The following is a 72,089-nucleotide window of genomic DNA, read 5'->3' on the forward strand; positions in this document are numbered from 1 at the left end:
CATTATTGAAGAAAACAAGAATGGTCATGACAGGTTTGTATCAGGGATTGGCCTTACATGAATGGCAGGCCAAGTGACTTTTATTAGCTGACTTAATGTTTTGCATGCCAGTCAGTCATCTCCCTGATCCCACTTATGGAGTTGCAGCCTGCTGGTCTGGTGATGGCTCAGGGGACAAAAGACAGAGACCCAGGCACCTTGGGAATGATCGTCCACTGGGGAAAGATGGTGGCGACTATCAAGTGACAAGAGTCCCCATACCTCTCAGGTCACACCTTTCTCTGGGACTCTGCACTGGCCTTGGCTACTGACCCCACATATGCAAATGGACAGAGTCTGAGTGTAAGAAGAGGATATGTCGGGGTTGGCCCATGGTCACTTCATTCAGGGTATCAGTCAAGCTAATGGCATAGGTGGTTTCTGTGTCTGTGTGTGTTAAGTGCTAGGAGGAACTGGGGGCAAGGAATAAAAGCTGAAAAGGGACATGAGCTGTCCACAGAGGACAACTATGGAAAAGGCCTGGTGTGTGGCAGATGAACTCCAACCACGAAATTCCATTACCCACAAAGAATACAGCCATGCCATCCAGCTGGGCAGACCATGCCCAACTGGAAGACACTGGGTTTTAAGATAAATTCAAAGATAGCCCTTAGTACACCTTGGTTGCTGTGTCAAAGGTGGAGTTAATTATTGGAGCTGAATCTTGGTTGCCAGTTGGTGGGAGGCTTGAAAACCATTCCTATGTCAACAGAGATGCTCCATCACCACCATCACCTACTGTCCCTGACCTTTTGTGGTGCTCACTTTCCATAAATCAGCATGTGCTTGAAGGTGTATATTACCTTGTGGTACCTGGCCCATCCAGCAGTTTCAGAAAGGAAAACGACAAATGGTTTTCAATTTCTATTTCAAGTTTTTGGAAAAGCTTTGCTGTAATAAACATAACTTCCCCCACAGAAAAGTGGAGGTAGCATGAGCCCAGAAAAGGGGTCCTGGGCTGTTCCCCAGGACACAACCTGGTTGGTTCTCACTGCCTCAGGTCATAGCAAGGACATTTGCTCAGTGACGATCCCACTTTAAGCTGCAACCTTCCTGACTTTGCCCATCTTTCTGCTTTATTTTTCTCCATAGCCCATACAACCATCTAATGTACTTTGGATTTTGCTTGTTTATTGTCCATTTCACCCCTTAGAACTTAAGTTTCATGAGACCTGCTTACAGAAATTTTTGTTACCATGTGACCCACTGTGATAAACAGTACCTGGCACATAAGGGGCACATGAGTATTTGTTGAGTGACTGAATAAAAGGGATGCAGGCAGCGAGTGAAACCCCAGTTTGTGACATAATTATGTTATTTTTATACCTCATTATTTTCTTTCGATTGAACTGTGGGAGTAAATTCTGTTCAGAAAATAGTTTTCAAGTAAGACTGTCTTCTACTGTATTTTTCACTGGCTTCTAGTTGCCTATTTATCAAAAGCCTTGTTTTTGAAAACTAATCTCTAAATGATCAGGTAAAATAAAAAGACCTCTTCAGTTCTTAAAAATAAAAAGGCAGAAAATAGACTTTATTCTCAAAGAGATTTTTTTTTAAAGATTTTTTTGAAGAATAAGACAAGTTACTATCTCAAATGTTTTTCACAATTTTAGAATCTTTCTTCTCTAACGCTGGCACTCCAGCCAAGCTTTGCAGGATGTGTTCAGAGCCCTCAGCCCATAAGAATCTGGCCTCAATCTTCTTCCTGCAGGAGCATCTCCACTTTCCAAGACAGGCAGTGAGAATGGTTACGATGCTGGTGATAGCTGTGGGCCCATGGGGGTACCAAGCTGGCATCCACCAATATTTTCAGGGAGAATCCTAGTCCAAGTGATTTTGGTGCATGTCCCAGCAGCAAACTGGCGTTGAGCAGCTGACCAGAATAGCTTGGTGGGCAAGGGTACCTGAATGAAAACTCCAAGCCAAAGCCAGCTGGCTCCCTCAGTCAGGCTGGGGCTCAGCCTGGTGCCTATGCACAGCCTGCCCAGATACCCACCAAGAGCTCTGCTGTGATCCGAGAGGCTACAGAAGCCCTCCTGAACACTACATTCTGTCAGGCCTCTTAAGATCTAATAAAATGGCATGCCATGAGAACTAAGTTTTCCTAAGACCAATTTCTCAGGTGAGATGAGACACATGTTCCCTGGAAAGAGCCAAGATATTCATATTATCCTCGCCCTGCCAGGGCTAGGCAGCCCTAGGACTCATCTTACTGGAGATCGGCCCAATAAAGGCAGCCATCTTGTGCTGAATTCAGCAGGTCTCAACCTCAGGTCGGGCCATTTCCAAGCACTTCCAGTACATACCTGCTGAGGGCTTTAGGAGAGAGTGCCACACTTAATGAAGGGCCATGATCCTCTCTAGGCCCCATCAGAGTCCTCTGCTAAACAGCCCAAGGGATATGAGGCCAGGTACAGGCTTGAGCAGGTCAGGTAGGAGATTCAGATGAATGACTTGGCAAGAGTCACCATGTGATCCACACCACACGCCATATCCATGGGCTCCCCAGGCATTGTCACCTGAAAAACAAGACTCAGCACATGGGAAGGGGAAATGGCCAGCTGGGAGGCAGACAAGCTTGGAGGCGGCCCCACTTGAGCCTGATCCTGGCCCTGCCTCTTGGTAGATAACTGAACCTCTCTGGGCCTTGGATTCCTCCCCTGGGAAGGGGAGTGCTCATGCCTACCTGGCGGTCTGCTGGAATGAATAAATGCCCTTGCCATGGAAGGATCACCCCAACTCCCCACACAGGCAACAGCAGACATTACTGTTCATGCCCAACCCTCGAAGAGGCCGCTCTGGGCACAAGCACAGACCCTGAGTGCACATCCCACAGAGGTTACTCCTGTCTGAGTATGACTCCGCCAGAGGGCAATACCTGTTCTCAAGCCTGGTGTTCAGTGACCTTTCCTAACAGTCACCACCATGGCTCTCTGGAGCAGCTTGAGAAACCCTTTCTCCTGCCTTCAGGGTCCACTTTGGGAATGAGGCCTCCTTGGCCCAGTGTCTTTACCCACTTTTCCCACAAGCTCCAGCTCCAGACACAGGCACGCAAGTCACATGCTCAGCCTTCGAGGAGGAATGTTTCCTGTGACTCAGAAGGTGTCAAAGCCCAGCTGGCAGTCTGGCTGACACTGCCCATCTATGCTGACAACATTTCATCACAGGAAGGTCCAAGATAACAGGAGACAGCCCTTCTGGAATGTGGAGGCTCCATCCTGTTTGCCTCATCGTTCTACGGCCTGGCCTTGGAAATGGGTGTCCCCAACAACTCTCGGATTTCCGTATCTACGTGGCCATGCCAGTCCTCCAGAAAAGGGACACTTTTCTTTTTCTTCTTCTTGTTATTACTATTATTATTTTATTATTATTATTATTTTGAATAAGAATGAAAAATAAAAAGGTATTAAATACCTTTTACTACTACCTGTCATCATCACCCCCATTCCCCACCTTCCCTCTGAAATGGAAATTACTGGTTTCTTGTTGGCCTTCCAGGGGTTTATGATACAAAGACAAGCAAAGGCCAAGTATACTGTTTTTTTTTTTTTTTAGGTGGAAAACTTTAAGGCAATGCACCTATACCATTTAACCCTCAGACCTCCGCCAGGACGCCGATGCTGCTATTCTGACCAGACCTGAATTCTGCTATCCTGCCCTAATGGCAAACACTCGGTCTGGCAGTGTGACAGCTAAAAAGGGGATGTGTAATAGCCTGTGGCATTTACTGAGCTTATGAGAGGAAAAGGCCTGATCCAGATGGCCTGGCCTAAAAGGCCAGAGGCAGCAGTGTCAACCTGGAGCTTGGCACCTTTGGCTTTGGGAGACAAATCCATTAAGGACTCCTGGCCACAAGCAAATGGATGCTAGTAACCAAGTTGTGCTTCCTGCCCCTCCCTCCCTAAACAAATTTCTTTCAGCAAAACCTATTAGAGAAATCACTAAACAAATAAGGAGCAATGCCTCAGCTCATTGCAGAAGCTCACAGATGCAGAAAGTGTTCCAGACTGGCTGGAAAAGCAGAAGACATGCTGCTTCTTTGGTGACTGGGCCCAGGTGAACTCTTAGCAACCTCTCTAGGCCATTAGAGCACATTTTATTGACCACTCCCATGAAAAGTGCCACACTCCACATTAATCTGCAGCCAAGCTGCTGCACTTAAGCACCTGTCCTTGTTACCCAAGTGCTCTTGCCATTAGCACACAAAGCAGAGTAAACCCCTGGGCCTTGGTTCACTCACCAGGATGATGGTCTTGGCTGAGGCTGGCCAGGGAAGTAGGGGCTTGGCCTCAGATACCCTTTCTAGGGGCAGCGGGTGGCTCCCCATAGCGAGCAGTCACTCATTGCCTCACATAGTCTCTGAACTGAGTCCAAAAGAAGACTGCCCTCACCCATGTTTTATTTTTGTCCTTGTCAAGGTTAAAAGGAGTTTCTATTCTAAACCAATCTATGCTCACAATATTGCAAAGGCAAACAATTCTACACCAGAAGCACATTTAGCCTGAGTGACTTAAAAGTTTGGGCAGAATCAGTTTAGGAACCTCTCTCTCCACAATTACATGTTCCTAAAACAAGCACCCACCAGGTGAAAGACAGAGGAAAGCTAAGAAAGCACTGACTTGGGGCTGTGACTGGGCCCAGCAGACTGACCCACGTGGCTGCATCTGAAATTTCCTTCCTGGCACAAGTGACCAGCCTGAGAAAGGGAAAGAGCTCAGCTTGCAAAGAGGCACTGCCTCAGAGCACCAATTCCCACGGAGCACCTCTCTCCTAGGCATTGGCGCCACCTCAGGCCTGTGGCTACTGAGGTGGCCAAATAAGAAAGAGACTTGGAAGTCAGAGGGTTTCCCCCGGCTTGAGCTCCTAAACTCAGCCTGGTCCTTACCAGAGGGGCTCAGGGTGAGGAGGCAGCATAGCCTGCAGGCAGAGTCCCAAGTTCACATCGAAGCCCCACCCAGAGTGACTCTGAGATAAGTCCAGCCCCTTGGACTCCTGAAGTCAGTTTTCATAGGTGCATGCTGTGGGGGAAGGGCCCCAATCTTCACAGGTTGTTCTGAGGATGAGAACAAATGCAAAGCACCCGGCAGGCACACTGACAGCTCTGCCGTCCCCTCAGAAAGGCTCTACAGTTTGTGGAGAGCCAGTGCAATTCCCGGGGTTGAACGGTGAGGGCCATTCAAAAACTTCCCCTAGCAGCCTGTTCCCATGCCTATAATGCTGCTATTTAGGTCAAAGGGTCCTGTAAAGACCAGATGACACCTGAGCAGTATGTCCCTGCCTCTGCACACTTCCTTCCCTCCATAGCTGGGGACCCTGAATCTGGCTCAGGCCCTCGCAGAGGATGGGACTATTGTGAGACTAGCATCTCACACTCAGACATATTTGAGTCTAATTCATGGCTCTGCTCACTAGATGTGTAACCATGGAAGAAATTATTGAACTTCTCTGAGCTCTGAATATCAACATGCAGCAGAAAAAGATCCTGGAAAGCCTCTAAAAGAAGAGGTTTAAATCTGGTAACTCAGATGTCACTACCTGGGCCTACATACTTTCAGAAAAGCTCAGGTTCTGTGAGTCTAAGAATAACTAGTTAGTACCATTGCAGGACCTACAAATAAGACTTTACTCTTTTTCTTTATTGGAATACTTTTTAAATGATGTAACACATCTCCCACTGAAGATTAGTAACAAAATAGAGTTGTTTAAAGAATAAAAGTCACCTGTAATTTTTAAGTGAGTAAAAAAATAGACTACAGTAAGATCCAACACCCAACAGACTAATTGAACCTTTAAGGAATCCAGCCTAGTTGATCCAAAACCTGGTTCCTGCCACCACTACTGTCCCAGAGCCTCAGCCTCACATCTTCGAGCCTGCACAGTGGAAATGACCAGGCCCTCAGCCCTAAGCATCATCCTTCGCCCATCCCCATAACCCCAATCAATAGGTGACAAGGAAACACAGTGGCTCCACAAACAGGACTCAACAAATGTGAAAGGAGGATGACAGTTTGGCAAGAAAGCAGCTGTCACAGGGACAGACCGAGTATCCTTTCCCTGATGGCACACGTGCAGGGAATCGCATTCCCAGAGGGAGGCCTGGTAAACATGGAGTCAGAGAAGGGGGGTCTGGTCTTAATGGCAAGTGGTGTCGGCCCCCAGCAGCCTGCTGCTTCCAACTTCACAACTGGGCCCAAAGCTTAGCCCAGCCATTTCAGCAGGGAAAATGTTATTGATTTCAAATCTTATTTCATGGCTGTCCTTATATTCTTGCTCTAATCTGGAAGAACTGAAGGCAGGTAGGGAGCCTCCAGTCATAGTGGTCATTCATCCAAAACCCAGTTCCTTACTGTTTCCCAAGCTTTCCCTCAGAATGGCCTTTTTAGTGGGGTTCAAGAGAGGGCAGTAAAGGAACTACCATGAAAACAAGTAGGACTTCTAAATTATTAATGTTCACATTGCATGAGGAGCCATCTACTGTCTACCAACTGACTCTCCATTTATCACACATAATAGTATTTCCAGGCTCAGGGAACAAGTGAGCAAAACCCAATAAGCTTGGGAAAACTCTGGTGCACAATCATTTTTTTTTTTTTTGAACAAGTATAAAGTCTCCATTTTGATCTGTTCTCTTAGAAACTGCACCTACAGTGTTTATAAAGGAGTTAGGGCCTGCAGAGTACACAGGAACCCAGGAGAGCCAGCAGCCATGGGAAATGCCTATGGAAACAAGCCTCTAAAATACCAAAGTGCCTCGAAGCCTTCTGCAGTGGGTTTTTGACACATTAAATTACACATTTCCTTTGCATTTTTACATGTTTTTAAAAAATGCTTTACACAACTTTAAAACATATTATTAATATCAAACTTTCAAAGAAAATGCGCGGGCATGTATACACTTCTCCACAAAGACCATCTCTGGAGGAAAACATCAGAAACCAGTACTGGTGACTGCTGCTGGGACAACCCATGGGAAATTTATTTTTCATAATACACTTTGTACCAAGTACATATGTTCTGCATTCAAAAATAAATAGCTTTTTTTTATAAGAACTCAAAAAACTTAGTAAACAATACTAAGATAAACTACAATTGAAGCAAGAACTTTTTACTTCTTTAATTTTGAAATAAGCCTTTTTGTCTAATTGCATTCGCCCCCTAAGAAAAGCCTTTATTTTTCCATTTTGGTGGTTGTGGATATTAAACATCTTGCTTTCTTTTAAATTTGCTGCAAAACATTTCTCTACATGGGCCTCTGTAAACAGCTCCTAACATGCCAACTTCTTCATTTCAAATAGCCCCCTTTCAGAGCCTCCCTGAGCCTTGCGGCACCCAGCCTGCAGCCTGCTCCTCTCTGAGGCACCTGGTGTGCTTCTGCTTCCCTGCTCCACATACCTGAGGACAACCTTTGATGAGACTTGCATTGTGGGACTGCAACCCCACACAGGCTCCTCATTTACTCACTCAACAGGCTCCAGGAAGGAGCAAAGAACAGTGAGCCTGCAGCCTGAGAAGCTGGTACTGGGCACTTGATCTGGCTCCTCAATTGAGGCAACAGGGGAGGAGGAAGGCAGCTGGGACCGAAAGCGGGGGCAATTCCAGGACCCAGTGTTGGCCCAGCTGCACACTGGGCACTGCTGCCACATCAGCTGAATCTGCTCTGTGGACATGCCCTCAAGCCCGCCCAGTCTAGCCTTACCCTCCACGGGAAATACTGGTCTTCCAGGCGGCCGATTCCCAGGCACCCTCGGATGTTCTTGCCCCACACAAACAGCTCTCCTTTGTCTGCAAAGAAAGAAAATCGGTGGCTTGGTTGGGACTAGGCCAAGGGCAAGTCTGAAGAAGAGGAAGGATCCTGCATGAGAACTTGCTTTCCAGAACCTGGTACAAACAGAGCCCAGTGTTAAATTTCAATTTCTATCAGACATTAATGCTTTCTTTTGAAAAGTAGACTGCCCTCATACCAAAAATTTGTCCAAGCCCAAATTTATGCTGTGTCCATCACGTGGGAGATGAGTATGAACATGAAGCCGTGGGCCAAGATGGCTCCTGCTCACAGCCTACTCTATTTGCCCCTTATGCATACACCCCCTCATCAACAGCTATCTCTGACCAAACACTGCCCTCTAAAAATCCTGAAATCTGAGCATCTTCAAATCCTGGTCATACCATGGCCTAATTCGACAGAGTGAGAAATAGGGAGATTTATCATTCCTTGTCTGGGTTTCCATATCTTGAGCATTCAGTCAAGTGACACACAGTGACACAGGAACCTCTCTGGGCTAGGTCTATGCCTGTGTGCTAGGAACTGGGACAGGACAGTGAATGTAACATTCACGGTTCCTGTCCTCATGGGACAAGTCGAACGAATGATCAAACCAATATATACATGCTTACGAACTGTAAAAAGTGTCAAGAAGGAGAAGGACAGACAAGGTGCTATAGAGGCAAGTCCAGGAGATTGCTAGACCAGGGCATCCTCCAGGAAAGGACCTAGATCTGGTAGGGCGGCCTCCCACAGACCAGCCTTCACTTGAGACTTCTGTCCACATCAGCTTTGGGTACTCCTTGGCACAAAGGCCTCATTTCACTGTCCTGCATCCGCCTAGTGGAAGTAGAAGAAAAAACATGGAGAAGCCAGGACTAAAATAATCTGGGCTGATTAAATAAGAAATTGTTTTGTTAGGAGCTATAAGAGGCCCCCTGGTTGGACCATCATCCTTTGTCCTCCACCCTCGAATTTTATGTGTTTAAACAGAATAGAACAGTCTAGCTCCCAAAACATTAGCAGACCTCAGGATAAACCAAACAACTCCAGCCCCCAGCTGGCCATATGTGAACACTGAGCACACAGACAGTGGAGAAACCCAAGTTCAGATGCTTCCTCTACTGAGGGATAGTAACTGGCACTTTGAGGGTGGCTGTTGGGTCCTAGAGGAAACCTAGATAGGGATTTCATTTCAGTGTGATCAAAAATGGCCACATGGCATGACAGCAAACAGAAAATAATCTACTCTAGAGAAATACTTCATATAAATTCTCAAGTATGTGACTCTGCACATAGTCCAAGTCTTAGAATAGTCTGGACAATAGATCACTGACACCTCTGGACAGTCCATAATGACTCTTATTTATTAAGTCTAAGTAGCTTTAGAAAACTCACATGAACTAGACTCATTTACAAACAGAAGTGGCTGACTCTGCTTGAGTAATGGTGAGGGGTCACAACCCCAGTCAGCATTGCTACCACTTAGTACTTCAATACATATAGTCAGGCAAGACTCCAACCCACAAGTACATGGTCCACATGACAGCTTTTGTGTTTTAGGCACCCGAGGCCTGGAATTCAGACGGTACTGAATGGTGCTCATCTGGAACAGTTCTCACATGGGGCCAGATAACATAAACAAGGATGACCTGAATTGACTGTCCCAGCCCAGATGTTTAAAAGAAAACAATTACTTACCATAAGATGAAAAAAAATTTTAATTGCAAGGAAATAGCAAATTAACTTGAGAATCACAAAAAAGAAATTAAATTAATACAGTCTGACAATTCAAGTCAACTAAAGAGGAACAAATTGAACAGTCACTGTGGTGGAATAGGAGATTTAATCAAGAGGTCTGTAGGGTAACTGGATATGTTATGGCTTTGTAATTTGGCAAATCTTTGAGAAAATCTCCATTTCACCCTTCCCTTTGATCATTCTCTCTCTCAGCACTTTGGAGAAATAAGGCAGATTTACTTCCACAAAACCACAGGATGATCTTACAAATGTTCCCCTTGCCATCCCACGTTCCTGGGTCAGATCCGGGTCTGGGCTTGGCCAGGCAATGGGATTAAGTCCCACACATTCATTTCCTAATTACCCACTATGGAAATGCCAAACCTCTGCTGGTTGCCCCCAGTACCCCAATATATTCAACAGTCCCCTCTCCGACTGCTGACTGGTGTCCTCTTGATAAAATTCACTTTCTCATTAGCTTAACCACAAACCAAATGAACCAAAAACAAAACTCCAGGATGAAAAAAAAGATGCATTATAAAACCTCAAGCCAACAACTTCTGGATTGGCTGCTCTCTTTAATTATCCACATAAAGGTACCACTCTATTGAATAGATGGAAACTGAGAGCTGCCCACAGTTCAGGATTCAACGTGAGAGAGTGAAGCTTTGTCAGTCTTTGGGGCTGCACAGGCTTGGTCACTTACTGGTAAGGGCAGCAAAGTGGCTGAGTCCACATCGAATGCGGGAAACCTGGACTTCTGGGTTGAACTCCGTCAAGCCAAAGAGAGTGGGTGGAATCAATTCTGGAAGAGCAGTTTCCACTAGGTTTGGTCCTTTCCCAAGAATTCCATAGCCCCAGACAAAAACATGTCCTTCTCCTACATTACAGGAAAAACAACGGTCAGTAAGTCAAACCAAGAGCAGCCCTCACTCACTAGAAATTCAAACTGCACCACCAAGATGTATTATATCCACATGGATTTTTTTTTTCCTCCTTGCTTGGCAAGAACATTCTGACATATATTTAAAAGCATGTTTCTTTTCTCCTCTCTCAAATTCTTGCTGGTAGATTACGTCTAATCAGGTCACCAATCTCGGAATACAAACTTCTCACATCTTGAGGATAACCTGAACAGGACCCGTCCATAAATCACTCAGAAACCCCATGTGAACACAGGAGAGCCTTCAAAGGACAGTTTTCCCTATGAACACCTCTAAGTTTCACACTGATCAGAAGACCAAGCCAAGTACTAAACAACTTCTGGCCAGATTCCTAAAACTCTTAGAAATGATTTTTTGGTTATAAGAATTTTAATACTCATCAGTGGTACCAGATGTTTAATCCCAGAAGCATGGGATTAATAAGTATCTAAACCCTAAGTATCTAAACTGTAAGGCTCTTCTCCTATCTGCTTTTTGTTTCTTGGCACAGTCTCTGGCCCAGACTAAGGGACGAGGAGAAAACAGTTCATTCTCCACTGCAGAGGTTTGCTACAGAATTACTCAGCTCTGTACTGTCTAGTTGTCTACATATAAATCATGGTTATTATTTTCCTGTCAAGAATGTCACCCTCACCCTCTATTAGCTGAATTCAATCTAAAGAGATCTCCCCCACCCACATTCCCTTCCTTAGGCTGAGGTCTGCTGCCTATGAGGCCAAGGGACACCAACCCTTCCCCATTCAACCCCGGTTGCCTACAACAGGGTCTCACCATTTAGCACAGCACAGCCCGTCCCACCACATGCAGCCTGCTCCACCTTGCCCACTCCTGAGAAGGGTAAGCACCGGGGGATGTTCACCTGAATCAAAGGAAGGGTCCACAATGTTAGGAAGACAAACCAGTGAGAACTTGGAAATATTCTGGTCTTGTGTACAGAGAAGGTAAGTCCCAGTTCATTTATACATGCCACAAATATTCCCCAAACACTGAACATATGCTAACCACCATCTAACTGGGTGCTGGGAACATGAGGGAGAACAAGAAACCTGGTTCCTCCCTCTGAGTTTAGTCTAGTGGAGAAGACAGATGCCGGACAAGATTAACATAAAATTAATTTGTGCTGAATGCAATGAAGGAGAAAGTACAGGGTCTCTGAGAATGAATGTCAGGGAGATGATCTAGTTTAGGGGGAAGGCTTCGTTTCTACTGTGACCTGAAGAACGAGTAGGAGTAACTAAGTGAGGGGAGAAGAGCAAAATATTCCAAGTAGGGGAGATGGCACGTGCAAAGGAAATAAGTGAGCAAGGCACGTTCAGGGCATTTAAACAAGTAAGAGTGGCTGAAGCAGAAGGAGAATGCGGAACAAGATACTGGCAGGGAAAAGGGAAGCCAGATCATGCAGGATGCTGTGGACTACAGTAAGAATCTGATCTTTATCCGAAGCACAGTGGGAGGCCAGTAGGGGTTCTAAGTAGGAGAGAGAAATGATTTCTAGAGTGGAACATGATGGATGTGGGTAACATTGGAGAAAAAAAAAGGGCACGGGGCGGGGGGAGTGGGGTGAGCATGAGTTCACTTTCGGACACACTGAACTCGCACTGCCTAGAGATGGTTAAGTGGAAATGTCAAGTGCTACTTAGTGATGTCTGGAGCTCTGATATGTAAGCTGGAGAATCATTAGCATATAGATGGTAACTGCAGCACAGGTACAGGTAAGATCTTCTGAAGGGAGAATATAGAGAAAAGGAGAGCAAAGTCCATGCCAGGAGGCTCTTCAACATTTAAAGGCCTGGCACAAGAGGAGACTCAGTAAGTGAGATTAAGAAGGAATGACAAGAAAGACAAGAAAGCAATAGAAGAGTCTAGTCACAGGGGCAAGAGGAAGAGTTTTTTTCACAAAAACGTCATGGTCAATGACAAATGCTACTGAGAGGTCAAGAATAATAAAGATTGAAAAATGTTCTCCAGATTCTTTATTATTATTTTAGCAACATGGAGATCCCTGGTAACCGTAGCAAGAGCCGCTCAGCAAACGAGTAAGGGTAGAAACTCAGTGGAATGAATTGAGGAATGAGTAGGAGACAGTAGATAAACACAGCTCTTGAGATGCTTGGCCTAGAAGGGAAGCAAGTGGTAAAGCAAAGGGGTAGGGAGTGAAAAGAAGAGGAGGAGGTGGAGGAGTCCACAAAGGGCTTTTTAAGATAAAAGACACATGGGTCAGGTGTAAAGATTGATGAAGGGGCCAACAGAGAAGAATAGGTTGAAGTTTGGGGAAAGAAGGCCCAACAAATGGAAGTATGGTTTCTGAGGAGGTGGAAGGAAATGGGATACAGGGCTCAGAGAGAAGAATTAGCTTCAACAGGAAGAGATATACCTCTTCCACTGCTGGGAAAAGGAATGAGTCCAGGGTGTGTACAGATAGAGTTAAGTGTGTAGGAGTCATAGTGAGAAACTGAGGGCATTCTCATCTGATAGCATCTGTTTTCTCTATTAAACAAGAGACAAGATCTTCTGCTGAGAGTGAGAGATGGGAGGGCCAGGGATTTGGGGAGTGAAATGTGGCCAACTGAGCTTTCCAGCAGGATTTGGTTTTGGCACTTCTACTGAGGAATAACTTTGGAAAGACAGATTTTAAGTGCTTCAGTGACAGCCATGAATCTTTATAGATTCACTTTCAAATAGAGAGAGCTAAAAGATAACAGTCCTTAAGTTGACTCAAAAAGAATAAAGGGACTTACTGATCCAGAAAATTTATGCCTAGGTGAAGCAAGGCTGTCAGGGCTGGGCCTGGCCTCTGCTGCTTTGCTCTCAGAGAGCTTCTTTACCTCACTGTGCTCTGGCTCAAGGCCCTCAGCAAATACTGGGATACCCTAACAAAGAGCCACTGGAAACTACCACTGTTGTCACTGACAGGATGAGGCTCCGGCCACAGTGAAGAATCATGGTTGTGATGGGCTACTTCTAAGATGACCCCCAATAATCCCCATGACCCCATTCATACCCATGTGTAATCCCTGCTCTTATGTGAGGACTGAACCTAGTGACTTGCTTCTAATGAGCAGAATGCCAGCAAAAGTGAAGAAAGGTCACTGCAAAGATTAAAATATAAAACACTGGCTCCTGTCTCACTGACATTCTCTCTTGCCTTCTCATTTGCTCACTCTGATGAAGCCAGCTGCCATGTTGTAAGCTACCACAGGGAGAAGCCTACATGGCAGGGAACCAAGGAAGGCTTGGCCAACAACTATTAGCTGGCCAACTGCCAGCAAGGAAGTGGAGCCCCAGTCTAACAGTCCATGAGGACCTGAATCCTGCCAACAACCACTGGTGTGGTCCTGGAAGCAGAGCCTTCCCTAGTTGAACCCTAAGATGACTGAAACCTTTGAGAGATTTGGAGCCAGGAGACCCAGCTAAGCTACTCCAAGATTCCTGACCCACAGAAACTGTGAGATAATAAATGTATGTTGTTTAAGCTATTAAGTTTTGGGGTCACTGGTGATACAACATATAACAATGGTATGACACAGGACCTGTTCCCCAAAGGAAGACCATGGGAGACATTTTTCTCAGGCCTTGGTCTCTGAAAGAGCAGTACTTCTGAATGCTTTATTTGCTGTTTATCTTACAGAAACAATGAATCATTTAAATGACATTTTCTTCTTGGCTTTGGCTACTAGGAAGCTCAGAGCCAAATCTGCAACCACTTCTAACTGGCCAGACCACAGAGAATGTATTTTTTTCATCTTATTATTAATCTTTAGTTTCCCTTTGTGCAGATTTATCATTAATCTTTTTTCCCCATTCCTCTCAGGTTTTTTTTAAATTACAGTTGACAGTCAATATTATTTTATGTTAGTTTCAGGTACATAGCACAGTGGTTAGACAATTATATGGATAATGAAGCGATCCCCTCAATAAGTCTAGTACCCACCTGGCGCCATATGTAGTTACTACAATATTATTAACTATATCCCCTATGCTCTACTTTACATCCCTGTGACTATTTTCTAACTACCAATTTGTACTTCTTAATCCCTTCACCTTTTTCATCCAACTCATTAACATATATTAAAATCTTTCTGTATTCGTCAGAAATTTGATGATATTAAGGAATATAGAATGTTTTTTAAATAGGCTTTATCTTTTATAGATGAAAGCTGGTATCAAGGATTTGCTTCAAAGTAATTGAGGGCAGAGTAGATGGAATTATAGATGTAAAAACAAAATTGGCCATTACAGAGGATGGGTTTTTTGGGGGGAAGGGGGGTGGGGAGGTGGGGAGGAAGAGGGTTGTATAACCTTGTGACTACATTAAAAACCAGTAAATCATATACTTAAAAATTATGAATTATATCTTTTGTAAATGGGCCATTAGTTGGCAATTATTGAGCATGGGTGATGGGTACATAGAGATTAAGTATGCAATGAGCTGTACTTTTTGTTTATATTTGAAGTTTTCCTTAATAAAATGTCTAAAATTCTACTGTATTGTACTGATGGTGGTTCACTCTGGTGCGAAGAAGGGGATAGTGAAGAGAAGAGGCCACGGGCAGGGCTTCTATTGCTTCATCTGGGTAGGACAGCACAGGTGTCTTCACAGAGCTTATGATCTGTGTGCTCTGGGGGCATATGTGTTATACTGAAACAAAAAGCATACTATGACATCATAGGAACTTAGATAAACAGCCCCATATCCCTTTTAGAATAAGACAGGTACCCAAACATACTTAAAATACTGCTGTAAATCAGTATTATTTCACTGAAGTATTGATAATGATGGCTTTTGAATCTAACCTTTCTTTCCAGGCTGTAATGAGACTGCCAAGAACTTGGAAACTTGAAGAGGCAGTCTCACAATAGGTTAGGCCTTAACATCATATCACGTTATATATCACATTTTGGTGAAGAACCTCTTAAAAATGTCCTTAACACATTATATTTCCAAACCTCCCAGCACCATGCTGTAAGTGACCTCATACCTGTGTGGAATCAGTGACAGAAGCCAGCTGCAGGTACTCAGAGTTGCCCCAACCAAAGAGGCCTCCATCAGCAGACACAGCCAAGCAACAATCACCATAGGTGGCAACCTGGACAATCTTCACTCCAGTAAGGTCTCCACCCAGCTTGGTGGGTACATTGGTGATATTGTAGTGACCTAGACCTAACATGATGGAAAACACTTTTAATTATTTATTCTCTTAACAAACAATTATATAGGATTACTCTATATCAAATACAGTTTTAAGCACTTTACAAATACCAACTCAGAAATCCTGTGCTATGGTAACTTCCTTCTCTACAAAAAGACATAATTGTAATTAGAACCACAAAAAGACATAATTGTAATTAGACCATTTTGAAACCCTGTGAATTGTCTAGGTCTGATTCAAGTTAGAAAATTTCTCAAGATGAAATACCACTATATGATGAACCTATTAGATTTTGCAAAAATTATGACAAGCAATTTCTAATGCACTGTTGGGCTTGCTGGAAAATAAAGGAAACCTCTAAGAACCTATCCCAACCAAACCCTCCACCCCATCCCACCCCCAAAACAATAAATGGAAACAGGCAAACTGGCGTGGCAAACAGTAAACAGAGGAAAAGACAGGGTTTGCCTGAAGACAATGTCACTACCAGCAATGTGATAGAGGGTAATCCCTGGGCAGCACACGCAGCAGAACCCTAAACCACAGACTCCTGCTTAAACTGGCTTCCTCAAACGGGCTCAAAGCAGCTGTCAGACTGGCAGCACCCCCTGGCCACAGGTACAAGCAAATCCAAATCCTGTCTGGAGGAAAGCATCTCTAATTTAGGCTCTTAGAGTTTCCACAAATTAAATTCAATAAAATATGAGATCACAATCAAAAATTACTAAACTCATAAGATGCCACTACAAGTGAGAATAAACAGAACCAATAAACAACAGATTTTAGGTCCTCCGGACTTTAGACACTGGAATTAAAATATACAAAATACAAATAACTTTCTATGCAATGTTCAAAGAAATAAAGCAAGGATATGAGATTATCAAGAATGACCAGGTAAATATGAACAGGAAGCAATTAGAAATGAAAAAACATAGTCAAAATTAAAAACTCAGATGGGTGGACAAAAACACAAACCATAATTTGAGAAAAGATATGTGCAAGAATAAAGATATGAAATATACAAAGAATTCCTAAAAATCAGTAAGAAAAAGACAAATAAGTCAACAAAAATGGGCAAAAATACTACATACATTTCAGAGAAGGAAAAACAAGACTGGTCAATAAAATGGAAAGACCCTCACTCTCAGTAGTAATTAGGGAAATGCAAATTCAAACCTCAGTGAAATACCATTTCACATCCATCAGACAGGCAAAAACTTTTAGGTGGACAATACCAAGCTTTGCCCTGTGTTGTGGGGGTTACTTGTTAAAACTATTTTAAAAAACAATCATTGGAATACATATGCATACCCTATAACCTAGCACTTCCACTCACAGAATCTTCACTAGAGCTCCTACAACTCTTGAACACATCTATAAGGAGACATACAGATGGTCACAGAAGCACTGCTTGTTATATAACAAAAAGTTGTAAACATCCAAATATCTATCAACAGGAAATTGAATAAACTGAGGTGTATTCCATGGTAGAATATCATACAGCTATAAAAATGAACTGCATTCAGTGAAGCGGGATATAAAAATCCACATATGAAAATCAACTGCATTTCTATATACTAACAGTGAACAATCCAAAACAGGAAATTAAGAAAACGATTCTGTTTACAGTAGCATCAAGAAGAATAAAATACTTAGGAATTAACCAAAGAGGTGAAAGACTTGTATAATAAAAACTACGAAACATTGCTGAAAGAAATTAAAGATATAAATAGATGGAAAGACATGTTATGTTTATGAACTGGAAGACACAATATTGTTAAGATGTCAATACTATGCAAAGTGATCTACAGATTCAATGAAATTCCTATTAAAATCCCAACAATATTTTTTTGCAGAAATAGAAAGATCCTTCCTAAAATTCATATAGAATCTCAAAAGGATCCCAAATAGGTAAATGATCTTGAAGAAGAACAGATCTGGAGGACTCATACTTTGTGATTTCAACTCACTACAAAGCTACAGTATTCAAAACAGTATAGCACTGGCAAAAAGACAAACATATACATCAATGGAATACAATAGGGAGCGCAGAAATAAACCCTCATTTATATTGGTCAAATAATTTTTTACAAGAGTCTCAAGACCATTCAATTGGAAAAGGACAAATGTGCTAAGAAAACGGGGTGTCCCTAGGCAGCAGAAGAATAAAGTTGGACACTTAGCTAACACCACATACAAAAATCAACTCAAAGTGGATCAAAAGATTTAAATGTAAGAGCTTAAATTATAAAACTTGGAAGAAAACATAGGACAAAAGCTGTACAACACTGTATTTGGCAATGATTTCTTAGATATGACCCCAAAGGCACAGGAAACAAAATAAAAAAATAAGTTATTAAGAGGGCCAGCCGATCCTAAGAGCTTTCATTACAAGGAGAAAAGTTTTTTTCTTTTCTTTTTATTGTATCTGTATAAGATGACAGATGTTAACTAAACCTTTATGGTAATCAAACCATCATACTATACACCTTAAACTTACACAGTGATATATGTCAATTATTTCTTAAAAATGGGGAAAAAATTTAAAGAAACAATAAATGAATTTGACAAGTGAAAATTAAAAACTTTTGTGCGTCAAAAGACACTATCAACAAGTAAAAAGGCAATGCAAAGAATGGCAGAAAATATCTGCAAATCAAATAACTGATAAGAGATTCAGAATATAGAGCATTCAACAATCACAACAAAAACAACCTACTTAAAAAATGGGTAAAGGACTTGAACATTTTTCCAAAGAAGATATACGAATGGCCAATAATCACATGAAAAGATGCTCATCATCACTGACTATAAGGAAATGCAAACCACAAATGAAATAATCACTTCACACCCATTAGTATGGCTACTATTAAAAAATATATGCAAAAAAAAAAAAACAAAAACAAAAACAAAAACAAAACCCAGAAAATAACGTATTAGCGAGGATATAGAGAAATTAAAACTTCATACATTGTAGTGGGAATGTAAAATTGTGTAGTTGCTATGGAAAACAGTATGGCAGTTTCAGAAAATTTTAAAATAAAATTACCAATCATCTAGCAATGCCACTTCTGGGTATATACCTAAAAGAATTGAAAGCAGGGTCTCAAAGAGCAATTTGGACACCTGTGTTCATTATTATTCCAACAGGTAAAAAGTAGAAGCAACCCAAGTGTTTATTAACAGATGGATAAGCAAAATGTGGTATACACATACAAGGGAATATTATTCAGCATACGAAAAGGAAGGAAATTCTGATGGTTGCTACAACATGGATAAACTTTGAAGATATTATGGTAAGTGAAATAAACTAGTCTCACACACACACACACACACACACAAAAGTATGATTCATTTATATGAGGCACCTAGAATAGTCAAATTCATAGAGACAGAAAGTAGAATAGCAGTTACCAGGGGCTGAGGGGGGAGGGAAGAATGGGGAGTTACTGTTTAATGGGTATAAAGTTTCAGTTTTGCAAGATGAAAGAGTTCTGGAGATGGATGGTGGTGACGGTTACACAAGAATATGGAGATACTTAATATCATGAACTACATTTAACAATGATTTTAAGATGGTAAATTTTATGTTATGCGTATTTAACCACATATCGCATTTTTTAAAACTTGAAGAAAAACAAAAAACAAGTTCCAGGCTGGAGTTGGGCTCCCCAGTTATAAAGGGGAAAAAAGAAATGAATGAACTGTAGATACTTATAGTAGGGCTGAATCTTAAGAAACATAATGTTAAGTTTAAACCAAGATATGTAAGATTATATATATATATATATATATATATATAGTATGACTCCTAAAAGAAGCACAACTAGTCAATACATTACTTAGAAGTGTGTGTGTGTGCACATGTGTATAAATTTTTTGTTCCCTCAAAGAAAGGAATAATAGAAATAAAATTTGGAATGGTGAATCCTCTTGTAGGAGGAAGACACGCATATGAAACAGGAGAGTTACACATGGGTAGAATCTGCAGTATTGAGAATGTTCTAGGTCTTAAACTGGGTAGTGGTTTCACAAATATTGATTTCATTATCATGTTTTGTAAGTTACATTTATGTTACATATCATTTTTTGAGATAAAATTCACATAAGTTCACCATTTCAATCATTTTAAAGTATGTAATTGAGTGGTGTTCGGTATATTCACAATGTTGTGCAGCTATCACCTCTAATTTAAGAACACTTGCATCACCCAGAAAGAAGCTTCATATTCAATTGCAGTCAATCCCTATTTCCCACCTCACCCTTGACCCTGACAACTGCTAATCTACTTTCTGTCTCTATATATTTGCCTATTCTGTACATTTCATATAAATAGAATTCCACACAATGTGTCCTTTTGTGTCTGGTTTCTTTCACTTAGCATAAGATTTATAGGGTTCATCCATGGTATAGCATGTATCAAAAGTTCAGTCATTTTATGGTCAAATGGCATTCCACCACTGCATGTAAATACTGTGGTTTTGTAATTCATTTATCAGTTAATGGATATCTGAGTTGTTTCTAGTTTTTAGATATTATGAAGAAAGCTATGAACATTTGTGCACAAGTTTTTGTGCGGACAAATGTTTTCATTATTCTTGATACATATCTAGGAGTGGAATTGCTGGGTCAAACAGTAATTCTATGTTTAACTTTTTGAGAAATCGCCAAACTGTTTCCCACACCTATTATACCATTTTAGATGCCTAACAGCAATGTATGAAGGTTCTAATTTCTCCACATTCTTGCCAACATGTGTTATTATGTGAGGTTTTTTTCCTGAGAGTTACCATACTAATGGATGTGAAGTAGTATCTCATGGTATTGATTTGCATTTCCCTAACGACTATTTGTGTATCTTTCCATATGCTTATGGGCCATTTGTACATCTTACTTGGAGAAATATCTATATAAAACTTTTGCTCATTTTTTAATTGGGTTGTTTGTCTTGTTAGTGAATTAGGAGTTCTTTATACTAGATACTAGATCCTCATCAAATATATGACTTACAAATATTTCTTCCATTTTGTGGGTTATCTTTTCACTCTGTTGATCTTGTCTTTTGATGCACAAGTTTTTAAATTTTCATGAAGGTTAATTTATCTATTTTTCCTTCTTTTGCTTATGATTTGGGTATCATATTTAAGAAACTGCTGTCTAATCTGAGGTCATGAAGATTCACATCTAAGCTTTCTTCTAAGTGTTTTATAGTTTTAGCTTACATTTATGACTGATCCATTTTCAGTTAATTTTTGTAGATGGTGTATATAGTTCAAATTCATTCTTCTAGAAATCCAGCTGTTAAAAAGACTATTCTTTCCCCCAATTAAATGGTCTTAGCACTCCTGTCAAAAATAATAGATCATAGATGTGTGAGTTTACTTCTGGACTCTCAATTCTATTCTATTGATCTATGCTTATTCTTATGCCGGTGTTTTAATTACTACTATAGCTTTGTAGTAATCTTTGAAATCAAAAAGTATGATTCCTCTAACTTTGTTCTTCAAGTTTTTTTTTTATGGCTATTTGTGGTCCCTGGTAATTCTATATTAATGTTAGCATCAGTTTGTCCATATCTGCAAATGAGACAGTTGGAATTTTGATAGGAATTACACTGAATCTGCAGATCAATTTGGGGAGTACTGCCTACATATCATCTTTTGTATATTCTATAATACATATAAATGAAAAAGATTTTTTTTAAGTAATTCAAAATGTTGAAGGTTCTTGAAAGAAAAAAATAGGGTGCTCACATAGAAAGTACAAGAGAAAAGGAGAATAACTGATTTAGAAAGAATAGTCAGGGAGCTTTCACTGAAGAGATGACATCCATGCTGAGGTCTTCAGGATGAAAAGGAGAGCAAAGAGATTCCAGGCTAAGGTCCTATGGCAGCAAAGAAGAGGGCAGGCTCCAGGAACTGACTACAGGGGCCCGCATGGCTGGACTCAGAGCCCAGCAAGCAAAGCAGTGAGGCTGAAGGAGGTGTAGCATATGACAGCAAGTTTTTGGAATGGTACCGGGAACTTAGCCATGGTTCTCTCCTGCGAGTGGGACTTTTACTCTTTACCTTATTCCTATCTATGCTGTCAAAATGTATCAACAATTTATTATTTCTATAAAAAGCTGCTTTTCAAAAATTACCCACACAGGATTTTAAAAATAAGGAGAAGCTTTAATTTTATATTTACCAAAAAAATGTACTTTTAGAAAACTGGAATAGTAATTACATTGGCACACTTGAATTGACAATCCTCATTACTAGAGAGGTTATGATTAAAGTGGTACTTCTGTACATTGCTGATGGCAGTATAAATTGGTAAAACTTTGAGAGGCAATTTAATAACACTCTGAAAACAAAAATATCCTAATCCTTTGACACACTCCTGAGAATTTATCCTAGAAATAACCCAAATGAAAGAAAAAGCTATAAATGTGTGTGTATATATATATAATGGCATATTAGCTCCAATGGCTGCTGCACATCCTCCCCCTAAAATGTATGCTTCCTCACAACAGAGGGTAATGATTAAGTAATTGTTTGATAAAATGATTAAATGGTTAATTTACCTTGTGGTAAATTAATTTGATGTTATATCATACAAATACTAAAAACTGTAAATGTGAAAACTGTGCTAACATGGAAAAAGGTTTCATGTAAATTTAAATGAAAGCATATAAAATCAAACCTATGCTATTATTACTATATAAAAGATGTACACATATGAACAAGGACTGGAAGAAAACATGAGAAAAGGAACAAAGACAATTTGATGTGGTGGTAGGATTACTGAGGATTTACACAAGATTTAAATCTTAAATTTAAAGACTCTCGCTTCAAAGAAATATCAAAAACAAAAAATTAAATATACAAGGTTGACGAAGCTTATCCCTCATTCCTCTTTCAATGATATCGTTCTTAAACTCAAGCTCCTTTTAGGTGGCATTTGTTTCTTCTTGAAAAGGCTCAGAGCTCTTTTGTTGAGGAGTGCTCCAATCCTCTAAACCAATCCTTTATTGATTCATTTCTATGGGAACCAGGAGTGAGGGGAAGGGGATGGGACAAACAAAACAGTGTTCCCCAGCAAGCAACAAGAGAGGTAAGGGTCAAATCGAGGAAGGTGGGTTCTAGCCCATGAGAGCCCTATGGCTCACAAAGCCATAATGCACTATCCCCCGGGGTGAAAGGTACACTACCTGTTTGCCCGTCCGCACCCCATCCACAAGAATAGACTTCTCCTTTATCCGTTAGGAACAGACTATGGTCCTGACCACAGGCGACCTATTAGACAGACAGAGGTAAGGTTGATGAGAAGGAATCCTTAGAAGCCCAGGGTCCTAGTCAATGAACTCAAAGCCCAGTAGCATTCCCTACCGCTCCTGAGCACCCAGTGGGCTGGGTCCAGGCAGGCTGCCCATATCTTTTCTCAATGCACCACAGCCTAGCTTTTGTCTCCCACCCCACTGAACCTGCTCTTACTAAAGTAAAGGGTCAAGTGTTGTAAGGAGCAAACTTAAGAGCTCTTCCACACTTTCCCATCTGAGGAACCACTCCCTCCTCCAAAAACCTTTCTCTTTGTCACTCCTCTCTTCTGCCTGTCTAATAGCATCCAGTCTCTGCTCAGCCTCTACTTCCTATCCCTCAGTGTTGGAATCCTCCACAGCTGTCTTTTGCCCTCGTCTCGTCTCACTCTTCACACTTCTCTGGGCAACTCCATCCATTCCCAAGGCTTTTGCTGTCACCTCCACACTGTTATCTCCAGTCCCAACAACTCTACTGAACTACAGACCTATTTTCCTAACTACTTAATGAAAAGCCCCCTTTATTGAACAGTTATGTCAGGCACTGTGTAAGTCAATAACCAAGACCACCCAGTACAAAACTGAATCTCAGAGAAGGTTGGTAACTTGCCCAGTTAATGTGTGGAGAAGGAGGGACTTCAATTTGCATCCATGTGACTCTGAAGCCTGTGCAAGAAGCACTACACTCAACTGCAAATTCACCTTCCCTCTTCCTTACTTTCCCCTCCCAGCTAACCCAAGCCTGCTCCTTCTACAGTTTAGCCCAATCTGGGTTGAGAATATCAGCAGCCACTCATCTATCTATGAAGTCACACTCACCTCCTTCTGGTTCATTCCCTGCCCATCTAATCGAGCCTCAAATCCAGTCAATTCTCCTTACATGTCTCCCACCTTTCCCTTTTCCCCGTGGCTTCCCAAGCAGCCTTCATCACTTCCTCCCCCGACTAACCTCCACATCATGGCCAAAATTATCTTTCTAAATCATGATTTCCTGTCACTCCCCCTGCTTAGAACCTGTGATAGGCCCCAACTGTCAAGAGGATGAAGTCTAAACTTCTTAGCAAAACATTCAAGACCCTGCACTGTTCACTCTGAACCTATCTCCCAGCCTGTCCCACAACACTCCCCTGAAAGCATACCAAAACCAGCCACACTGCACGTTCTCAGCAGTTTAAGTCTCCAGCTGCTCCCTCCTTTCTGCCAGAAAACTTTTCCTACCACCCATGCCAGGTCTATCTGGTCAATTCCTCTGCCACCTCCTCCACGATGCCTTCTCTCCCTTCCACTCCACCTTTGCTAAACAATTCCCCTTTCGATATTCTTATAGCACTTTTTACATATATTCACTTACGTGTTTAGTATTCAGGTACTTATTATAAGTACCTACCATGTGTCAGGCACTGCACTAGGGTTGGGAATAAAATGATAAGCAAGACAAAGCCAGCCTGGAACATACACAGTACTGTGATACACTCTGATATAGCTAGGTTTTTTTTAACCTGTCTTCCCCACTAGAGTATTATCTCCCCAAACTTATTAAACTTTGTGCCCTCAAGATCTACCACAAATCCTGGCTTATAGTACGAGGATGATATAATCTTCATTAAAATAATTAAGAAAATCTGCCTATCAAATTTGCCATCACTCCCTTTCAAAAGTGCCCCAGGAGGCAGGATGAATGGCTCTCAGTCCACATCTCTTACCTGGACCACCTGTCCATCGAAGTCCTGCATTCTGTGGACTTTGTGACTTTCACTACATCCGGGAACCATTTGGGGAAAAACAAAAGATATAGTCATGGTGAGTATTGTGGGGTTCTGACTCCTTCCCTGTCACCCCTAATACTGCCCCACCCATCCCCTCATGGTAACTATTAGGGAAACGCTCAAGGTCAGATATAAGGCAGAGTTAGACCTAGGCATGAAAGTAAAACAAAATAAAATTATTTGCTCATTTTCATATGCCGTCAGAGTTGACACTGGTATTTAGAACTACCAGCATAATGCAAGGATCTAAGGATAAACTTTTTTTTTAAGACTAAACGAATAGGACTGAAACAGAGGAGAATTTTTGAAGTTAATCAATTTGGTTAAAAACACAAAACTAATGGAAAGAAGTTCTACACATCACAATCAACGCTCATGGGCCCTCCCCTCCCAACAAACTCATGTAGAAAGCTCAACTAGCAGTGGAACAATCCTCTCCACAGCTTTCCGGTGAGTTCTCACTGCTTCTCTCACACATGAGGAAACTCGCTTACTGCTTTGTGGCTCTATCACACAGTAATCATTCAAGAAATGTTTAATACTTAACACAATTGGGGGAAAGGGTAGTTTTTTCAGGAACTCACCTGTAAATTTCATTTTCAACCACCTTTCTTCCACACTGCCCATAAGAATTGTTTCCCATGCTGAAGACTAAAAAATAATACCCTCAGTTAAATCAATTCTTAGGAGTCTGAGAATATCAGGTTCATGAAGTTCTAGAATGGCAGGACTGGAAGGCAGTCTCATAGAGTGATCCTAGTTCAACTACTCACCCTAGCTGCCCATTGGTTTCCTTCTCCAATATTCCTAGCCCATACAGGCAAAGCCACAGGCATGTTGGGGTCTAGACCTGCTGCAACTGCCTGGGTCACCTTTAATGTTCTGCCTGCCTTTCACCCCACCCCTCCTGGGATTCCATCTGATACAAGGCAAGTACCTCCTGTAAGAGGCCTCAGCACCCCCATTTCTTGAACCTGTCATTGGTTCCCCTCAATGCAAAATCCCTCTTGAAACAGTTTCTAAATACCACCTTCATTTTTTTCCTACAAAGTACACTTAGCCAGAAAATTAAATTTGAAAAAGTCAAGTTGGCCTTTCCCAGAAATAACTGCTCTTCTAGAGAGGGTCGGGCTTATCCGGGAGCCTTGACTCTGAAAGCCTGTCCACCACTTGGTAAAAGTGTTAGCAAACAGGCTTCTTTCAGTACAATAGAAAAAACTAAATGCATGTGCAGCCCAGCGTGGCGACTTTATGTAAAGAAAGTGGGAGGCCTTAATAAGGCTGCCTGATGTGTGCTGTGACATTTATAGATACCTAAGATTTTCCAAGAACCACAGAGAGCAGAGAGCATAAAAGATTTAGCAAGGGCTGACCAATACAGCTCTCCTGAGCCATCCTAACTGATTTGCTCAGGAAATGCCAACAGCCTCACTAATTAGATGAGGCTAAATCAAACGAGCCACTTCAGGCCCAACGGCAAGAAAGTGGCTCCTCCACTCCTTCATTAATCTTGCACATGTCAATTCACCTCCTTCATCGTCTGTAAGGACAAGAGAGTGGGCTCTGCCGCATGAGACCTGTAGCACCTGCGTCTCCTGAGGTCTGTCGAGAGGAAGTAGAACAGGTGAGGGCTCCAAAACATATTCATATCCCTTTGCTGTAACAAAAACAACCAGGTTCATTACACTGATCGAGAGTCATAGCACTTCTAACATTAAAAATAATAAATGTCCAACTCCCACATTTTTACACATGGATTTGAATCACTTACTCAAGGCACACGGGCTACTAGTGGAGCTAGAACTAGAATCCCAGTCTCCAACTCTCAACCCACTGTACCACTTTGCTGCCATTAAATATTGGGTAATTGAAAAGCATACTTAGTCTTACTTTAAAAAATCTCTTTACATGTCATTTAATTCCGTTTGAATTTTTAAGGAAAGTAAAAGCATGTTCTTCCTGCAATGCCCACTAAAATTTCTCAGTAAGGTGAAGAGCAGTGAATATTTTTAAATTAAAAAGGCAAAAAAGAAAAAAAAATGTAGATGCATTTACTTGCATATACATTAAATCTCTCTAGAAAGATAACCTAGAAACTTGTCAAAACGGGCTGTCATGAGGGAGAAAAACCATGCGGCTGGGAGGTCAGAGGTGGAAAGCAACTTTTCATCATATACTCTACTGTGCCTTTAGGATGTTGAACTACATATAAAAAAGAAAATTTTAATATTTAAATAACTACATAAAGGGAAAAGTTTTTGAGAAGTCACTCTAAAGAAGAACCTCATTGTTCTTTACTATCCCAATGGAGAAGCCAGATTGGACTATATAAACAATTCCTCTTGTATGTTTTAAACGATGAGCTTTTGAATATTTACAATGTAGGCTGGAGTTAAGGAGAAGGTCTGTAAATGCAATGGTTCTCAACCTACACCCCACTAAATAACTCATTTTCTCCTCTGAATCCATGTTTAAAAACATTTTTTCTACCAAATAAATGGCATTATTGCTGTTACTTGCTCATTCGTATTTACTAGTGACAAATATTTGTATTTACTAGTGACAAATATAATTTTTAGTTAGAGCTTCTGATCAACATAGAAGAACAGGTTCATCACAACAAGATAGGATTCTAGGCAAAATCAGAGAAACTGGACAATGTTGTTAGCTTATATGGCTCTATTAGCTGAAAATATATAATATTTAAGAATACTGAAAAGTGACTCACATCCCCCTTTACTATATGCATAGACTCCTAAGGGCCTGGGAAGCAGTAAATACATAACATTTAAAAGGAATCTGGCTCTAGATCCAACTACCAATTGACAGGAAATATAGAGGATCGTGAAAAATGAGGACACACTCAGTAAACCCCAAATTTAAAAATTCTATAGGATAAAAACATGATTTCTTTAATAAAGAAGTTTTGGATAAAAAAGATTAAAACAAACTTAAAAGACTTTTAAAAGTCTTATCAAGCAATTGCAATGTCTGGACCTTATTTGGATCTTGATTCAAATAAATGTCAAAAATTAAAATTTAATGACATTTGTGAGACAACTGGCAATTTGAACATTGACTAGAAAATTGATGCCGTTAAGAGATTATAATATTAATTATTTTTATATGCGATCATGTTAATTTTTTTAAAGTCCTTATTCTTTTAAGAGATGTACTGAAACATTTATGAATGAAATCAATAATATTAGGAATTCCTTCAAATTTATTGAGGGGAAGGTGGGAGAAATGAAAACAAGACTGGCATGAGTTGATAACTGCTGAAGCTGGTGACAGTACACGGGACGCATCACACTAGTCTGTCCATTTCGACATAAGTCTACAGTTTTCCTAATTAAAGGTATAAAAAAAAAAGTGATGTGGCATCTTACAGCTAGTAAGACTTCAATACTAACTTACAAAATAACCTGATATAAATTAAGTAAAAAAAAAGAAGAAAATAAAATATGTGCTATGATCAAAATAAAATATAAATGAGCAGAAAAAAATGAAAAGAAAGGTCTGTCTGGTATATATATGTCTAGGTAACTTCTCCCTTAATTTAAAAAAAAATGCTTCTTATTTTTCTCATAATATTGTTTGGCAAATGTCTACTTTTAAAAACGTCACTATAAATGATTTCTACATTTTTACAACTTTCAAACAACTAAAATAAAGCCACCATCTTAAGGAGTTCATTCAACTTTTTCCCCAGACCATATTCTAGGTACTATAGAGCATTTCAGGCTATCTCCCAGCTAGGAAAGAAAGGTCATCTCTTTGGGGCCAAAAAGGAACATTTTTACTTAACAGCAAATGCCTTTTTGCCTAGAGGTTCAATATTATTACCAAAGAGGCTGAAAAACAATTAGTGCAGATGGTTTCAAACAATATTCCTTTAAGAGTCCATCTATTTTGTTGTATGGTTTGGTTTATGTAGTCAAATTCATGAAAATCCAAAGGGAGCTTTCTTAGACCAGTCATAGCAGAGAGAAGCCAAGGTGAGAATGCTTACTTTTATCTTTCCGGCTCCTGTGAAATCCAAGCTGAGAATCTTTGTTGAGTCCCATACCCCAAACCTTTGTAACATCTTTGGTTTTAGAGGACAGCAATGTGAACCCATAGCCACAAGCAGCTGATGAAATCTGAAAAAGAGTTCCCATAAGGAATTAACCTATATATGTGATATCAAGTTTTTTTTCAGCAACTTATGACATGTTATTTACTCAATCCAAAAGCACATACTATTAAGATAGGAACGAACATTTATTGAACATTTACTACGGGTTAAGTGTTTGATATGTATTATCTCATTTAACCTTTACAGGCATCCTATGAACTAGGTATTATCATCATCCCCACTCACCCAGACAGTTTAGCATAACAGTTAAGTTGAATACTACCTTAGTTTACATCTTTGCTCTACTCCTTACCAGATGTATGACCTAAGATAGATTACTTAACCTCTCGGTATCTGTTTCCCTCTCTGTAAAATGAAAATAATAAGTGTGTTTCTCATTGGGTTGTTTTGAGGACTAAGTTAGTTAATAGAGCTAAAGTACTTACAGTAAAGAGTACCTGACTTAATGTAAGAGCTTTATAATGTACTTGTTATTATTGTTACTACTGCTAATAGCAGTATTTGGTAAATGAGAAAAATCAGGTTTCCTGGAGATTAAGTAACTTGCCTAATATAGTCACAGAGCTAATAAATGGAAACTATTTGATTATAGCATGCATATAATATCTCAAAAAGTCCAGTTTCGATGAAAAAGTACAAGACATGCAAGGAAACAAGAAAATGTGACCTATATACTAAGGGGAAAAAAGCAGCCAAAAGAAGCTGACAATAAGTGGACCTAGATGTTGGATTTGTCAAAAACTTTAATTTTTTTAAAACTGTTTAAAGAATTAAAGGAAAATATGACGACAATGACTCAACAAATATGGAAGCTGAATAGAGAAATACAAATATTAAAACCTAACCGGAAATTCTAGAATTATACACTAATCAAAGCAAAAAGAATCACTATATAGACTCAACAGCAAATTTGAGCTGGCAGAAGAAAGAATCAGTTAACTTAAAGAAATATCAATAGAAATTATTCATTCTGAAGAAGAGGGAAAAATTTTTTTTTTAAATGAACAATGCCTCAGAGACCTATAACATGAAAAGAAGTGTATCAACATTTATGTAATAGGAGTCCCAGAAGGGCAAGAGAGAAAGAGGTAGGTAAAAATTATTTAAAGAAATAATGGCACAACCAAAAATATACAATGGAGAAAGGAAGTCTCTTCGATAAACAGTGGTGGAAACAGGAAAGCCAGATGCAAAAGAAAGAAATTACACCGCTGACACCATCACAAAAATTGACTCAAAACGGATTAAAAACTTGGATATAAGACCTAAAACAATAAAATACATAAAAGAAAACATAGGCATTATACTTACCAACCTTGGTCTCAGAGGGGCTTTTGAGAACTTAACCTCAAAGACATAGGAAGTAAAAGAAAAAAAATAAATGGGACTACATCAAACTAAAAAGTTCAGCAGAAGAACAATACAAAAAGGCCACCAATCAAATGGGAGAAGATAATAGCAAACGACTCTCCGATAAGGATAAATATCTAAAATATATAGAGAATTCATACGACAGCAAAAAAACAAACAATCCAGTAAGAAATGGGCAGAGAATCTGAACTCTTTTGCAAAGAAGACATGTAGATGGCCAGCAGATACATGAAAAAATGTTCAACATCATTAGTTATAAGGGAAATGTAAATCAAAACCACAATGAGATCCCACTTCATACATGTGAAAGAAATAACAAGTTGGAAAAGATGTGGAGAAAAGAGAACCCTTGCACATGGCTGGAGGGAATACAAATTGGTGCAGCCAGTATGTTAAACAGCATGGCATTTCCTCAACAAATTAATAACAGTGCTACCATGTGACATGTGACCTAGCAATCTACCTGAAAATCTGAAAATACTTATTTGTAAAGATATATGTACCCCTATGTACAGTGCGTCATTACTCACAATAGCCAAGACATAAAAACAACCTAAGTGTCTTTAGATAAATAACTGTATACATGTGGTGTATGCATGTATACACACACACACACACACACACACACACACACACACACACACACAATGGAATAGTACTCAGCCATTAAGGGCTGGAGGTGAGGCTTTCTCCTGGGCAGAAGCGCTGGCAGTATCCACTGTTCCTCTGTTGAGCCCTCCCCATCCCAGTGTGCAGACTTAGCTCCGCCATAGCTGAGACATCATCAAACTGGATAACGGAGGTTACTCTGCCCAGAGGATTCCTTGAAGCTCCACCTCACCAACTCGCAGCCCCACCCAAGCCACATCCAGGTGTGTCCTTGGCAAGTTCCAAGCTCCTTGCTGAGCCAACTCCAAGACCCACACAGGTGGCAGCTGGCCTCAATTGCTGGTCTGGCTTCTTGAAGCAACAATAAGCACAAGATCTGTGAAATGCTTGCTGAATTTTAACAGATGGCCCCAGAGGGGCACAGCCTGGGGCTGAACCCCTCTCAGGACTGTGCCACTGGACATCTACTACACAAAGCCATGCTAATAAGACCAGAAGACAGGATTTTTGCTTAGTACATAGAAACAGACACAGAAAGACAGTCAAAATGGGAAGACAAAGAAGCAGAAGCTATATGAGAGAACAGAACAGAGATCTAGGAATATTGGAGTCAAGCAATCTAACAGATGCAGAGTTCAAAACACGAGTTATAAACATCCTCAATGAACTTAGGGGAAATGTAGATGAATTCAGTGAGAACTTTAACCAAGAGATTTTAAAAAAACACATAAAAATGGAATTGAAATTACAAAAGGGATCCAGTCAAAAATGAAAAACACATTATCTGACATAAAGAGTATATTAGAGGAAGTCAACAGAGTGAATAAAGAGTGTGGGGAAGCCAAGGATACTCAATCAGAGGATGGGTAAGCCAAGGATACTCAAGCAAGAAAAAAGAAGCCAGGACTATAATAATTTAAGGAGCCTCTGGGACAAAATTAAATGTAAAAACATCAGTGTTATAGGGGTGTCTGAAGGAAAACAAGAAGTTGAAGAGCTAGTTGAAGAAATAATGATGGAAAACTTCCCTCAAGTGGCGAAGGAAATATAAATACAATACCAAGAAGCTCAGAGTCCCAAAATAGATGAGTTCAAAGAGGCCCACAAGACATATTATATTTAAAATGCCAAAGGTTAAATGCAAAGAGAGAATCTAAAAAAGCAGCAAGAGAAAAGCAGTTAGTTACCTACAAGGGAGCACCCATAGGACTGGCTGCTGATTTCTCAAAAGAAACCATGCAAAGCAGAAGGGGCTGGCACAAAATATTCAACGTGATGAAAACCCAGGATGTACGACCAAGAAGACTTTGTCCAGCAAAGCTATTATTCAGAGTCGAAGGACAGATAAAAAGCTTCCCAAACAAAAATAAACTAAAGGAATTTATCAACATCAAGCTGGTATTACAGGAAATGTTGGAAGGGCTTCTTTAAGAAGAAAAAACATGTATCAAAAACATGAATAAAGAGTAGTAATAACTACATTCCTACAAGTACTTGAAATGGAAAAGAATTAAGTGTTCCAACCAAAAGATATGAAAGCTGAATGGATAAGAAAATAGATACAGAGAATAGTTTGAGAGCTACTAGTTGAGAGAGGGGTGAGGAGGGAAAGGTGAAAAAGGGCAAAGAGATTAACAAGTATAAAATAGACATGGAGATATAAAGTGAAGCATAAGGTAATAATTAATAATATTGTAATAAGTATGTAAGGGGGAAGAGTGGGGTGATCACTTTGTGATTTATATAGATCTCTAATCACTATGCTGTACAACTGACACTAATATATTATTGTATGCCAACTATAATTGAAAAAAAAATTCACTGAATTGTACAAAGTAAACCTGAGTAACGAATTATCTATTATATTTCAATAAAGCCAGATAAAAAAATCATAAGAGGAAAAAAAAAAAAAGAAACAAACAGAAAAGGCAAATTAAACCCAAAGCAAGCAGAAAAAAGGAAATAAAAATTCAAGTGGAAATCAATGAAACAGAAAATGCAAAAACAATGGAGAATGTTAATTAAACCAAATGTTGGTTATTTCAAAAAATTAACAAAATTGACAAATATTTATCTAGATTGACCAAGGGAAAATTAGAGATGATACAAATTACCAAAATCAGAAATGAAGAACTATAAAAATGTAGAGGATTGCAAGTGAATACTATAAACAACTTTATGCCAACAATCTTAGATACCCGACATAAAATGGACAAACTCCCAGAAAGATGCAAATTATCTAAGCTGGTTCAAAAAGAAACAGAAAATTTTAATACCCCTATAACAAGTTTAAAAAATTGAGTTAGCAATTTCAAAAAACTTCAAACAAAGAAAAGCCAAGACCCAGATGACCTACTTCATTGGTAATTCTACCAAACATGTAAATAAGACAAAATACCAATTCTTTACAAACTTTTCTAGCAATTCATTCAATAAGGACAGTATTACCTGATACCAAAACCAAACAAAGAGATCAGAAGGAAAAATTCTCAACAAAATATTACCAAACCAAATCCAGCAACATATAAAATGTATTATTCACCATGACCAAGTTTAATTCATCCCAGGAATACAAAATTGTTTTAATATTCAAAGATTAATTAATGTAATATATCCTATTAATAGAACAAAGACAAATACCACATAATCACCTTAATAGACACAGAAAAAACATTTGACAAAATCCAATCCCTATCCATGATTTAGAAAAAGGAATGCTCAACAAAGAACTTCCTCAACTTGACAAAAGGCATCTATGAAAATCATACTTAATAGTGAAAGACTGCTATCTTTCTAAGATCAAGAATAAAGCAAAGAATTGGCTTTCGCCACTTCTATTCAATGGTATACTTTAGGTTCTATACAGTGGAATCAGGCTAGGAAAAAGTAAAAGGTTATTTAAATTGGAAATGAAGATGTAAAACTGTCTTTATTCACAGACAACCAGACAACATAATCCTATATGTAGAAAAACCTAAGGAATCCACAAAAATCTATAGAGCTAATAAATTCAAAGTTACAAAATAGAAGCTCAATATACACAAACCAACTGTATTTCTAGCAATAATCATTCAAAAAACAAAATTAAGAATACAATTCTATTCAGAATAGCATCAAAAAGAATAAAATACTTAGGAATAAATTTAATGAAAGAAGTGTATGGCTTGTACACTGAAAACTACAAAACATAGTTGAAAGAAATTACAAATCTAAATAAATGGGTAGACATCCTACATTCATAGACTGAAAGACACAGAATTGTTTAGATGGCATTTGAGTCCAAATCGATCTACAGATTGTCATAATCCCTATCAAAAATCCCAGCAAGGATTTTTGTAGAATATGGCAAGCCAATCCAAAAATTCAAACACCAAAGCAAAAGATCAGAATAGCCACAACAATTTTATACAAAGAAAAACAAAGTTGGAGGACTTACATTTCTCAATTTCAAAACTTATTAAAAAGCTACAGTAAGCAAAGTGTAATTTTGGCATAAAGATAGACACATAATCAATGGAATAAAACTGAGAGTTCAGAAATAAACCCTTATATCTACAGTCAATTGATTTTCCACAAAAATGCCAAGACAGTTTAATAAGGAAAGGATAATCTTTTCAACCAAAGATGCTAACACAATTGGACACTCACATTCAAAAAGGCCATTATCCCACACCATACACAAAAATCACTCAAATAGCTGGTTCATAGACCTAAATATAAGAAAACTAAAAAGCTTCTAGAAGAAAACATAGAAAAATAATCTTTATGAGCCTGGATTAGACAAAGATTTCTTAGGCATGCTACCTAAAGCATAATCCACAGCAGAAAAATTTATCAATTGAATTTCATCAATATTAAAAATTTTTGGTCTTCAAAGGACACTATTAAGAACATAAAAAGAAAAGCCATAAACTGGCAGAAAATATTTGCACACATCATATATGTGATTAAGGACCTATATCCAGGTTACTTTAATAACTCTTAAAACTCAGTATTAAGAAGTCAAACAATTCAACTTCTAATTCATCTGGAATTTAAATACCGTTTCTCTTAATCTTCCCTTTTTAGTGAAAAGATCATTTGTTATCCCTGCCGGTCAGAAGCCAAACTGTTCAAATCTGCTTCTTTTTCATCACCTACCAAGATTTCCACAATCATTCCCAAGCAAGAACCTAAGAATCCATGTTTGCTCTTCCGAATATTGGCTTCCGAGATAAGTCGCCCTCCCTTAGCTATCTTTTGCTGCATTTTTTTCAAATCTGAGTCAAGTCAGAAAGACCTCTTGTGCAATCATCCTAATGTGTTTAGAACGCTCATCCTTCCTCTCTTATCCTGTTACTGCGCCAGCTAACATTTCCTTTTCCGAGTTGTTCACCGACTCCAGCCAGCCCATATTTTCGCTGACCTTTTGAAAAATTGCCTTTCCTAACAGAACTTCTGGAGTCACGCCGGCCAGAGTGCGAATCCCACTGCACGTGCACCTACTAGCTGTGGCACCCGGGGCCTCTGGTTTAAAACCCTCTGGGCTTCCCTTTCCTGTCCTGAGGTGACAACCCCGACTCCCAGGGTGATGTGCGAATGACGCGAGCCGGCCACACCACCCGGCATGTTTCAGCCACTCGGTAAATTTTGGCAGTGTCCCTAACGCCTTCCCCTCCCGGGTCTGCAGCCCACTCGAGGGTCGTTCTCCCCGAAATCTGACCACCCATTGTCGCCAATTTCTCAAAGAGGGCTAAGGGCCGAGGGGAGTGGGAGGAATGGAGCCGCGGCTCGCACCTTTTGGTCCAGCTCCAGGCGGTAGGGCACCGGCTGGATCCTGCGGGGCGGCCGCGAGCCGGCGCAGGGCTGGGGCCCGGAGCTGGGAAGCACGAAGGTGGGCACGCCCAGCGCCCCGGAGAAGCTGAAGCCCCACACGAATATGCGGTCGACGCGGGCCGCCCGCTCGCCCACGTATTGGAACACCGGCGCGTCTGCCTCGGCCTCTGCCGCCTCGCGCTGGCTCCGGGAGCGCCGGGCCGCGGTCCAGTGCCCTCGCCCGAGTCCCGGCCCCCTCAGCTGGCGCCCCAGCCGACGTCCCACCGCCAGCGCTACCAGTGCCATCCTGCTTCACGCTTCAGCGGCCTCTGGGCGCCGCCATCTTGCGTAACCCTTGACCCCACGCCCCGGCGGAAGAGCCCGCGATCACGCTCACTACTGGCTGAAGGCAAAAGTGCTGAGGGCAGCCAAAAGCTCAACGGGCCAGGAGGGCTAGGGGGAGTCAGGTATTCCTAATCCTTGTTGAGGGAGCGGTGAGGACCCGGTCCTGGCCCTGCGTGTCTAGCGCGCGACTGTTGCCCGGGCTCCGGCGCCCGGCCTTAACTCACGTTTCCGCTCAACGCACATTTGCTGAGCCTGGCTCGGGCTGGCGCGGGCGCTTTTTCTTTTTTCTTTTTTTTTCTTTTTTTTTTTTTCGCCAGGCCATTCGCTTCTTGCGGTCAGCACGGGCAAAACTTAAGGGGTTGCCCATTCTGCACGACTGCAGTATAGTGCTCTTTCCTACCCTATTTTATTCTCTTTGCCACTGTTTCTCATCATTTCTTTGCTCTGTTCCTGTTCCCATGAGCTACCACGTCATTCAGTTTGTGCTCCAGCCACAGTGAGATAGAATGTAGCTCTTATTGTGGTCATTCGGTACCCAAAAGCCCTCAGTGATTCCCTGCTGTCTTCAATGCATTCTCCTCCCCAGCATCACCTTGCCCATTAGCCTGTAATGCCACTTGAGTCAGGTGGTTCTACTTGTAATTTCTGAATCCCAGTACTGTTTCAGGCCTCCCTACTTGGCAGCACAGTGCCTCAGATGGCCATTCCAATGTCCTTGTCTACCTGCAGTCGTCTGGCAAACTTCTACTCATCTTCTAAGATCCAACTCCAGCACCTCCTTTGAAGTTCCATGAAAGCAGCAACTTTAGTTTATTCAAATTGTCCTCATCAACTATGTACTATGCAGCCAGAAGCAAGGGACACTCTCATGAATAATGACCTAGGAGTCTAGGGACCTGAGTTATACTCCTGGCTCTCTGCTACTGACTTGCTGACAACTTGAAACATTGTCTCCTTTCTCTGGATCTCACCTCCAAAATAAGGAGGTTAAAAAAAAAATACATTAAATGAAAATTTTTTAAAATTATGGCCTGTAGGATCTATTATAGCCTGTTATAATCCATGACAGAGTTCCCAAATACAGTCTCAAATGCTGAGGTCAAGCTATTTTTTTCTCCCCTCTCTTGCTTCCTTTCTCTCATTTTCTTTACATTGCTTGATACCTGGAAATAATCCAGTTTTAATGTCCTCCCAAAACCAGTTCGAATTACTTTGGTGTCCAGGAATGTGCCTTGGATCCAGTCTGTGAAACATGTTTTTATGATCCATGGAGAAAGAAATGTGGTTGATATTTTACCGTTCTGTGGGGCTGTTTTACAGAAGGTGATCAGGGAAAACTGACTGATAAAATATGGTAGTCATGAGATTACTCTGCAGAGTCCTCAAACTATAGGGGAACATAATTAACCGAAGCTATGAGATCAGTAGTCGGCTGGGCTATGAAATCAATCCTCTGTTTACACTGAAGTCATGCTTTCCTTAGACTGCTCCCAGTAACTAAATGAGGCAGACCTGCTCTTGAGAGGCATAGATTGCTCTGATGGTCAGCTTTGGCTGGAGGCCTTACCAAGCCTTCCTTAGACTACATGACAATATAGAACACTTTTACCTAGCCTCTATTCTCTCTCCCTTGCTTCAGATTAGACTTGCATCATGGCCTGCTGGCTTTCCTGGGTTTTCCAGGCTCCACTCACCTCTATTTTCTCTTACAGAGACATTTCCCCTAATAAAATCCTGCTCGTTTAATTCTATCTTGGTGTCTACCTCTCAGAGGACACAATCTAACATATAAGGAAACGTAGGAGCCAAAGCATGAAAAAAATGAGTAAGCCATTAGCTATCCTGGGTAGAGTGTTCTGGACAAGGGGTGCAGCTTTAGTGTGTGTGCTGCAAGCTTAAGCTAACCCAAAACAGTCCTGCACAATTCTTAGGTAGTTTTTGGTAGATGATGATAGCCACAAAAAGCTTTGACTTGGTCAGGGTTAGACAAGCTCCTAATAGGGGTTAGCTATGATGTAATGAAAGCAAGTATCAAGTCAAATATTGTCACACAGAGAGACATTTACTTAAAAACATTCATCAGGAAACAGGGATCCACCGATCCATAAAACCTATTCTGTAAGTTCAGGAAAGTCCCAACTCTCTGTTCTTTTAGATGCACCTACCAGCCCTGTGCATGAAAGGTTTTTTGGAGGCAAATAAAACATTCCAGAAACAGAATTTTGTTTCCCTTTTAACAGCAGTTGGCATTAGGCCTGACAGAATTGCCCGGAGATTAAAACCTCAGGTACTATTTCTAAGAGTAAAGGCCTCACTGGAACCTCATTTCCTATTCATTAAAAGGAGGGAATAGCTCAAAAAAGCTGCTTTCCTAGTCTTGTCTACCACCAATTTCACAAATGAAAGCCCATTTCTCACATCCTCCAATGCCAATTATGTCAGGTCTCAGCTCCAAATCCACTCTCTTCATTGCCTGCTTTGGGAAAATTAAGACAGGCTCTTTAATAATTTTTCTTGGAGAAATATAGCAGGACAAAGAGGCCATTCTTCCTGGTTCCAAGTGCATGGAATGGCTTCTCCAGCACCTAGCTCCTGCAGCATTTGGTTGCCAGCAGCACAGAGCAGCCACCAGCAGCCCTGCTCCCCCAGCCAATGTCATAGCAGAGTGACTCCTGTGAGGGACCTTCCCATGAAAGACTTGCTTTGGCCCATTGTAGGATGGGTCTCCACCAAATTTCTGAATACACAGAACTACAGTAACCCTGTGAGCCATGTTGTGCCTTTTCCACGATGGTCTGGGGTTCAGCTCTGGGGGTGGCCTCCTGGGGTTGCCTCATCTCAGCCTTATGAGTGAACTGCTCTTTATATCTATTTTTCCAGTATTCCTTACTGTACTCTTTACTTATTACTGGCCAATCCCTTGTTCCAATCTATTATTGTCATTAGTGAGTCTTTATATTAAAGTTTCCTTCTTTAAGTCACTGAGTGGTTTCTGTCTCCTCATTGGCCCCTGACTGGTACACCAATTAACAAGCCACTAATTTCACCAAGATCACATTGTGGCCTTTTGGCCATTGTAAAGTTTTGGGCTTTTACCTAAATTTGTAAATCTATAGAGGTGTATTGGAGTAGGCAGTCGAGTGTCCTTGATCATTCTTCTTGGCCTTTTGTCCGATGTCTCTGACATGGGGGTGGGGGAAACAGTTCCACACAGGTTTTGAGTCTCTTCAAGCTTCTTGTCCTATGTGTATACCGAGCATATTAAAATTTCTAGCAAAAACTCCTCAGATGCCTCAGGCACAGAGAAGAGCTAAGGGGGTCCATACACACATGCAACTTGGAAGGGAAAAAGAATTAACATCCTAGAAGTAACCCTAAACCAATGGGGTTAGGAGACAATGAATAAATGCTACCACTGAAGTCCATTAGAGGAGGCTCCTGTCCACTCCTTGGGGGTCCTGGCAGAATTAGGACCCCACTGGCCATAGTGGCAACCTCAATAGTGTCCCTTATATAGGCTATCCCTGCCTAACTCTTACCACTCCCTCACTCCTGTTCCCTAGGGTCACCTCCCAAGTGAGCCACCAGAGCATAAATCTTCGTCTGTGGCTCTGTTCTGGGGGGATCACAGCTTAAACAGTTGGGACCAGAAGTGGGCTGGTGCTATTCCCTGGTTTGTTGTAGCATCATGATTACAAAAACCCTTGCTTGCGGAGCAGGGTACAGGTACACACAAAGCATTTGGTTAAGCTGTACACCTATTATATGAATAGTGTGGTGGTCACGGTAATTGAAAGATTTGTGCAGTTGGCTAGCTCTATTAACTGTGGAGGAAGCCTTGAACAAAGATAACTACAGATTCAGGTCAGCCATCTGTTAACTCAGAGCATGCTATGAAAACAAGCAGTCCTCCATGATGCTGTTTTAAAAGACTTTCGTCTCCTGCAGCCATAAAGGAGACAGGCCTAGGATCTCATTGTGAGTGATAAAAGGCATTTCTGTCATCCAAGTGACTAGTCTTGTTACTGTGAATGTAGATTTTCACTCTACTTCTTAGAATGAACCAGGCTTGAGTGTGTGAAATGTTTTCCACTCGAGTTTACCTTGAAAATGAGACTGGCATAGTGTCGTGTTTTTGAACATCCACTCTACTTCCCCAGATCCAGGCAGAGGACTGAGTCATGGGCCATGGACTTCCATCGACTTTTTTTTCTACCAAGACGGTCTTGTTACCATGTGCCAAGTCCTCTATCAAAGGTTCCATTATGAAAATTTAGGCTACATTCTGTGGCCAAGGTCTTCACTACGTCCTGGAAATAGGAACAATGCTTGGCCATGCTCCCCAATCGAGTAGTGTCCCTTGTTCCTACAGGTTCACAAGAGCCAGGTACTACAATTCTATCAGTGAGGAAGCTGTTTCTTCTTATAACAGAGACTGTACTTCCTCATTCAGGCTCTACCGAGAACTGCCCTAAATATTGGCCTACAGGCAATGAAGTGAATTGAGTTGCACCTTGGGAGGATGAGCACCATTTTGTGAGGGTTCCATTCATGTGGAGTCTTAGTCAGGTACCTAGGCCAAGGGAGGCTGCTCCTCTATGTCAAGGAGGAGGGGCCATGGCTACTGGTCTTGAAATTAGAGAGGGAGTCTGTGTTTTAATATTCCTGGGTTCACAGTCCCAACTCTCCGTCCCAGGCTCAGGTTTCCACTACTTCACTATAAGGGCCAGACTTCACCATGGGAGACCTCCAGCCTCCTTTGCAATTTTGTTCATGGGTCGTGCACTCCACAGGAGTTTCTATTCACAGGGGCTACCTTGGGTGTAGTGTGAGTAGTTGTTTCGTCTAGTCTGTTATCAATTAGATGGTCTTGACCTTTGGAGCCTGGGCCTGCACCCTAGTTCCTGTGAGGAGAGTCACAGGCCTAAGTCTTTATTCTAGTTTACCTTGCATAAAGACAGGCTTGTCGCTGTGCACCTTGGACATCACTCAACATTCGTTAGGGAGCACAGGCTTAGAGACGTGAGCCCAGGCCATCACCACTTCAGTCTCTGCTGGAAAATACATACGAAATACCCACAACACCCAGCCTGGCCCCTGCTACCAGAAATTCTTGGAGAGACGTTGGCTCACAGAATCAAGTTGTCATCTCCTAGGAGGCGGAAGAATGGAGGACTCGGTTCACGGCACCAAGACTATCCTCCGTTTAAAGGATTTACAATAGAAATTTGGGCCAATGACACCACCCTTGTGTCATCCTAACTGTCCATTCAGCACAACATGATCCCAAGTCACCAATTTCCCTTTTGCCAATTATTGAAAGGTGACTGAAACCTACAGCACCAAGCCTTTTCCTGGTAAGAGAAGGTAGTGTGGGCACTTAGAAACTTGGCACAAAGCCTGCACTCTTCTTTCAAAAATTCAATTGGGGAGCTTGGAAGCATAGCCAAGCATTGTTCCTAATTCCGGGAAGTAGAGTGGAGACTTTGGCCCACAGAATCTAACCTAAATTTTTGTAATGGAACCTTAGGTAGAGGACTTGGCACTTGGGAACAAGACTGTCTTGGTAGAAATAAAAAGTCGATAGAAGTCCATGGCCCATAAACCAGTCCTCTGCCTGGATCGGGGGAAGTAGCGTGGATGTCTAGAAAAACGACACCATGCCAGTCTCATTTTCAAGGTAAACTCGAGTGGAAAACATTATACACACTCAAGCCTCATTCATTCTAAAAAGTAGAGTGAAAACCTATGCTCACAGTAAGAAGACTAGTCACCTGGTAGACAAAAAATTCCTTCATGGTCTTTCTAGACTCCCATGTGAATCCCACAAGGTGTGCATGTGACTGCTGCATGATTCCCTAGTGATTGCTATGTGATTTTCAGGTGACTTCCACCTTATTCCTCTTCCCCTATCCTAAACCAAGTGTTTTCCAAAACACATCTCATAAACTGTACATTATCAATATTTCAGCATTGATGCATTGTCTGTTAAGCAATTCCTTCTCATCAGCAGGGCCTGAGGTTTGCAACCAAGAATAGTGCGGGAGTCACACCTAAAGCTGTTAAGAGTTATGCTCACAATGACTCAGCATTTTTGCTACAATACAGCAAAATGGCAGCTGTTGTTTCCACTGCTCTAAAGTAGCTTCCCAAAGCACACTCAGCCTCTAAATTTCAACGCGGTTAATGTGCGACAGCCAATCCCATTGCCTCATGCAGGTTACCTGAGCACAGGCAAGACTTCAGGCCAGTTATCTAAGAATCATTGTCTGGTAGCCTACACTGCTGTCCTCAAGCAAGTCTCCTCATGCAGATCTGACCTTTTGATTGAAGGACAGTGAGGTAGATGTCTCAGTCATGCTCTGTTATACACAGACTGTCCTTTTTACAGGGTTTATGTGAATTTTACCAAGGAATCTCATAGGGTAACTCAAAATTGAGCCTTGCACCATCACCCAATGTCATGTGATCTCCCTGTGATACTCTCAGGCCAGTCTCTTGATGTTCACATGATTTCTGCTGAGTAGCCATGTGAATATCGCCAGATTCCTGCAATCTTGCTTCGAGATTTTTCAGGTGACTTCCCCCTCATTTTCTGCTACAGGCCTAAACCAAAGGTTTTCAGAACAAGTTGAAGAAACTACCTCAATTTCAATATCTCAGCTTTCTTTTTATGGTCGTTAAGCCAGTCTGTATCAGAATTTGTAGTCCGAGATCTTCTATAGAAGAATTAGAGGCAGCCATTCTGTCCACCATGAAAAGGTGTCCTCACAATGACTCAGCATTTCATCTACAATACAGAAAAATGGCAGCTGTTATTTCCAAAGCTATCTGGTTGTTTCCTCACAGCACACTCAGCCTCCAGGTTTCAACATGGAAAATATGCAACTGCTGCCTCCACTACCATAAAGCAGGTTTCCTGACAACAGACAAAACCTGAGGTGAATTAAAGATCGTTATCTGGCTGCATATACCATTGACCTCAAGTAAGTTTTATAATATGGACATGACATTTGATTGGCGGTCAGCTAGGAGGCTGTCTCAGGCACGTCTGTTACACAGAGACTAATGTTTTCTCAGAGTGTATGTGAATGCCATCAAGTGATATGTACTCGTCATTCATAAGGGAGCACTACGTCATCCCCATCTTTCACATGATCTCCCTGTGTTTTATACAGGCCAGTTTCTTGATGGGCATATGATTCCCATTGGGCGGTCACGTGACTCTGTCGTGACTCCCACAAGGCCATGGTCCACAGGTTAGCACTGTTTAATTTTGAACATTCTTGGCAAAAGATCAACTCACACTACCAACATCTTAGACTCTGTGACAGAAACTGATTTGCAGTTCATGGCCTACAGACAAAAGCTGTGTACTCTTAAAAAAAAAAAAAAGGCAACTCCGTTCATGGTGACAGTATGACAGTATTGTCCTCCCAGCAAATGATGTAGACTGGGGACCTGGGCCCATGACACATAGCCAGTCTCTTCCTAATAATAATACAACAGAACCCAGGTCTAAAGCCACCAAGCCTATCCTCATTGAAAATTCATAGATTGGAGATTTTAAACTGCAAGGCTAGTCTTTCCTCTGGTAAGAGTATCTTTCTTGGAGAACTTGAACCTTTGCTCTATGTCCGGAATTTTTCTTAGAAGTGAGAGTGATGACTTTGGCTAGCAGTTCTAATATCTTTATCTTTTCCAGGAGGGAGAGCTGAGAACTCATCCCACAACATATCTTCTGTCTTTTCTTAACCAAGACTGAAGTGGTGGCCTGGGCTTATGGTTCTAAGCCTGTCCTCCCTGAATAAATATCGAGTGGTGTCGTCGGCCCACAGCAACTAGCCTATCTTTATTCAAGGGTAGCTGGAATGGAGACTTAGGCATGTGACACCAAGCCTAGACTCTCTTCACAGGAACTAGAGTGCAGGACCAAGCTCCTAAGTATAAGACCATCTAATTGATAACAGACTAGATGAAACAACTACTCACACTACACCCAACATAGCCCCTGTGAACAGAAACTCCTGTGGAGCACATGGCCCACAAAAAAGCTGTCTTCTCTAAACAAAGGAAGAATGGAGGCCTCCGTTACTACCAGCAACACTGTCTTCCCTTGATAAGATGTGGAGTGGTGACACAGGCCCAAGGCACAAGGCCCGTCTTTTCCTAAAAATAAGTACAAGGTAGACAGGGACCCAAGGCAAAAAACATGTGTTCGCTGAAAACTAGTAGAGCAGAAACTTTACCCCACAGGGAAAGCCTGTCCTCAGGTAAGAGAACCTTAACCCAAGACATAGGACCCTCTTTCCTGCCTAAATTTCTAATCAGGACCCAGAATGCTGACTTTGGTTTACAGTTTCAATTCCTTCCCCTATTTCCAGGAAGTAGAGCTGAGACATTGGCCAACAGCATACCTTCTGTCTTTCCCTAACAGAGACTGAAGAAGTGGCTTGGGTTCACGGTTCTAAGTCTATCCTCTGTAAACAAATGTTGCCTGGAGTCCGAGGTACAGAGCAACAAGCCTTCTTTATGGAAGAGAAACTAGAACGAAGACTGTGGAAATCGGCAGCAAGCCTGGACCTCTTAAAAGGAAGTAGTTGGCAGCCCCATGCCCACAAAGTCAAGAGCATCCAATTGGTAACAAAGTCCAGACTGAAGACCTAGCCACACACACCCAGCCTGGCCAGTGCTTCCAGAAGCTCGTGAGGAGACCTTGGCCCACAGAACCAAGATGTCATCTCCTAGGAGGGGGAAGAATGGAGAAGTCAGTTCATGGCACCAAGACTGTCCTTCCTGTACAGCATTTACGATAGAAATTTGGGCCAATGGAACCGAATCTGTGCCATCCTAACAGTTCATTCAGAACTACCTGTTCCTAGTTCACCAAATTTCCCTTTTGCTAGTTATTGAAAGGTAACCATAACCTACAGCATCAAGCATTTCCCTTGGTAAGAGAAGGTAGTGTGGGCACTGAAACTCTTGGCACAAAGCCTGAAGTCTTCTTTCAGGAACTCGAGTGGGGAGCTTGGAAGCATGGCCAACCCTTCTTCCTATTTCCAGGAAGTAGAGTGGAGACTTCGACACACAGAATCTAGCCTAAATATTCATGACAGAACCTTAGATGGAGGACTCGGCACATGGTACAAGACCCTCTTGGTATAAAAAAAAATCCTCAATAGAAGTTCATGGCCCACAACCTAGTCCTCTGCCTGGATGGGGGGAAGTAGAGTGGATGATTCAAAACTCGACACCATGCAGGTCTAATTTTCAAGGTAAACTTGAGTGAAAAACTTTTTAAACACATCACGCCTGGTTCATTCTCAGAAGTAGAGTGAAAACCTATGCCCACAGTAACAAGACTAGACACTTGGTTGACAAACGATTCCGTGGGGTCTTACATGACCCCCATGTGAATCCAGCGAGGTGTTCATGTGACCGCTGCATGACTTCCTAGTGATGGCTACATGATTTTCATGTGACTTCCACCCTAATATTCTTCTACTATCCTCAACCAAGTGTTTTCAAAATATGTCTCATAAACTGCATATTTTCAATATATCAGCATTGATGCATTGTCCTTTAAGCAATCCCCTCTCATCAGCAGGGCCTAAGATTTGCAACCAAAAATAGTGCGAGAGTCACACCTGAAGCTGTTAAGAGGTATGCTCACAATGACTCAGCATTTTTGCTACAATACATCAAAATAGTGGCTGCTGTTTCTACTGCTCTAAACTAGCTTCCTTAAGCAGACTCAGCCTGCAAATTTCAATGTGTTTAATGTGCGACAGCCACTCCCATTGCCTTCAAACAGGTTGCCTGATCACAGCCAAGATCTCAGGTCTCTTATTTGGTATGCTACATTACTGCCCTCAAGAAATCTTCTCCTGCAAACATGACCTTTTGATTGATGAGCAGTGAAGTGGCTGTCTAGGCCACGCTCTTTTACACACGGACTCTCTTTTCTCAGTGTATGAGAATTTTACCAAGGACTCTACAGGGTAACTGAAAAGGGAGCACCGATCCATCACTCTGTGTCATGTGATCTCCCTATGAGGCCCTCAGACCAGTCTCTTGATGGTCACATGATTCACATGAGGCAGCCATGTGAATATTGTGAGATTACCACATTTTGCTACGAGCTTTACAGGTGGCTTCCACTTCATTTTCCTCTGTTGTTTTAAACCAAGACTTTCCAGAACACACTGAAGAAATTGCTTCAATGTCAATATCTCAGCTTTCTTTTTATACTCTCGAAGCCAGTCCCTCACAGAATTTGTAGTCTGAGGTTTGCTATATAGTAATTTGGAGGCAGCCCTTCTTTCTGCCATGAAGAGGTACCCTCACAATGACTCAGCATTTTACTTATAACACAGCAAAATGGCGGCTGTTGTTCCCATCACTATTCAGTCGCTTTCTCACAGCACACTCAGCCTCTGGGTTTCAACGCGGCCATATGCAACTGCCGCCTTCACTGCCATAAAAATGTTTGCTGACAACAGACAAAAACTGAGATGAATGAAGGATCATGGACTGGCCTCATATACCGTTGTCCTTGAGTAAGTTTTGTAGTGTGGTCACGACTTTCCATTGGAGGTCAGTTAGGAGGCTGTTTTGGCCACAATCAGTTACAGAGACTAATGTTTTCTCAGTGTTTGTGTGAATTCATCAGGTGATATGTACTCCTCGGTCCAAAGGGAGCACTATGTCACCCCCATTGTCACATGATCTCATTGTGTTTCATATAGACCCTCTCTTGATGGACACATGACTCCCACAGGCAGTCACGTGTTCCTGTTGTGACTCCCGCAGGGCTATGGTCCAGAGGTTAACACTGTCTAATTTTGTACAGACTAGGCAAAAGACCTACTCACACTACCAACAACCTATCATGTGACAGAAACTAATGTGCAGGGCATGGTCCACAGACCAAAGCTGTCTGTTCTTATAGAAAAGAAAGAAAACCTCTGTTATGGTACGATACAATCCTCCCTTCAAATGATGTAGATTGGAGACCTGTGCCCATGACACAAAGCCACTGTCTTCCTAACAATAATACAATGGAGACCTGGCCTAACGCCACTAAGCCTGTTCTCATTGAAAATTAGTGGATTGGAACCTTAAATCGCAAGGCCAGTGTTTTTTTCTGGAGGGAATTTCCTCCTTGGAGAATTAGAACCTTGGATCCTTGTCTGAATTTTCTCTTAGGAACAAGAGTGCTGTCTTTGGCTTGCAATTCTAATCCCTTCACTTTTCCAGGAGTTAGAGTTGAGATCTCATACCACAGCATTTCTTTCATCTTTTCTAAGAGAGACTGAAGTGATGGCCTGAACCCACAGTTCTAAGCCTGTCCTCCCTGAACACATGTCGAGGGGAGACCGAGGCCCACAGCAACAAGTCTGTCTTTATGCAAGGGAAACTAGAATGCAGGCTTAGGCCTGTGACACCAAGCCTGGACTCTCTTCACAGGAACTAGAATGCAGGCCTATGTTCTCAAGGTCAAGACTATCTAATTGATAACTGACTAGACCAAACAATTACTCGCACTACACCCTAGGTAGTCCCTGTGAATAGAAACTCTTGTGGAGTGCATGGCACATAAACAAAGCAGTTTTCTCTGATTAAAAGGAAGAATGGAGGCCTCCATTCACACCAGCAACACTGTCTTCCCTTGAAAGGATTGCACACACAATGCCACCACATTATTAAACATAAGTGGAACCGTACGCTGATACTCATGGGAATGTTCACCCAGGCGCACACATGAGGGCATTTGCATATTTCCACCTGACTGGGTATCACACAATCATGTCTCTGTCTCACATACACACACACACAGACACCAGACACATAGAAACATACATACACACACTTACACACGGAGGGACACTCCTGGCCAGAAATCTATTTGGACTCAGTTCTTTAGAGATTGAGGGACATGGAAAAGGTCCACCACACCCACAGCCAGCTGGGAAAATGAGGCAAGCCATGGCTTCACCTTTTTGATATAGACACATGAACACATGAAGGCCCCCGACATCAAGGAGGCTTCCTAGCCAGGCTCTCAAAGTTTCCAGAGGACTTTCTCTTCTGTGCCCCACATACCTAGGCCTAGCTCGGGCTCCTCAGTCCACTGACTCCCTGGTCTCAGGAAGAAAGGGACTGTGCCTGGCAGCATGGCTGGCAGAGGGGACGTGGGGTCTCGCTTTCTGAGGTTTTGGCCAGGCCTAATAAAATATTACCCAACCATCTGCCCCCAGGACCCAGTCCCTGGCTGCCTTAGCCTGGCTGGGCAGTCGGCTTGATAATGGCCAAGGTCCCAGGAGGAGTGTGCTTGCTGGTGGCCCAAAGGCCTGCTGTGGACTAACAGACTGTCCAGCTTGAGAGTGTGGGAGGGGCAGAATGGGCTGCTTGTGTTGGATCAGGTAGGTGAGGATCATGGCTGTGGAGAAGGATAAAAATGCTGGTAAAATGGGAGAAGGGAGGGCAGTAGAATTAGCAGCAAATGAGAATGGAAACATGGAGGAGGCTGGGAACGGGCTGTCTGGTGGCTGAAGAAGGCGGAAGGGTCGTAGGAGTTTACTTGAAAGGTGAGAGTGGAAGGAAAATGGAATGGGGTGTCGTGGGGAAACACAGCAGAATAAAGGAGGAGAGAGCCTCCTCCCTGACTGGCCCTAATCAATTCAATGGGCAACAGCTGTGATTAATTGACAGCTCGTCCTGTCTCCAAGGAGTGTTGATTGGGCAATTCGCCATTGCCAATTCCGGAGCCTGGAAAAGCTGAACTCCTGACAAGTTGCCACTTCATGCCCAGGCCCAGAGGGTTTCCAAGTGCCCTGGGCCTGGCGGGACCAGTTTCGGAAGAGCCAAGTGAAGACAGAAAGAGAAAGAGAAGAAGCTCCAGGGGAGAGCGGGAGGCATAAAAAATGGCTCGTGTTCACTTCCTGATTGGTCAGGAGGCCTGGGGTGAGAGTATGAATATTAGTGAACTGGACGCTCAAGGCAGGGATGAGATTGGCTGCACCACTGCTTTCTGCCTTGCAGACCTTTAGAGGTTCTACAGGTGTTGGTTCTCTAGGTGGGGGCAGAGATATGACTTTTAGATCTCCCAATTTCAGGCCTTTCCAGGCCCAATGCCCAGGTTGTTCTACAAAACAAGGCCAGCTCTTGTCTTGGGCCGTCTCTAAGACGTGGTTATTTCATTCCTACTGCCATGCTGGTGGGTGGGTGGTAATAATAGCCTTGACAGGGCCACGGCCAGCGGCCTCATTTCACTGTGAGTCTGCCATTTGTTGCACTGAAAACGACAGATCAGGACTGCCATGAACAGCTACGGGCTCTATCAATAGTAGACTTCTCCCAGAGCAGCCACGAGTGTGTCTCACCTCCTTCCCAGCCTCAGCCCAGGGCATATGTGAGGGACTGGCTTTCCACTCTCCACAGGCATCAGTGCTCCTGGAGACCCCAGGAGAACCAAGGCTCAGGATGCCTACCCTGTCCTCTACCAGGGGGTCAGCCATTAGCTCCCAGCCTGCTAGGAGGCCAGCCTCCACTGCCACTGCATTGACCTCCTTGGCATCCCTAATCATGGTTACATCTGCATTCTATTGGCCCAAATGTCAAAAGCTGTCCCCTATGGGCCAGTGGTTTAGGCCAGAGACGAGAGGTTACTGGACAGCCCTGGGAAATTTGGAGCTACCTTCTGCCTGGAACTCAGGCCTCAGCCACTTAGGAGCTCCTAAATTTGCCCATACATTTTGTGACTGGCCATTTCTTGTAGTCCCCATAACCATCAAGGGAAGTGAACTATGTCAGATGGCAAGAGCCCTTATGATTTCACTCCAATGTGGACTTGAAAAGTAGAGCAAGACACCACAAGCAAGCAAGCAAATGAACAAACAAAAGCCAACTCAGAGCCTCAGACGTGAGAACAGTGTGGGTCAGAGACTAAGGGCAGTAGGGGGAGAATGACATGTGTATAAAGGGCTCAGGCTTTGGGAGATGCTAACACAGTAGGCAATGGGTGCTGAATACCCCATGCAGGTGACCGATGTTGGTGTAGAAGGCAGAGCATCTGACATGTGGTTAAGGGTGTTAAACCACGTATCCCTGCTAAGTTTCATTGTGTCAAATGGACAGACTGCAGCAGGTTTGGAGATGCCAAACCCTAGTCTGGCATTCTCATGATGACAGATTTCTAGACACGTTGTAAGCTATTTGGATTTGATGGGATCATTTTCCGTCCTGTCACAGAGCCACCTTGTAAAGACTATTGGAGTCACCTGAGTGCCATTTGTAATGAAGTGGCAGTCCTGGTGCCTTAGTATTTCCTGAGACCATGTCCGTCACCTTTCTCCTGTGTTTTGAAAATGAGAAGGACTCCAAAATAATGTGTTCAACTCTTTTTGAGGAGTTAGCTCCTTGAGAGCTGGAGGAGGGACAGGGTAATCCATTCTGGAACAGGGGTGTGAGAAATAGGGAAATGACAAGAAGGCTGGGATGCTGTTGACGGAGGGACAACCTGGCCCTTTTCTCAATAGCTTCCACAAAGGTCAACCATGGAGAACAATGAACAACCTTGTTAAGAACAAAGGGTATTTGGGAGCCATTTGTTCTGTTTGGCTTAGGGCTAAATGAGGTCTCCCAGGGACCCAAGCAGATGCCAACTTTTTCATATTCCTGTCCTGTCCCAGTGATTCCATCTTTCTGAAACTCGATTGTCATGGCTTCCCGAAACAATCCAGATTCCTTAAGCAACAGTACAGGATGTGAGGTCTTCCCTGAGGCAGACCCTCCGAAATCAATCATTAGGTCTATTCTTTTCGGACATCAAATGAGAAGGGGGAGTGGGAGAGAGAAAGGTGCCAGAGAATCAGATGGTGGCTGCTGCATGCTCCAAAGACTCTAGGCCTAATGCTGACTTGCCTGGAATCCTCAAAGTTAAGGCCAGCCACTGGAAGCTTGGGTCACCTCGCATAACCTTTTTCACAGTCACCAGAAATTCCATACGTGAAGCAAAAAAAGAAAGGATGAAGTCTGACGTAACCTTCAAGTAAATGAAAGGCTCTCAACTCACTAACAAGGAAAACATTTGAGAGATGCCACAGCCAGTCCCCCTCCTTAGCCATTTGGGCCCTGGACCAAGCTGTGGCCTCAGGTGGACTGGGCCTCCCTTGGCCTCCAATAACAGGTGCGTCAGCCACCTCCTCAGGACAGAAGTCTCTTTCTGGTCCTGACTGGATGCTGGGCTGAACAGGCTGTAGGCCAGTTGGTGGTTTTAGGGAGGCAGCGCATGAAGCTCTGTCCTAATGGTTCTGGGTTCGGGTATATGAGGGTGAGGGATCTTATCGGGTGGATTTCTTTTCCTCTTTTGAAATTCAGATTCTCAATTGAAGCACAGACAATTGAAACACACACTGATCACTGATATTGGTTTTAGGGGCATGCCACCTGGCTACGACAATTTCATAAAAAGTGTTTGCCGCCACGGGTCCAGCAATCATCTGTCACCCAGAAAATGATCATAATGTGACTGAGAGGATTCTCCTCCTTTGGACACCTGGCCTTCATACCCAGGCCAAACAAATGTTGCCAGATGTCTCTGAGGAACTTCTTTGACACACTCGCACACTCTTACCAGACACTGATAACCCTAAACATCTCGAGGCACAAATTCTGTTTTGCACTCCCACAAAAGTGTATGCACAATTTGCCCACATTATTAAACACAAGTGAAGCTGTACGCTGACACTCATAGAAATATTCACGGAGGCATTAAAGGTAAACTTGAGTGTAAAACGTTTCATAAACACAAAAGCCTGTTTTATTCAAAAAAGGAGAGAGAAAACCTATGCCCACAGCAACAAGTCTGGTCACCTGGTAGAAAAATGATTCCCGCGGTGGCTTCCAAGACCACTTAGTGAATCCTGTGAGGTGCTCACGTGACCATGAATGATTTCTAGTGATTGGTATGTGATTTTCAGACGACTTCCACCTTATTCTTCTTCCCTTATACTCAACCAAGTGTTTTCAAAACACAAGTCATAAACTGAACATAGTCAATATTTCAGCATTGATCCATTGGCCATTAGGCAATGCCTTCTCAACAGCAGTGGCCTGAGGTCTGCATCCAAGAACAGTGCAAAAGTTGCACCCGAAGCCGTTAAGAGTTATGCTCATGATGACTCAGCATTTTTGCTACAATACAGCAACATGGTGGCTGCTGTTTCCACCACTCTAAAGTACCATCCTCGAGCAGACTCGGCCTCTTAATTTCAACACGTTTAATTTGCTATATCCACTTCCATTGTCTTCTAGCATGTTGGCTGACCACAGCCGAAACCTCAAGCCAGTTATCGAGGGATAATTTTCTGGTAGCCTACATTGCTATTCTTAAGCAAGTCTAGCCATGCACACCTGACCTTTTGAATGAAGGGCAGTGAGTTGGCTGTCTTGTCCACTCTCTGTTACTAACGGACTACCCTTTTGTCAGTTTTTATGTGAATTTTACCAAGGAATGTAGAAGAAGTACTCAAAAGTGAGCACCATCACCCAATATCACATGATCTGCCTGTGATGCTCTCAGGCCAATGTATTGATGGTCACGTGATGTCCATGGCCACGTGATGCCCACGGCCACATGAATTATGCAAGATTCCAGTGTTCTTGCAATGAGACTTTCAGGTGGCTTCCATCTCATCTTCCTCTTCTTGCCTAATGCAAAGGTTTCCAGAACACTTTGAAGGAATTGCCTCAAGGTCAATATCTCGGCTTTCTTTTTATGGTTGTTAAGCCGCTCCATATCAGAATTTATAGCCTGCGGTTTTCCATAGAGGAATTTTGGGGCAGCCGTTCTGTCCACCATGAAGAGGTGTCCTCACAATGACTCAGCATTTTATCTATAATACAGCAAAATGGCGGCTGTTGTTTCCATTGCTCCCTAGTCCCTTCCTCACAGCACATTCAGCCTCCAGGTTTCAACACGGCCAATATGAGACAGCTGTCTCCACTGCTACAAAGCAGGTTTCCTAACAACAGACATCACCTGAGGCAAATTAAGAATCATTGTCATGGCCACATATACCATTGACCTCAAGCAAGTTTTGTAATGTGGACATGACATTCAATTGGAGGTCAGTTAGGAGGCTGTCTGAGTCACGTCTGTTACACAGAGACTAATGTTTTCTCAGAGTGTATGTGAATTTTACCAAATGATAGGCATTCACCATTCCATAGAGAGTACTATGTCATCCTCATCTGTCACATGATCTTTCTGTGTTTCATACAGGCCAGTCTCTTGATGGACTCATGATTCCTACGAGGTGGTCAGGTGATCTTGTCATGACTTCCACAAGGTCATAGTCCCAAGGTTAACACTTTCTCATTTTGAACAGACTAGGCAAAAACCTTCTCACACTACTAACAACCTAAATCCTTTTACAGAAACTAATGAAAAGTGTATGGCCCACACACCACAGTTATCTATTGTTACGGAAAATATAGGAGACCTCTGCTCACAATAACAGTACTGAGCTCCTTCCAAATGATGTAGAATGAAAAAGGGGCCCATGACACAAATCACTCTCTTTTTATCAATAATACAACTGAGCCCTCATCTAAAGCTGCCATGCCTGTCCTCCTGAAAATTAGTAGATTAGAGATTTTAACATCAAGGAGAGTCTTTCCTCTGGTACAAATATCTTTCTTTCTTAGAGAACTAGAACCTTGGCTCCCTGTCTGGAATTTCTCTTAGTCATGAGAAGGGTGACTTTGGCTTGCATTTCCAATCCCTTCAACTTTTACTTGATGTAGAGCTGAGGCCTCATCCCACAAATTTCTTCTGTCATTTCCTAACAGATACTGAAGTAGTGGCCTGAGTCTGTGGTTCTAGCCTGTCCTCTCAGAACGAATGTCAAATGGTGTTCTAGGCTTTAGAGCCCAAGTTTATCTTTATGCAAGGGAAACTAGAATGAAATCTTAAGCCTATAACACCAAGCCTGAACTTTCCTCACAGGAACTAGGGTGCAGGCAGAGGCTCTCAAGGTCAAGACCATCTAATTGATAACTGACTAGATGAAAAAACTACTCACACTACACCTAAGGTAGCCCCTGTGAACAGAAACTCATATGGAATGCATGGCCCATAGAGAAAGTTGTCTTTTCTAAACAAATGGAAGAACAGAGGCTTCTGTTTATCTCAGCAACACTGTTTTTTCTTGAAAGCATGTGAACTGGTGACCCTGGCACAAGGCACGAAGCCTGTCTTTCCTAACAATAACTACAAGGGTGACAGGGACCCATGGCCATAAACCTGACCTTTTAAAAAATTACTAGACAGGAGACCTTACTCCTCAGGGCAAGCCTATCCTCAAGTAAGAGAATCTTAACCGAGAACTAGGACCTTCTCTCCTGCCTGGATTTCTAATCTGGAACCAAAGTGCTGACCTCATTTTGAAGTTCCAATCACTTTTCTTATTTCCAGGAATTGGAGCTAAAAAATTGGACTACAGCATTTCATCTGTCTTTCCCTAACAGAGATTGGAGGGTTGGCTTGGGCCCATGATTCCAAGTCTGCCCTCTCTAAACAAATGGAGTCCTAGGTACACAAGCAACAAGCCTTTTTTTTATGGAAGAGACACTGGAACGGAGACTGTGGAAATCGGCAGCAAGCCTGAAACTCCTCCTAAAAGAAACTACTTGGAAACTCCAACCAACAAGGTTATGACCATCCAATTGGTAACAAAGGCCAGACTGAAGACCTAGGCTCACACACCCATCCTGGCTAGTGCTTCCAGAAACTCATGGGAAGACCTTGTCCCACATAACCATGATGTCACATCCTTGGAGGAGGAAGAATGAAGGATTCATTTCAAGCACCAAGACTATCCTTCCTTTAAAGCATTTACAATAAAAATTTTGGCTGAGGGAACCAAACTTTTGTCATCCTAACCCTCCATTCTACACTTACTGGTTACACATCAGCAATTTTACATTTTGCCAATTATTGAAAGATGACCATAAACTACTGCACCAAGCCTTTCCCCTGGTAAGAGAAGGTAGTGTGGGCACTTAGATACTTGGCACAAAGCCTGGACTCTTCTTTCAGGAGCTCGATTGGGGAGCTTGGAAGCATGGCTAAGTATTGTTTCTAATTCCAATAAGTAGAGTGGAGACATTGGCCCAGAGAATCTAGCCTCAATATTCATAACAGAACCTTAGGTGGAGGACTTGGCACATGGTACAAGATTGTCTTGGAAGAAATAAAAAGTCAATAGAAGTCCTTGGCCCATGACCTATTCCTCTGCCTGGTCGTGGGAAGTAGAGTGAATATCTGAAAAGAAGACACCATGCCAGTCTCATTTTCAAGGTAAACTTGCATGGAAAACATTGCACACACAACCAATCCTGATTCATTATTAGAAGTTGAGTGAAAACCTATGCCCACAGTAAGAAGACTACTTACCTGGTATACAAAAGATTCCCATTTAGGTCTTCAATGATCTTCCTGTGAATCCAGTGGTATTCACGAGATAGCCGCATGATTTCTTTTGCCTGCCACGTGACTTTCAGGTGACTTCCACCTTATTCTTCTTCCCATATACTCAACCAAGTGTTTTCAAAACATATCTCATAAATTGCACATTTTCAATATTTCGGCATTGATGCATTGGCCATTGAGCAATGTCCTCTTGACAGTAGTGGCCTAAGGTCCACACTCAGGAATAGTGTGGTAGTTGCCCCTGAAGCCGTTAAGAGCTCACAATGACTCAGCATTTTTGCTACAATACGGCAATATATTTTCACCACTCTAAAGTACCTTCCTCAAGCAGAACCAGCCTCTTAATTTCAACACATTTAATGTGCTATGACCACTCCCATTGCCTTCTAGCATGTTGGCTAACAACAGCCAAGACCTCGAGCATGATATCAAAGAACCTTTTCTGGTAGCCTACACTGCTATCCTTAAGCAAGTCTAGTCATCCAGACCTGAGCTTTCGAATGAATGGCAGTGTGTTGGCTGTTTCATCTATTCTAACAGACTTCTCTTTTCTCACTTTTTATATTAATTTTATCAAGTAATGAAGAAGGGTAATTTAAAATTGAGCACCACATCATTACCTAATGTCATATAATTTCCCTGTGATGCCCTCAGGCCAGTCTCTTGATGGACACGTGATGCACAAGGGGTGGTCACATGATCCTATTGTGACTCCCGTGAAGTTATGGTCCCAAGGTTAACACTTTCTCATTTTGAACAGACTAGGCAAAAGGCCTGCTCACATTACTAAGAACCTAGACCCTATGCCATAAACTAATGGACAGTGCATGGCCCACAGATCACAGTTGTCTATTGTTACAGAAGAAATAAAAGACCTCCATTCATGGTAACAACACTGACTTCCCTTTAAATGATGTACACTGAAGAGTGGGGCGCATACATAAAGCCATTCTCTTTTTAACAATAATACAACTGAGCAGTGGTCTAAAGCTACCAAGCTTGTCCTTGTTGAAAATTAGTAGATTAGAGACATTAACAATTAGGCAAGTCTTTCCTCTGATAAGAATATCTTTCTTGGAGAACTAGAACCTGAGCTCCATGTCTGAAATTTCTCTTAGGCGTGAAAGAGGTGACTTTGGCTTGCGTTTCAAAGCCCTTCATCTTTTACAGTGTGTAGAGCTGAGAGCTCATGACACAGATTTCTTATTTCTTTTCCTAACAGATTCTGAAGAAGTAGCCTGAGCCCATGGTTCAAAGCCTTTTACTCAGAACAAATGCCAAGTGGTGTCCTAGGCCCACAGCAAAAAGCCTATTTTTATGCAAGGACAACTAAAATGAAAACTTAAGCCTGTGACATCAAGCCTGGATTCTCCTCATAGGAACTAGTATGCAGGCCCAGGCTCCCAAGGTAAAGACCATCTAATTGTTAACCAACTAGATGAAAGAACTACTCACACTAATCCCAAGGTAGCTGCTGTGAACAGAATCTCATATGGAACACACAGCCCACAAACAAAGCTGTCTTCTTTAAACAAAAAGAAGAAAGAGGCCTCCATCTGTCGCAACAACAGTCTTTTCTTGAAAGGATGTGGACTAGTGACCCTGGCACAAGGCACAAAGCCTGTCCTTCATAACAATAAACAAGAGTGACTGGAATCCATGGCAATAAACCTGTCCTCTCTGAAAATTAGTAGACAGAAGACCTTACCCCTCAGGGCAAGCCTGACCTCAGGTCATAGAATCTTAATTCGAGACTTAGGAACTTGTCTCCTGCCTGGACTTCTAATCCGGAACCAGAGTGCTGACCTTGGTTTGCAGTTCCAATCCCTTCTTCTATTTACAAGAAGTGGAGCTAAGAAATTGGACCCCAGTATTTCATCTGTATTTCCCTAACAGAGACTGAAGGAGTGGTCTGGGCCCACAATTCTTAGCCTGTCTTCTCTAAATGAATGTCACCTGGAGTCCTAGGCACACAAGAAACAAGCTTTTTTTTTTTTTTTTTGGAAGAGACTTGAATGGAGACTGTGGAAATTGGCAGCAAGCCTAGAACTCTTAAAAGGAAGTAGTTGGCAACCCCAAGCCCATAAAGTCATTACCATCCAATGGGTAACAAAATCCAGACAGAAGAACTAGCCCCACACACCCAGCCTGGCCAATGCTTCCAGAAACTAGTGAGGAGACTTTGGCACACAGAACAATGATGTCATCTCCTGGAAGGAGGGATAATGAAGGACTCATTTCAAGCACCAAGACTGTCCTTCCTTAAAGCATTTATGATAGATATTTTGTCCATTGACAAAAACATGTGTCATCCTAACTCTCCATTTCACATAACCTGTTCCACGTCACCAATTTTCCCTTTTTCCACTTATTGAAAGATGACTGTAATCTACTGCACCGAGCCTTTCTTTCCCCTGGTAAGGGAAGGTAGTGTGGGCACCTAGAGACTTGGCATAAAGCCTGGACTCTTTTATCAGGAACTCAGTTGAGGAGCTAGGAAGGATGGCCAAGCATTGTTCCTTATTCCAATAAGTAGAGTAGAGACATTGATCCATAGAATTTGTCTCAATATTAATAATGGAACCTTAGGTGGAGGACTTGGCACACGGTACAAGACCATCTTGGTAGAAATAAAAAGTCAATAGAAGTTCTTGGTCCATGTTCCACTCCTCTACCCAAATCATGGGAAGTAGAGTGGATGCCTGAAAAAGAAGATACCATACTGGTTTCATTTTCATGTAAAAGCAAGTAGAAAATGTTTCACGCACACTCAAGCCTGGTTCATTCTAAGAAATAGAGTGAAAACTTAGGTCCAGAGTAAGAAGACTAGTCACCTGGTAGACAAACAATTCCCAGGAGGTCTTTCAAGACCCTCATGTGAATCCCGCGAGGTGTTTAGGTGACCGCCATATGATTCCCTATTGCCTGCTACGTGATTTTCGGGTGATTTCCACCTTATTCTTCTTCTCTTATCCTCAACCAAGTGTTTTCAAAACATGTCCCATAAACTGCACATTTTCTATATTTTGGCATTGATGCATTAGCCATTGAGCAATTCCCTCTCAACAGTAGTGACCTGAGGTCCACATCCAGGAATTGTGCAGAAGTTGCACCTGAAGTCATTAAGAGTTATGCACACAACGATTCAACATTTTTGGTACAATACTGCAATGTGGCAGCTGCTGTTTCTACCGCTCTAAAGCAGACACAGCCTCTTAATTTCAACGTGTTTAGTGTGCTACATCCACTTTCATTGCCTTCCAACAGGTTGACTGACCACAGCCAAAAACTCAAGCCATTTATCGAAGGGTGATTTTCTGATAGCTTACATTGCTATCTTTAAGCAAGTCTAGTCATGCAGACCTGAGCTTTTTTTGATCGAAGGGCAATGAGTTGGCTGTTTTGTCCACTCTATTTTACTAAAAGACTCCCCTTTTCCCATTTTTATGTGGATTTTACCAAAGAATGTAGAAGGATAACTCAAAAGTGAGTGTCACACTGTTACCCAATGTCACGTGATCTGCCTGTTATATTCTCAGGCCATTTTCTCTATGTTAAACCACAGACTGAAAATCTGCAAGTGACTGGCTTAACTAATATGAGTAAACACCTGAGATCCTAAAATTAAGGCAGTTTCTTCAATGTGTTCTGAAAAGGCTTGTATTAGCCTACCAGAGTAAACGAGGCGGAAGTCTCTTGGAAATCTCGTGATATTCAGGAAGCTTTCACACGTTATTTACATAACCAGGAAGAGACTGGCCTTAGGGCAACATACGAAAATCACATGAAATTGGGATGATGGTGTGGCACTCATTTTTGTGTTACCCTTCTATATACCTTGGTAGAATTCATACAAGCACCGAGAAAATAGGATTGCCTTGTACCTTAGCCACCTAACAGCCCTCAGTCAAAAGGTCATGTCTGCATGAGAAGAATTGCTTGAGGACGGCGGCATAGGCTAACACACACTTGTCATTAGGTAAGTGCCCTGAGGTTTTGTCTGGTCAGGCAACATGCTTGTATACAAGGGGAGCAGCAATCACACATTAACTGCATTGAAATTTAGAGGTGGAGTCTGAATGCTGAAGCAACCTTCAATTGATGGAAACACTAAGTGCCATTATGCTGTATTGTAGTGCAACTACTGAGTCATTGTGAGCATAAACCTTAATGGTTCTGGTTGGAGATTCACACTATTCTTGAAGGTGAACCTTAGTCTACTACTATTGAGAAGATACTGCTTAAAGGCCAGTGACTCGATGCCGAAATATTAATGAGTTTATGCGATGCATTTTGAAAACAATTGTTTGAGAATAGGGAAAGAGGAATAAGGTAGAAATCACCTGAGAATCATGTAGTAATCACCAGGGTATTACATACAGGTCAAGTGACTACCTGGAGGGATTCACTTGGGGATCAAGAAAGACATGCCAGAAATCTGGTTTCTACCAGGTGACTATTTTTTCTGCTTTGGCTGTAGGTTTTCAGCTTACCTCTTACAATGAATCAGGCTTCAGTTTGTGAAGTGTTTTGCACATGAGTGTACTGTGTAAATGAGACCGGCATGGTGTTGTATATTTAAATGTCCATGCCACTTATTCTAATTCCGGGAAAGGATGAGGTTCTGGGCCATAGACTTTTATTGACATTTTTTCCTACCATGAGTCTTGTGACCCTGTGCCATGTCCTCTATCTAAAGATCCGTAAAGTAAAGTTAGGCTAGATTCTGTGTGCCAAAGTCTCCAATCAACTACCTGGAAATAAAGCAATACTTGGCCGTGATTCTAGGATCCGCAATTGAATAACTTACAAAACAATTCAGGCTTTGATCAAAGTGACTTAGTGCCCAAACTATGTTCTATTACCAGGGGAAAGGCTTGGTGCTGTAAGATATAGTCACTTTTCCATAATTGTATAAAAGGAAAATTGGTGATGTGGAACCAGTTTGTGCTGAATATACTGTTATGATGACACAGGTTGGTGTCTTCAGCCCAATTTCTATCATAAATACTTTAAAGGGAGGACAGTGTTGGAACCGTGCACCAAGTGTTCCATACTATCTCCTTCTAGGAAATGATGGCTTGATTCTATAGGCCAAGGTGTCCACAATACTTTCAGGTAGCAGGGCCCAGGGTAGATTTTTGTGGGCCTAGGTCTTCAGGCTGGATATTGTTACCAATTGAATGATCTTGACGTTGTGGTCCTGAGTTTAACTGCTTTTTTTACTTGGTGCAGGCTTGGTTCAGATTTCCATAGACTCCATTTTGCATAAAAAAGGTTTTTGTTTGAGCCAGGTCTCCAGGTAACATTTGTTCACAGAAAACAGGCTTGGAACTTGGGCTTATATCCCCATTTTACTCTATGTTGGAGAAAGTTGAAAGAAATGCCATAGGCTAATTTCTCATATCTACTTCCTGGAAATGGGGGGTAAGGATTGAAATTGCAAAACCAAGGTCAGCACCTTGGTTCCTAACAGAAAATAGAGGCAGGAGACAAAGTCCTAGGTTTCTATATAAGACTCAAATTAAATGAAGACAGGTTTGCTCTTTAGATTTATTTCTCCCATCTACTAGTTTTCAGAGAGGACAGGCTTAGTGCTTTGGGTCCTGGTCTCCCTTCTCCTTTATGTTAGGAGAAGACAGGCCTTGGGCCTTGGGCTCATGTCACCAATCTATATCCTCACAAGGGAGGATGATGTTGTGCTCCCGTTGTAGTGACTAGTGCATTTCACTGAGAAAATTAATATCAACAGTGTGAAGTCATTACTCTATGTAGAGCAGAAGGTGGCTGAGACAGCCTCCTAACTGTCTTCCACATAAATGTTGTGTCCACATGACAAATTTCATTTGAAGTCAATGGTATATCTGGAAAGTCAATGATCTTTATTTCACCTCTAGTTTTGTCTGATTGTCAGGAAAACTGACATATGTTCCTGGAGGAAACAGTCACACTATGCTGGCATTGATAATTGAGCCTGAGTGTGCCCTGAGGCAGTGACATATAGTGGTAGAAATCATAACCATCATTTTTCTATATTATAAAAAAAATGCTGAGTCATTGTGAGGACACCACTTGATGGCAGAAAGAACGGCTGCCTCAGAATTTCTTTATATCAAACTCAGACTACAAATTCTGAGAGGGATTGGCTTAACCACCAAGCAAAGAAAACTGAGATATTGACATTGAGACTGTTCCATCAACGTGTTCTGAAGAGGTTTATTTTAGCCTAGCAGAGGAAAGTGAAGTGGAAGTCACCTGGAAATCTTGTCACAAGAATTAGGGAATTTCATGATATTCATGAGGCTTCCCTGCGGGATTCATGTGACCGTCAAGAGACAGGCCTGAGGGCATCACAGGGAATCACTTGATATTGGGTTGATGTTATGACACTTACTTTTGAGTTATCCTTCTCCATTCTTTGGTAAAATTTAGAAAACCACGGAGAAAATGATAGTGTCTCTATAACAGATCCACCTAACGGCCCTTCAATCGAAAGGTCAAGTCTGCTTGAGAATATTCACTTGAGGACAGTGAGATAGGTTAACAGACATTTGTGTTAGATAACTGTCCTTAGGTTTCATCTGTGGTCAGGCAATCTGCTTGGACTCAATGAAAGCTGCTGTCAAATATTAACTGTGTTGATTTTTGGAGGCTAGTCTGCTTGACGAAGCTACTTTAGAGAGGTGTAAACTGTAAGCGTCATTTTGCTATAGTATAGCAAAAATGGTTAGTCATTGTGAGTATAAATCTGAATGGCTTGATGCGAGACTCCTGTGCTATTCTTTTCTGCATTGGTCACCCCTGTCAAAAGAGAGTTGCTTAAAGGCCAATGACTCAATGCTGAATATTGAAAATAAGTGTTTATGAGACGAGTTTTGAAAACACTTGTTTGAAAATAAGGGAAGAGAAATAAGGTGGAAATCACCTGAAAATCACTTAGAAATCATTAGGGAATCACACAGAGACCAAGTAAATGCCTGCTGGAATTCACATGGGGATCAAGGAATACCCCGCACTAATCTGGTATCTAAAAAATGACCAGTCTTGTTTCTGTGATTGTAAGTTTTCACCTATAGCATAGAAAAAAACAGGCTTCAGAGTATGTATCGCATTGAAATCTTATACATGAGATTGACATGGTGTTTTGTTTTTAAACGACCATCCAACTTACCCCAGTTCCAGCAGAGAACTGCCTCCTAGGCCATGGGCTTCCAACGACTTTTCTTTTCCTACAAAGAATGTCTTGCAACTGTATGCCAAGTCCTTTACATAAAGATTCATTATGTAAAATTAGGGTAGATTCTGTGGGCCAAGGTCCCCCCTCTACTTCCTAGAAATAGTAGCAATACTTGGTTGTGATATCAAGCTCCCCAATCGAGTTTTTTAAAGAACAGTCCAGGGTTTGGCCTGGTTTCTTAGTGCTAACACTACTTTCTCTTACCAGAAGAAAGGCTTGGTGCTGCAAGGTATGCTCACCTTTCAATAACTATCTGAAGTAAAATTGGTGACGTGGGACCAGGTTGTGCTTACTGTACAGTTATGATGACACAGGGTTGGTGCCAAGGCCTAATTTCTATCATAAATGCTTTCAAGGGAGTACAGTCTTGGAGGCATGCACTGAGTCCTCCAATCTTTTTCCTCCTAGGAGATAACAACTTGGTTCTATAGGCCAAAGTGTCCACAAGAGTTTCAGGTAACAAGGGTCAGGCTGGATGTTTGTGGGCCTAGGTCTTGAGACTGGACATTGTTATCAATTGAATGGTCTTGATGTTGTGAGCCTAAGCTTTAACTATGTCCTTTAAGAATGTCAAGGCTTGGTTCAGATTTCCACAGTCTCAGTTTAATTTTTCATCCCTAAAGAAGGCTTTTGCTTTGAGACAAGGACTTCTCACAACATTTGTTCACAATAAGCTTGGAAATGTGGGCTTACACCACCCTTTCTGTCTACGTTGGAGAAAGTTGGAAGAAATGCTCTGGGATAATGTCTCAAATATACTTTCTGGAAATAGAGATAAAGACTATATAACTGCAACCAAAAACAGCACACCTAATCTCAATAGGAAATGCAGGCAGGAGACATGGTCCTAGGTTTGGAGATATGACTCAAATTACATTAGGACAGACTTGTTTTCAGAGAGGATAGGTTTAGTGCCTTGGTTCCCAGTCTCCCTTCTACTTTTTGTTAGGAAAAGACAGGTCTTGTGCCTTGGGCCAATGTCACCAATCCACATCCTCAGAAATGAAGATTGTGTAGTCATTTCTTTGAAGTGACGAGTGCATATAAGTGAGAAAATTCACATCAACACTGAGAAATCTTTTGTATTGCATGGAACCGATGGTAATCGAGACAGACTTTGTACTGATCTCCAGTTGAATGTGATGTCCACATTACAAATCTTATGTGAGGTTAATGTTATATGCGGGTAGTCGATCATCTTTAATTCGCCTCAACTTTTGTCTGTTTGTCAGGAAAACTACCTGTGTCTGATGAGGCAGTAGTTGCACATTGTCTGTGTTCCTAATTGAGCCTGAGTTTGCTGTGAGGAAGCAAATGGATAGTGGTTGAAACCATAGCTGCTATACTGCTTTATTGTAGGAAAAATGCTTAGTCATTGTGAGGATACCTCTTCATTGCAAAGAGAATGGCTGCTTAAGAATTTCTCTATATTAAACCACAGACTAAAAATCTGTGAGAGACTGGCTTAACCAATATGAAAAAAAAAATTGAGATAGTGACAATGAGGCAGTTTCTTCAACGTGTTCTGAAAAGGCTTATATTAGCTTAGCAGAGGTAATGAGGTGGAAGTTGCCTGGAAATCTCATAACAAGAATTAGGAAATCTCACAATACTCACAAGGCTTTCCAGTGTGATTCACATGAATAGAAAGAGACTAGCCTGAGGGCAACACATGAAAATTATGTGATATTTGGATGATGATGTGGTGCTCACTTTTCTGTTACCCTACTGCATTCGTTAGGAAATTTTCATAAGACCTGAGAAAATAAGATTAGCTGTGTGACATAGTCACCTAACAGCCCTTCAATTGAAAGGTCATGTCTGCATAAGAAGGTCTCTTGAGGACGGCGGCATAGAGTAACAGACAATTGTTAGATAACTGGCCTTAGGTTTCATCTCTGGTCAGGCAACATACTTGAATGCATGGAAGCTGCTTTTGAACATTAACTGCATTGATATTTGGAGGGTGAGTGTGCTTGACAAAGCTACTTTAGAGCGTTGTAAACTGAAAGTGCCATTTTGCTGTAGTATAGCAAAAATGCTTAGTCATTGTTTAGTATAACTTGAACAGCTTCATGTGGGACTCCCACACTATTCTTTTATGCAGAATATGGTAACCTTTCACCACTATTGTTGAGAGGGAATATCTTAAAGGCCAATGACTCCATGCTCAATATTGAAAATAAGAGTTTATGAGTTTTGAAAACACTTGTTTGAAAATAGGGGAAGAGGAATAAGGTGGAAATCATCTAAAAATTATTTAGAAATCACTAGGGAAGCATGCAGAGATCAAGGAAACACACAGTGGAATTCACATGGGGATCAAAGAATACCCTGCTCTACTCTGGTATCTACCAAGTGAACAGTCTTGTTGCTGTGGCTGCAGGGTTTCACTTTGCTTCGTAGAATGAGCCAGGCTTCAGAGCACGAATCGTATTGCAAACAAGTTTACCTTATATATGAGATTGGCATCGTGTTGTGCTTTCAAATGTCCACCCAACTTACCCCAGTTCCAGCAGAAGGCTGCCTCCTATGCCCTGGATTTCCAACAACTTTTCCAATGGTCTTGTGACTGTTTGCCAAGTCCTCTTCTAAAGGTTCATTATGTAAAATTAGGCTAGATTCTGTGGGCCAAGGTCTCCATTCTACTTTCTAGAAATAGGAGCTGTACTTGCTTTGGTTTCTAAGCTCCTCAATCGAATTTTCAAAAGACTTGTCCATGGTTTGGCCAGGTTTCTTAGTGCCCACACTACCTTCTTTTACCAGAAGAAACACTTGGTGTTGCAAGGTATGGTCACATTTCAATAATTATCTAAAAGGAAGATTGCACACTTGGGACCAGGATGTGCTGAATAGTCTATTATAATGACACAGGTTTGGTGACATTGGCCCAATTTCTATCATAAATGCTTTCAAGGGAGTACAGTCTTGGAGGCGTGCATTGAGTCCTCCATTTTTCCTCCTCATAGTAGATGACAGCTTGATTCTATAGACAAAGGTGTCCAAAAAAGTCTCAGGTAAAAAAGGCCAGTACAGATGTTTGTGGCCCTAGGTCTTGAGACTGGACATTGTTACCAATTAGATGGTCTTTATGGTTTGGGCCTGGGTGTTAACTATGTCCTTTTAGGAGGTCCATGCTCAGTTCACATTTCTAAAGTTTGTTTTATTTTTTCTTTCTTACCAAGGCTTTTGCTTTGAGACAAGAACTTCAGGCAATATTTGTTCACAGAGAACAGGCTTAGAACTGTGGGCTTATGCCATCCTTTCTGTATATGTCACAGAAAGACATAAGAAATGCTCTGGGCTAATTTCTCAAATTTACTTTCTGGTAATAGAGGTAGGGTTTGTAACTTCAACCCAGGACAGCATGCTGGATATCAGTAGGAAATGCAGGCAGAAGACAAGGTCCTAGGTTTCTGATAAGACTTCAAATTACATGAGGACAAACTTGCCCTGTGGTATAAGTTTTCCTATCTAATTGTTTTCAGATAGGGTAGACGTAGTGCCTTATTTTACAGTCTCCCTTCTACTTTTTGTTAGAAAAAGACAGACTTTGAGTTTTTGGCCCATGTCACCAATCCCCATCCTCAAAAGGGGAGATGATGTAGTGCTTTCTTTGAATTGATGAGTGCATATAACTGAGAAAATTTACATCAACACTGAGAAATCATTAGTATGCATGGAACTGAAGGTTGCTGGACAGACTTCGTACTGACCTTCAAACTAATATCATGTCCACATTACAAATCTTATATGAGGTCAGCGGTAGATGCAGGCAGTCAAAGATATTTAATTCACCTCGATGTTTGTCTCTTTGTCAGAAAAACTACCTATGTCAGTGGTGCAGAAGTTGCACATTAGCTGCCTTCTTCATTGAGCCTGAGTGTGCTGAGAGGAAGCAAATGGATAGTGGTTGAAACCATAGCTGCCATGTTGCTTTATTGTAGGAAAAATGCTGAGTTATTATGAGGATACCTCTTTATTGCAAAAATAACAGCTGCTTCAGAATTTCTCTATGGCAAACCACAGACTAAAAATCTGTGAGAGACTGGTTTAACCAATATGAAAAAAAAAAAAGCTAAGATACTGACATTGAGGGAGTTTTTTCGACATGTTCTGAAATGGCTTGTATTAGCCTAGTGGAGGTAATGAGGTGGAAGTTGCCTGGAAATCTCGTACCAAGAATTAGGAAATCTTGCAATACTCGCAAGGCTTTCCCATGGCATTCACATAACTGGGAAGAGACTGGCCTGAGGGCAACACACAAAAATCACGTGCAATTTGGGTGATGGTATGTGGTTCACTTTTATATTACTCTTCTACATTCCTTGGTAAGTTTCACATAAGCACTGAGAAAATAAGGTTACCTGTGTAACATAGCCAACTAACAGCCTTTCAATTGAAAGGTCATGTCTGCATAAGACTTTCTTTAAGGTGACAGTATAGGCTAACACACACTTGTTGTTAGGTAACTGACCTAATCAGGCAACCTGCTTGTATACAATGGGAGCCGCGGTCACACATTAACTATGCTGAAATTTAGAGGCTGAATCTAAATGACAAAGCTACCTTCAATGGTAGAAACTATAAGCGCCATTATGCTGTACTGTAGCAGAAATGCTGTGTCAATATGAGCATAACCCTTAACAATTCTGGTGGGAGATCCACGCTATTCTTGAACATTAACCTTAGGTTACTACAGTCAAGAAGAAATAGCTTGAAGGCCAATAACTCAATGCTGAAATATTGAAAATAAGAGTCTATGAGACGTGTTTTGAAAACACTTATTTGAAGACAGGGGAAGAGGAATAAGGTAGAAGTCATCTGAAAATCAAGTAGTAATCACCAGGGAATTACATTGAAGTGAAGGGAATACCTGGAGGGATTCGCATGGGGATCAAGAAGGACCCATCAGAAATCTGGTGTCTACCAGGTGACTAGACTTGTGACTGTAGCATTAGGTTTTCACCTTACCTCTTACAATAAATTGGGCTTCAGTTTGTGAAATATTTTGCACCCAAGGCTACCCTATAAATGAGATTGTCATGGTGTTGTCTATTAAAACATCCCCAAACTTACCCTAATTACAGCAGAGGACTTCTTCCTGGGCCATGGACATCCATCGACATTTTTTCCTACCAAGAAGGTCTTGTGACAGTATGCCACATCCTCTATATAAACATCCACTAAATAAAGTTAGGCTACTTAAAGCGTGCCAAGATTTCCACACTACTTCCTGAAAATAAAAGCAATGCTTGTCTGTGCTTCCAGGTTCTCCAACAGAGTAACTTACAAAACAGTTCAGGCTCTGATCCAAGTTTCTTAGTGCCCAAACTATGTTCTATTACCAGGAGAAAGGCTTGATGCTGTAAGATATAGTCACTTTTCAATAATTGTCTAAAAGGAAAATTGGTGACATGGAACCAGTTTTTGTTGAATGTACTGTTATGATGACATAGTTTGGTGTCTTTGGCCCAATTTCTATCGTAAATACTTTAAAAGGAGGACAGTCTTGGAGCCATGCATTGAATCCTCCATTCTTCCTCCTTCTAGGAGATACCAGCTTGATTCTGTATGACAAGGTGTCCACAAGAGTTTCAAGTAACAGAGACCAGGCTGGATGTTTATGGTCCTAAGTCTTCAGACTGCATATTATTACCATTTGGATGACCTTGATATCGTGGCCCTGAGTTTAACTGCTTCCTTTTAGGTGGTCCATTCTTGGTTCAGATTTCCACATTCTCCATTTTATTTTTTCTTCCATAAGGAAGGCTTTTTCTTTGAGTCAGGGCTCCAGGCAACATTTGTTCACAGAAAACAGGCTTGGAACTTGGGCTTATGCCACCATTTAAGTCTATGTCAGAGAAAGTCAGAAGAAACGCCTTGGAATAATTTCTCGGATTTACTTCCTGGAAAAAGGGGTAGGGATTGCAACAGCATAACCAAGGTCAGCACCCTGGTTCCTAATAGAAATTAGAGGCAGAAGACAAGGTCCTACAATTCTAGATAAAACTCAAATTACATGAAAAAAGGCTTGCCCTTTGTACTAAGATCTCTTACCTCCCATTTTTCATAGAGGACATGCTTAGTGCTTTGGTTTTCAGTCTCCCTTCTACTTTTTGTTAGGAAAAGACATGCCTTGTGCCTTGGCCTCTGTCACCAGACCATATCCTCACAAGGGAGGATGATGTATTGCTCCTTTTGGAGTGATGAGTGCATATCATTGAGAAAATTCACATCAACACTGAAAAGTCATTAGTCTACATGTAGCAGAAGGTGGCTGAAACAGCCTCCTAATTGCCCTCCAAACGAATCTTGTGTCCACATCACAAATCTAATTTGAAGTCAATGGTATATGCTGGCAGACCATGATCTTATATTCGCTTCTAGTTTTGTCTGTTTGTCAGGAAAAATGCTGTATGTTCATGGAGGTTATAGTCATACATTGGTGGCGTTGATAATTGAGACCGCTTGTCTGTGAGGCAGCGACTGGATAGTGGTGGAAACAATAGCCGCCATTTTTCTGTATTGTAGGAAAAATACTGAGTCATTGTGAGGATGCCACTTGATGGCAGAAAGAACGTCTATCTCAGAATTTCTCTACACCAAACCTCAGACTACCAATTCTAAGAGGGACTGCCTTAACCATCTAGGAAAGAAATCTGAGATATTGACATTGAGGCTATTCCTTCAATGTGTTCTGAAGAGGCTTATTTTAGGCTAGCAGAGGGAAGTGAGGTGGAAGTAACCTGGAAATATCACAAGAATTAGAGAATCTCATGATATTCACGAGGCTTTCCTGTGGGATTCACGTGACCATCAAGAGACAGACTTGAAGGCATCACAGGGAGTCATAGGATGTGGGTTGATGGTGTGGCGCTTACTTTTGAGTTACCCTTCTTCATTATTGGTAAAATTTAGATAACTACTGAGAAAATGATATTGTCTGTGTAATAGCTACCTAAAAACCCTTTAATCAAAAGGTCATGTCTCCATGAGTAGGTACACTTGAGGACGTTGGCATAAGTTGAGAGTTGTTAGATAACTGGGCTTAGGTTTCTTCTCTGGTCAGGCACCCAGCTTGAATGCAATGGAAGCAGCTATCAAACATTAACTGCGTTGATATTTGGAGGCTGAGTGTGCCAGTTAAAGCTTCTTTAGAGCAGTGGAAACTGTAACGCCATTTTGCTGTAGTATAGCAAAAATACTGAGTCATTGTGAGTCGAATTCTGAACGGCTTCATGTGGGACTCCCACACTATACTTTTTTGTGGATCTATGGCCACTTCTGTCGACAGGGAATATCTTAAAGGTCAATGACTCCATGCTGGATATTGACAATAAGAGTTTATGAGATAACTTTTGAAAACACTTGTTTGAAAATAGAAGAGGAATAAGGTGTAGATCACATGAAAATCACTGAGAAATCACCAGGGAATCATGTGGAGATCAATAAACACCAGGCGGAATTCACTTGGAGATCAAGAAATACTCCGGCTAATCTGGTATCTACCAAGTGATTAGTCTTGTTGCTGTGGCTGCAGGTTTTAACTTTACATTGTAGAATGAACAATGCTTCGGAGCATGAATTGTATGGCAAATGAGTGTACCTTATACATGAGATTGGCGTGGTGTTGTGTTTTCAAATGTCCACCCAACTTGCCCCAGCTCCAGCAGAGTATTGCCTCCTAGGCCATGGACTTCCAACTACTTTTCTATTTCTACGAAGACTGTTTTGTGACCGTTTGCCAATCTTCTACCTAAAGATTCGTTATGTGAAGTTAGGCTAGATTCTTTGGGCCAAGGTCTCCACTCTACTTCCCAGAAATAGGAGCAATACTTGGTTGTCATCTAAGCTCCTCAATCAAGTTTTTTAAAAAACAGTCCAGGGTTTGGCCAGGATTCTTACTGCCCACATTACCTTCTCTTACCAGAAAAAAGGATTGGAGCTGCAAGGTATAGACACTTTTCAATAATTGTGTAAAAGAAAAATTAGTGACTTGGGACCATGTTGTGCTAAATGTACTGTTCTGAAGACACTGGGTGGGAGCAATCACCCAATTTCTAACGTAAATGCTTTCAAGAGTACAGTATTGGAGTCATGCACTGAGTTCTCCATTCTTCCTCCTCCTGGGAGATGACAGCTTTGTTCTAAAGGCCCAGGTGTTCACAAGAGTTTCAGGTAACAAGGGCCAGGCAGGATGTTTGTGGGCTTAGGTTTTAATTCTGGACATTGTTACCTATTTGATAGTATTGACCTTGTGGTCCTAGACTTTCATTATGTCCTTTTAGAAGGTCCACACTTGGTTCAGATTTCCACATTTTCCATTTTATTTTATTTTTTCCTAAAGAAGGCTTTTGCTTTGAGACTAGGACTTCAGGTAACATTTGTTCAGAGAGAATAGGCTTGGAACTATAGGCTTACACCATCCTTTCAGTCTGTGTCAAAGAAAGTCAGAAGAAATTATCTGGGCTAATTTCTCAAATCTACATTCTGGAAAAAAAAAGTAGAGATTGTAAATACAACCAAGGATAGCACACTGGATCCTAATAGGAAAGACGGGCAGGAGATAAATTCCTAGGTTTCGAAATAAGACTCAGATTACATGAGGACAGACTTGCCCTGTGGTTTAAGTTATCCTTTGTACTAGTTTCAGAGAAGGTAGGCTTAGTGCCTTGGTTCTCTTTCTCTCCTCCAATTTTATTAGGAAAAGACAGGCCTCATGCCTTGTACCCATGTCACCAATCCACTTTCTCACAAGGGAAGATGATGTAGTGCTTTCTTTGAAGTGACGAGTGCATATAACTGAAAAATTTAACATCAACACTGAGATTCATTAGTATGTGTGGAACCAAATGTGGCCAATCCGCATGTCGTACTGCTATCCAATTGAATGTCATGTACATTACAAATCTTTTGTGAGAGAACGGCACATAAGGGCAGTCAGTGATCATTAATTTGCCTCTACTTTTTCTGTTAGTCAGAAAACTGCCTATGTGAGTGGAGGCAGAAGTCTCACATTGTCTGCGTTCATAATTGAGCCTTAGTGTGCTGTGAGGCAGTGAATGGATAGCAGTTGAAACCATAGCTGCCATATTGCTTTATTGCAGGAAAAATGCTGAGTCATTGTGAGGATACCTCTTCATTTCAAAAAGAATGACTGCTTAAGAATTTCTCTATATCAAACCACAGACTAAAAATCTGTGAGAGATTGGCTTAACCAATACAGAAAAAAAAGCTAAAATACTGATATTGAGGGCAATTTCTTTAACATGTTCTGAAAAGGGTTGTACTAGTCTAGTAGAGGAAAGTGAAGTGGAAGTATCCTGGAAATCTTGTACCAAGAATTAGGAAATCTCATGATACTCACAAGGCTTTCAAGCATTATTCACGTGA

At 41.7% G+C, this 72,089-nt stretch overlaps 1 protein-coding gene across 1 annotated transcript; it reads right to left on the reverse strand.

Annotated features, from left to right (window-relative positions):
* Nucleotides 1-1,544: 1,544 nt before the first annotated feature.
* Nucleotides 1,545-35,975, reverse strand: RCC1L (RCC1 like). Its single transcript, XM_016153208.2, has 11 exons — nt 35,596-35,975; nt 28,714-28,843; nt 26,230-26,358; nt 25,286-25,352; nt 24,639-24,690; nt 22,831-22,915; nt 15,465-15,646; nt 11,257-11,344; nt 10,248-10,421; nt 7,736-7,821; nt 1,545-2,558 (listed from the first exon to the last, which is right to left on the reverse strand). Exons 1-11 carry the CDS (start codon nt 35,917-35,919, stop codon nt 2,481-2,483), a joined length of 1,395 nt encoding a protein of 464 aa, XP_016008694.2. The 5' UTR covers nt 35,920-35,975; the 3' UTR covers nt 1,545-2,480.
* Between the last annotated feature and the right edge of the window lie 36,114 nt (nt 35,976-72,089).

Source organism: Rousettus aegyptiacus, unplaced genomic scaffold, assembly GCF_014176215.1.
Source record: "Rousettus aegyptiacus isolate mRouAeg1 unplaced genomic scaffold, mRouAeg1.p scaffold_m13_p_8, whole genome shotgun sequence".
In the NCBI taxonomy this organism is placed as follows: domain Eukaryota; kingdom Metazoa; phylum Chordata; class Mammalia; order Chiroptera; family Pteropodidae; genus Rousettus; species Rousettus aegyptiacus.

Excerpts from the sequence above, each read along its gene's own strand:
- RCC1L (XM_016153208.2), bottom strand. The coding sequence starts at position 35,919 with ATGGCACTGGTAGCGCTGGCGGTGGGACGTCGGCTGGGGCGCCAGCTG. Across the intron at positions 28,844-35,595 it reads GCCTGGAGCTGGACCAAAAG|ATTTCATCAGCTGCTTGTGG; the intron begins GTGCGAGCCGCG and ends ACTCTTTTTCAG. Across the intron at positions 22,916-24,638 it reads TCGATGGACAGGTGGTCCAG|GTCGCCTGTGGTCAGGACCA; the intron begins GTAAGAGATGTG and ends TCTGTCTAATAG.